Source organism: Camelus bactrianus, chromosome 6 (genome assembly GCF_048773025.1).
Source record: "Camelus bactrianus isolate YW-2024 breed Bactrian camel chromosome 6, ASM4877302v1, whole genome shotgun sequence".
NCBI lineage: Eukaryota > Metazoa > Chordata > Mammalia > Artiodactyla > Camelidae > Camelus > Camelus bactrianus.
The window spans coordinates 59,948,621-60,020,709 of NC_133544.1; the positions used below are offsets into that span (position 1 = coordinate 59,948,621).

At 34.4% G+C, this 72,089-nt stretch overlaps 1 long non-coding RNA gene across 1 annotated transcript; it reads left to right on the forward strand.

The window, feature by feature from the left end:
• The first annotated feature begins 3,732 nt into the window (after positions 1 to 3,732).
• LOC123619131 (uncharacterized) lies at positions 3,733 to 56,547 on the forward strand. The gene is made up of 3 exons (XR_006727679.2): positions 3,733 to 4,826; positions 50,627 to 50,795; positions 53,392 to 56,547. It is a non-coding gene; the product is annotated as an uncharacterized LOC123619131 (long non-coding RNA).
• The last annotated feature ends 15,542 nt before the right edge of the window (positions 56,548 to 72,089 follow it).

The following is a 72,089-nucleotide window of genomic DNA, read 5'->3' on the forward strand; positions in this document are numbered from 1 at the left end:
GCACTTAATATAATGTTTCTTTATGTCTCACCAACATTCTATTGTTAGAGATAGAGTGTCCTACAATCACTGGCATCTTAAAATGAACAAAAAAAATGGTCTATGGGAACAATCTTTTTGACAATGAAATAAATGGGTGGACAGTGGCATTGTTCTTGTACTCAAGAGCTGAGGAGAAATCAATGTTGGTGAATATTGATAATTCTGGCATAGGTGTCACAAATACTAAAAATGTCAAAATATAAAGGATTTGGTGACTTTTCTTAAAATTAAATTATCTATAGTATTCAATAATCAAAATACTACATAAAGAAAATCTTAACTGGTGAGCTTTAGAAATCAATGCACATATCTGGAATGAATGAATTGTGTGCCAAATATGCATCTAATTTGTTTCATTAGTAAGAGCCCTCAGTTTGTCATCTCTGCAGCATCTGCCTTTATTTTTATATCAGGCCATATAAACACAAACCTAATTTTCTGCATGTGCTATGTTATAAAAAGTTAGAGAATCACGTACATAAGAGATAAAAGTTGGAGAAGATATTAAAAGTTTATTACAACTGTTTTCTGAAGGACCTGTTTTTGCTGACCACATGTATTGAAATCCAAAACCAACTATTGACTCTCCCTCAAACAGTCAAGTAGATAAACAAGCCAAAAAAAATCCCTCAGTGAGTGAAGACATGTTACAAATATATGGTTGATACCAAGCCAAAAATATTTTAATACATAGGACCTGAAGATAGAAATAAAGCTAGAAATCAATCAATCAATCAATCAATCATAAATCAAGGACATGCTTTAACCAGGAAACAAATGGCATTCACAAATGGAAATTCAAGGCCACTGGGAAGCAAAGCAGGTACTGGTATGAATGTGAATGTACAGGATCTCGATGGATTGGTGAGACAGTCAAGAAACTGTGGCAAAGTCTTAAAAGAAATTTTCCCTGGAGCACTGGAAATGTATTCGACCTGAAATAGAAATTTTACATCAGGGGCTTGGTAGGATTGTATTTAGGTTTCAAGAAGATTACTTTGCTAATTAAGTGAATGGAGGAAGAGAACCGGAAAGAAAAGATCCGGTTAAAATATGGTATCAATAGCCTTACAAGAAATGATACCAATAGGGAGCAGAAGATGGCAGTGAAGATAAGGGGCTTATGGAAGAAACTTACTGCATGTGTCGAGCAAGAAAGAGGAAAAGGCACTGGAAACAATACAAAGTTTTTGTGCTTCAGTGACTCAGAGATGATACTGGAAATATGAGAGGTGGTAAAGAAAATGGAAAAAAACAGATATGAGGATAAAATGATGAATTCAGTTTTAGAAAAATGTTTTTAGAGGTATTAGTGGAATGTGGAACTGGGAATTATACACAGGGGCTGAGAATCAATAGCAAAAGTCTACATTCAAAAAGGTGTGGGTCTTAACAGATTTCTACATGCGGTTGGCTGTAAGATCCTTTCTGTGTTTGTCTTCTCATTATTAGTAGGGATTACTTTTCATTTTGATTAAACTACATTATGCATGATATTGTATAAGTCATTACTTCTGTAACAGCAGTGACTAATAGCATGCTGTTCCCAGAGTAGCTGTAGACACCAAGTGACAGTATCGGTCAGTGTGTAATAAATGACCTAGTACCTAGTAGTCGTAGGCAATGGGAGTTAGTTTCTGTCCTTGGAAAATAAGCGAGAGAAAAGGCTTTCAGATAAGGCTTTGGGAATTATTTGCATGAGTGTGATAATAAAAATAACTTAGTTGAATGATATTCCATAGGGGAAAGTGGAGAGACACAGGAGAGGCAAGACACAGACTTGGAGAAGCTACCTTGCAGCAGATGGAGAACAAATGTGGAGGTAAATAACAGATACAGATTTTGGAGGAGGACAAGTAAAACTCAACATGATGAAAACAAAGAAAAAAGAGAAGGAAACAATATAAAAGAAGGAATAATAGTAGTCATTTCTTCAGAGATAAACTGATGTACGTAAAGAAAGTTAAAGGACCATTGAATATTACTATTAGGAAGTTGTAACCATGAGCATTATGAAAGCAAATTAAATAGTAAGACAGAGAAATATCAGAATTTCAAAAGTAATGACTGTGGATACCAAAAAAATAAACTACATGCTGTATTAGTTTGCCAGGGCTGCTACAACAAAATACCACAGTTTGAACAGCAGAAATTTATTTAATTTTATTTTCTCATAGTTCTAGAGGCTAGAAATCCAAGATCAGAATGTTGGCAAGTTTGGTTTCCCCTGACTCTTCTCTCCTTGGCTTTCAGATGACTGCTTTCTCTCTGTAACCTCATATGTCCTTTTTTCTGTGCATTCTCACCCCACATGACTCTTTCTATTCTTATAAAGACCCCAGTCTTAGTGGATTAGGGCTTCACTTTTATTATCTCAATTAAACTTAATTGCCTCCAAGACCAGTCACATAGGAAGTTAGGACTATAGCATATAAATTTTGGGGGATACAATTCAATTCATAACAAATGTATCCTACCATTATACAGATACATATTTACTTTGGTCCTATTTAACATACTCTTAAATTTTATTATATTTCAAATATACCTAAGAACTTATCAAAAATGTAATAGGTGCTATCATACCCATTTCATTTTCAAACTACCCATCTGTCATGCCTCAGAGTTAACCTCTATCCTGAATATGGTATTACCCTAATTATTATCCCTAAATAATATATAATTTTGCATGCTGATGAATAACATCAGCAACTTGTTTTGTGTGTGTGAGGTTCTTGTTTTTGACAGGTGTATCTCTAATTCATTCATTTTCACTGCTGTCCACTCTTTTGTTGTAAGAAATGAATATGGCACAAATTTCCACTCTCTTATTAATGGACATTCAGGTGATTTGTCATCATTTATACTATCACAGAGAAGCTGTGGTGAACATTCTTGTGCATGTCTCCAGGTGCAAATGAGTGAGTTTCCAAAGGGTTGTTTATTTTAGGGTGGAATTCCTGGTTCATGAGAATGGACATCTTCAGCTTGAACTAGATATTGCTCAGTTGCTTTCCGAAGGTTCTATTGGTTCACATATCCACTGGCCATATATAAGAATTGCTTTGGAGTGGAAGTCTCGCTAACACAGAGTTGTCAGATTTAATTTCTTCAATCTGTATGCCACATAGTATCTAATTCCACTAGTAATTTGCATATAATAAGAATATATTCTTATTCTTCTTTCTCCTGCTCTGTGCTCCAGGAATCTCACCCATATGGACTGCACTGCTGGGGTTCTTTGTTACCTGGTTTCTGGTTGAGTTTGTCTACTGAAAGACACAGGGTGAAGATGAGACGGCCGAAGGGAAGAGAGATATAAATATTTCTTCCCTCTTTCCTCTGCTTTGGCATAGGAATTCTGCCGGTTGCTGAGTCCCACTATAATTACAGGTCTGATCAGGTGGTCCTTTCTGACAGAGGCTCTCACTGAGCTCTACAAAACTATTTCCTGCCCTTTCCTATGGGTGGCAGTGTGATAATGGCTTCCTCTTCTAGGTGCCTCCACCTCTTTTGTTAATTTCCTCAACCTTGCCTAATACTTAGTCAAAACTTCTTGGTGAAAAATACCTTAAGTTTTAACCATCTACTGAATTTGCTTTCCTGACATGATCTTGAATGATACAAAGATATATTATGAAAACTTTCTTCTGAACCCCATTCACTAGATTCTCATTACCTACTGTCAATACAATAATTTTGTTACTGCTATTTAGAGTTAATATAGAGATACTTTATACCCACTGAAACAATTAAAATTAAAATTTAAAAGTTCTCATCCTTTTTTATCACAAAAGGTGAAAAGCATTATCACTATTTACACATAGAGTATACAGTATTGATAGACAACATACAGTATTGACATGCACTAGTCACTATTCTTCAACTTTTTTAGTTAGTAACATACTATGGTGGTGATCCTGTCAGTACCTAGGGAGATTCCTCATTGTGGTATTTAATAGATGCATAGTAATACATTTTATGAATATACCTTATTTATTGAGCCCTCTAATAATGGATATTTTATTTATATCATATTACTATAAATATTTCAATAAATTAATTAATATATGTCAATATCCATGTAGTTTTGCCAGGTCAGAGTTATTTGAATCTGTTGCCTTAATAATTCTGTCGAATTGTCTTCTCTAAGGATTGCAGCCATTTGCATTCCCATCAGCAATGTATGATAGAGTCTATTAACCTGCAGTCTAAACAGTACAGTGGGTCATCGGATTTCTGCAACATTATTAATTTGATATGTGACAGATGGTATTTCCTAGTTGTTTTCATTGGCATTGTTTTTTTTACTGGTGTTTGAAAGGCATTTTCATGTTTATAAGTTATTTATATTTCTGTTACTGAGAATTATATGTTCATATCCTATACCCATATTATACTGAACTTTAGTCTTTTTATTTTCAATTTGTAGGCATTCTTTATTAATATTAGGGAGGCTGTCTCACCGTTTTTTTTTTTGGTGATAGGAGTTTTTTTTTTTCCCCATTTTGTTATTTTTCTTTTCACTTTGTTTTTGTTGGATGTCACCACACAGAAATTTTTTTCTTTTCTAGAGAGGAATTTTTCAGTCCTTTCTTTAATGGTTTTTGGACTTTTTTTTATTTTCAGAGAGAATTTATACACTCAGAGGTTGTAAAATACTCTTCCATGATTCCTCCCAGTATTTTCATCATTTCACATTTTACGTGGAAATCTCTGTTCCAGTTGGAATATCTTTCTGAAGTGTGGGTGCAACTTCTTTCTTCTTCATCGAATAATGCTAAGTATGTTTTCAAAGTTTCTTGCTTCTTTATTTATTCAACTCTTTTGTTTAGTTAGATCTTTTAAACACACTTAGCTAATACTCTGTTTCCAAATTTTCAATATCTGTTGTTTTTGGAATTTCTCGTTTTGCTGCTTGTTATTTCTACTAATTCTTAGTTGTAGCGGCTTGTTTATTTCTAAGTTTGGAAATTTTGCATTGTGAGCTCAACTTTGGCAGAGTTTTACATGTGGGAATCTATGTGTCCTGAACTGAGGCTGAATCCCTTCAGAGAATATTTGTATTTCTTTCTGCTAGGCACCACGAGGCAAAAACAATTTTTAAATTAATGTTTCAACTTAGAGTTTCTTGGACCATACAGGTAGTATAAGTAACAAATTCAAATTTCTAGTGAAAGGAGAATGATCTTCACATGTGAAATCTCAGAAAAGATTTTTATTTCCCCAAGATTTTAGGTTAACAAGATCTGTAAACAGTCTCAAGGCACCTGTGGTTTCAGCATCCTTACTTACAACAAACTTGTTTTCTACTTCATCACTCTAACCACCTGTAGACTTACTTTCTGGAGAGCCCAAGGTTGGTGGTTATATTTTACTTAGTGTTTTTAGGATGTCTACAGTGGTAGGAATTTTTTTTTCTCAGCTATCTAGTCAACTAGGTGGCAGTAATACTATAATATGATTTTTGGTATAAATGAAAGAAGAGGAAGTAATTTAAAGCAAGAACAGCATTTAGGATGTGCTTATTGTAGAACAAAAACAATTTGATCATGTTTTTAGGCAGAATGTAAGGTGTAAAACTTAAGGGAAGATGAACAATTCCAGCAAGTAATATCAGTTAAAGGGCATTCCAGACAAAAAGAACAGAGATGGCACATACAATGGGGTCAAAAAGGATAGGCCATCCTAGACTAAAATGAAAAGTATCTGTTTTTGGCTGGAGTACAAAAGCAAAAGTAATACTTCAGATTAGAAATCTATAATGTGTCCAGATCACAGGGAACTGTGAATATATGCTCAAGATTTGAGAATTTTGTCTGAATCTAAACGAGAATTTCAGGTGAACCCTGGCCACACAACTAGCTGGCTTTGGTAATCTTGTTTGGAGCCTCATTATTAGACCTTATATTCATTTTATGCTAAGCTGTGGCCATTTGAGATGTTCAGTTCTTTCTGTAGGACCAGGCTGACCTGAGACAAGGAGTTCTAATGTGACAAAATAATCTTCGGCTGTTTTTTCCACCCAGATGTGCCTGCCTGCTTGTATTGTTTATGTACTCTCTTAGAATTAAGAGATGATCTGAAAATGAGTTTATTCTGAGAATTCCTCAGCAGACACTTAGTCACTTATAATGTAACTATTTCTTACAATCCCTTAGTAGCTAAGTGTGCATCTGAGAGTGGCAAAGAAACTCTAGGGTTGCTCATTGAATCAAGGTAAAGAGAGAAAGCTGGATTTATTAGACAAACAAGAAAGAAAAATTAAATTAAAAAAGCATCAAATGTTTCGTGGACTGATTCAGTTTGGAACGAGGTAAGCAGTGACCAAATCCTAATATTTTTGATTAAATCATCTTGTCACTGTAGTTTGGATGATTGCTGTGGATGTTTTCTGAACATTATCAGAGACATGGGTTTGGGCCCAAATCTGTCTTTTAGTGCAACCCCCCTCCCTCCACTCCGACACACAATGTGGGTACTTGGTGATAGTCAGGCAGCTAGAACCTTTCAGGAAGTCCTCACTCTGTAAGACCTGCGGGTTGCTCTGAGGAATAAAAGGGTCATTTAATGTATAAATGTTTGCATTTGTATTATACTCTGCACTTTAGTGCAAAGATTTCTGCCTTAATTGTTTAGATGTTAATGATATTTATTTTGTCACAGATTAGGAAGAAATCTAGAACTCTCTGAACCTAACCTAACTAAAAGTAACTGTAGTACAGATACTGGAGTTTCAGAATTTGTTATAATTTATCGAGTTCTTGTAAGTGAAAAATTGTTTCATTAACAGCCCTAAATCCTGTTTCTGCTTGCTTAGACTGCTGGCTTTCATTAGAATAGAGCAATGACTTTGTGTAGTTTCTCTTCTTAGATATTTGAGTACAGTGCCTGGAAGCCAACCCCCTGCTATGATTTTACAAACTTGGCAACATAAAAAGTCTGCTTAGATATCAAAATATGCCTCATCTCTTATCCTCCATACTACACTTGACTGCATTTTTCACTTGGTGCCAACACGCTTTTGCTCCATGTTAAATTTCTGTGTCAAGTCTTTCCTGTTATCAGACCGGAATTTCTTTTAGCCCTGCTTCTGCCAGGTTTCAACTTTCAATCCAATTTCTGGACCTCTTATGTCTGCCCTACTAAGTTGTAATTAAATACAATTTGCCCATCCACTTTTTAAAATATGACCAGAACAGGTTTTCATGTTGCGGTTAAAGGAGAGTTAGGCAGCAGGGACACTGCATTATTTCTCTATTGTGCTACTTCACAAATTATTACCAATTTAGAGGCTTAGCACAACATAAATTTATAATCTCACGGTTCGGATGGGTCAGGAGTTTAGGCGTGGTTAACTGGGTCTACTCAGCATCTCATGGGTTACAAGCTATTTGTTTGCCAGCCTGCTCACGTGGTTGTTGGAAGACTTTAATTTCTTGTGGTTGTAGGATTGAGGTCACTGCTTCCTTGCTGCCTGTTAGCCAGGTGCCACTGTTGGCAATGACAGGCCCTTACAGTTCCTTGCTACTAGTGGTCTCGTGACATTGCAGCTTATTTCTTTAAAGCCAGCAGGAGAAAGTCTCGATCCAGTTGGCCAAGACAGAACAGCATATAGTGTAACAACAAGGGAGTGACTTTCCCTTTAACTTTGCCATATTCGGTTGGCTGGAAGCAAGTCACAAGTTCAGTTATACAATGTGATTATACAAAGGCATGACTCGGAGATTATCTTAGAATTCTGCCTACCACAGATACGAATTTGAAAACTGGAGCACAAGGAGTTCCACCTACTACCACCTCCTCAAAACTCTGCCTACTATCAATTCCTCAAAAACTAAAAATACAAAATAATAACAAACAAAAAGGCCAATACCTAATAATAGATGCACACAGTAAATGCCTGTTGTAATGATTACTTTTATGCATAAGCTTGACTGCGCCATGAGGTGCCCAGATATTTATTCCATCATTATCACAGGTATTTCTGTGAGAGTGCTTCTGGATGAATTTAATTTGTAAATCAAAAAGCTGAGTAAAGCAGACTTCCTTCCCTAATGTGAGTGGGCCTCATCTACTGAGTTGAAGGCCTGACTAAAACAATAGGCTGACCTTCTCTCAAATAAGGGGGGATTCCTCCTCCTACCTGACTATTTTTGAGCTAGGCCATAGTTTTTTGTGTTTTTTCCTGCCTTTGGACGCAAACTGAAACATTGGTTCTCCTGAGTGTCTAGTCTGCAGGCCTTCAGATGGAACCACACTGTCAGATCTCCTGGGTCTCCAGCTTGCCAACTGCCAGTCTTAGTACTTATCAGCCTCCACAATTGCATGAAGCAATTCCTTATAATAAATCAGATCAATCTCTCTCTCTCTCTCACTTCAACTCTCTCCCTCTGTCTCTCTCTCACTCACTTCTACATCCTATTGGCTGTGTTTCTCTGAAGAACCCTGACTAATATACCCATTCAGTTGTACATATTACATTAACTGATCATCAACTATGCATTGTCTAACAAATCACTAATTACTAATCAAGCATTGTCTAATAAATCCCAGTATTTGGATGGAAAACATCATCATTGTTATTTTAAATGAGCATTCTACCATCTTTGTGGCTGTTTAAGTAATTGGGGATGGGCTAAAGAAGGTTTCACAGAAGAGTAGGAGATGGAGAAGGGCTGTTTTAAGAACTGAGCATAAGGAACTCAAAGTTCTAGAGGTAAAGACTTTGAAGAGGTTTAATATGACAGAAGCACGGAGTTTGGTGTATCTATATTTGGGGAAGGGAATGCCAAAAAATGAAACTACAGTTACACAGTGATCACCACCGTGTAACGAGTACGAGCAGCCCAAGTCAAGGCCTTTGAAGTTAATCCTAAAGACAAGAGGAGGCCATTGGAAAGTGTTGACACAATTAGATTTATCAGAGTTAGAGTTTCATTTTAGACAATTAATCTCGGTTGTTTTTATTTTTATGATAGCTTTATTGAGAAATAAATCACATACCTTAAAATGTACTCTTTAAAATGTACAATTCACTGGTTGTTAGGGAATTCACAGAGTTGCTCAACCATCATCACTATCTAATTCCAGAATATTTTCATCCTCCTCAAAAAGAAACCTCATGCTCATTAGCACTCACTTTGCATTCAACCCGCTCTTCAGTCCCTAACAACCACTAATCTACTTCTGTCTTTATGTATTTGCCTAGTATGGACATTTCATAAACATGGAATCACACAATAAGTGGTTTGTTACCATTTTACTTAGCATCGTGTTTTCAAGACTCATTTATGCTGTAGCATGTATCAGTACTTCATTCTTTTGTAAGGCAGAATAATACACCATATTGTTTGTCCACATATTCATCAGTGGATGGACATTTAGGTTGTTTTCATTTTAGGTTATCATAATAATGTTATTATGAATGTTCACATACAAGATTTTATATGGTATTTGTTTTCATTTCTCTCGGGTATGTACCTAGGAATGGATTTGCTAGGTTATATGGTAGGTATAGATTTAATGATCGGAGGAACAAATTGCTTCAAAATGGCTGCATTATTTTACATTCTCACCAACAAGGGGGAAAACAAAGTAACTCTCCCAGTCTGAGGGTGACTATTTTCCTCATAGCCTCGCCAATCTAATACTGTATATCTTTTTAAACATTTATAAACCATTTTAGGGGTGTGAAGTGGTATCTCCTTGCAATTTTGACTTGCATTTCCCTCATGGCTAATCATGTTAAACATCATTCATGTGCTTTTAATAATTTCTGTATTTTCTTTGAAAAACACCTTTCAAGTCTTTGCTCATTTTAAATTATGTTATTTGTCTTTTTATTGTTGAGATGAAAGATTCAAGTCTCTTGTGTTTTTATTTTCTTGATGGTGTCCTTTGAAGAAAAAAGCTTTTTAATTTTGGTGAAGTCCAGTTTATCTATGTTTTGTTTTGTCACTTATTCTTTTACCACACATAAGAAACTACTGCATGATTTGTAATAATATTCCCAATAATATTCCTCTATGTTTTATTCCAAGAATTTTATAGTTTTAGCTCTTACTTTTAGGTTTCTTATCCATTCTGAACTGACTTTTGAATATGGAGTGAGGCAGGGATCTAACTTCACTTTTTGGTAGGTAGATATCCAGTTGTTCCAGCACTATTTGTTGAAGAGACAATTTTTCCCCACTGAATGATCTTGGAACCCTTGTTGAAACTCATTTGTCATTTCTAGGGGTTTATTTCTGGAATTCCAATTATATCTCATGGCTTTATACGTCATTCTTATACCAGTATCACAGTGTTTTGATTGCTGAAACTTTGTAGTAAGTTTTGAAGTCAGGAAGTACAAGTTCTTCAACTTTGTTCTTTTTAAGATAATTTTGGCTATTAGGATGAACAAGTCAGTTTCTGCCAAAAGAGGAAACTGGGATTTTTATAGGGATTGTGGTAACTCTGTAGATCAATCTAGACTGCACTGCTCTCTTGACAATATAAGTCTCCCAAACTATAAATGTAAGATATTTTCCCATCTATTTAGGGCTTCTTTATTTTCGTTCATTGATGTTTTGTGGTCTTGAGTGTACAAGTCTTACACTTCTTTTGTTAAATATATCCCTAAGTTTTTAGTTGTTTTGGGTGTTATTATAAATGAAATTGTTTTATTAATATAATTTCCAAATTGTTTATTGCTAGTATATAGAAGTACAGTGGACTTTGCTACATTGATCTTGTATCCTGGAAACTTACTGGACTCATTTATTAGTTCTAAATTTTTTTTTTTTTTTTTTTTGCGTGTGGATTACCCTGGATTTTACGTATACAAATCATGCCATTTATGATTGTATAGAGACAATTTTACTTCTTCTTTCTACTTTGGATGCCATTTATTTCTTTTCCTCAACTAATTGCTCTAGCTAGAACATCCAGTACAACATTTTTAGAAAGTAGCAAGGGTGAGCATCCTTTTCTTTTCCTTTCTTTTTCTTTTCTTAGAGGGACAGTATTTGCTGTTTCATTTTAAGCACAGTGTTATCTGTGGATTTTCCACAGATGCCCTTGTAAAGTTGAAGAAGTTCCCTTCTGTTTCTAGTTTGTTGAGTGTTTATCATGAAAGGATTAGATTTTGTCAAATACTTTCTTTGCATCAATTAAGATGACCAGGTTTTGTCCTTTATATTATTAATACGGGCTACCTTGGTTGATTTTCATATGCTAAACCAGTTCCTCTTTCCATGGGATATATGCCACTTGGTCATGGTGTGTAATCCTTTTTATATGTTGTTGGATTCAGTGTGCTATTATCTTTGTTGAGGATTTCCACCTCTATGTCATAAGGGATACTGGTATGTCATTTTATTTTTTTGTGACGTGTCTGCCTGGTTTTGGTATCAAGGTAAAACTGGCCTAATAGAGTGAATTGCTTGAAGTTCAAAGAATGAATTAAAGAGAAAAAGATAGTGCCAGGTGGACCAATGAGGGAGCTGCTGGAATAACTCAGGTGGATATGATTAATATACGGCTTAGAGTAACGATAATGAGACTGGAAATGTGGAAAGAAAATGTCAACATTTAATATAAAAAAAAGCTGACTGTTTCCTTGGTAATCAAGGAAGAGCTGTGCACGTAGGATACAGTATCTCTGAACAAAACCAATTCCTGATCTTACGCAGGCTTTGAGAAACAAAAATGGAACAAAATAAAATGTTCAGGACTTGGCAGACTTTCAGGAAGGTGTTTGAGGATAGTGGCCTTGGTAACTGCTACTAATTGGTTGGTTTTCAGAAGCATGGTTACTAATATGAAATTGTAATTGGTCAACTGGCATGCATTTAAAACTGATTCTCATACTTACTTAACATTACAGACAGAGGAGAATAGGAATATTTTATTCTCAGAGAGAAATAAAGAAGTGAATTGAGGGTATATCTGACTTGATGGGGCAGGGAAGCAGAGGACTGCATTAAAGATGCCCTTCAGATTTCCGGCCTGGACAATTAAATGTAAGCTCTGCCAGGTCAAGAATCTCTCTCTTTTCTTGCCTGATGAATACAAGCCCTAGGAAATAGCCTGGTGTGTAGTAGGCCTTTTATAAATATTTTTGAATTAAAAAACATTCCATTAGCATAGACAACATTAATGGAATTACAAAATCTAGACATGTTCAATTTCAGATGTCTGCAAGATATCCAAAAGAAGATAGTTTATAGTAAACAGGATATAAAAGTTTTGAATTAGAACAGATGTTTGTTCAGCTTTGATTTCATAGCCTCCAGCATATAGATGGTTATTGAAAACATAAAACCAGATGAAATATCTGAGATATTGTGAGAGAAAAGAATACGACTAATACAGACATCTGTCAATCACAAACATTTAAGGAACTAGGGCAGCTATGGAATATACAAAGGAGATTGACAATGAAAGACCTAAACTATTGAGAGAAATGTGGAAGCTAGGGGAAAGGTTTTGTTTTTTCCCCTCTCTTTGATTTTTCTCTCCTGAAGGAGAAAGAAATTAACCTTGTTAAATGATCTCTAGAGGGTGAACAAGAAAAGAAAAAGACTGCAAGGCATCAATTGGCTAGATCAACAATTGAGACACTGGTGTCCTTGACAAGAGTTGTGGCAGTAGAATGGCAAGTTCTTTGTGTGGAAGGGGCTCAGGTGAGCAGAGTGGAGAGAAAGTTTAGATGTGAAGGAGGAAAGAAGGTTACATGGCATCTGGAGGCAGGCTTTGGGTTGAAAAAAGGGGGGGGTTAATTTATAAGTTGAGGGAAACTAGAGCATGTTAAATGCTGATTGGAAAAAAATCAAATGGAGAGAGATTTAAGATACAGGAAAGAGAAGTCTGACCAAAAGGTTAACATACAGGAAGTGGAAATTTATAATTCTATAATTTTCTCTGAATCAAAACCATTGTGGCTCTAAATTTCTATGATTATTTCAATGTCTACATAAATTACTATATTTTATAATGAATTTATTGAAGTAATACAAAGATATGTTATGCATAACAAAACTGATGACGTCCTTTTTATTCTTTTCTGGGGGATATAAAACAGAGTTAAAAAATCACTGTGCTTTTAAAATTTTTTCACAAATTTTATATTGAAAGACTTTAAATTTATCAAAAAAGTTGTAGAAACTTTTTGATGGTTGAAGAAAGCATATGTTTTGCCCCTATATATATCAATTATTAATATTTTACTAATTTTCTCCCTTTACCTCTTTCACTCCTATTCCCTTCTCTCTCTGAGTTTCTCTCTCTCTCATAGTCTTTAATAAACCATTTTAGGATTAGTTGCAAATATTGTGACACTTCATCTCTAATTCAGCATGAAATATTAATCATCTAAGAATAGGGACAATCTCTTATATAACCATAATAAAATTGTCATAGAAAGGACATTTAACATTGATACAATAGCATTACCTAATATATAGTCCACATTAAATTCTACCCACTATCAATTATCCCAATAATGTGTTCTATAAACTTTTTTTAAGATCCAGAATGCAAATAAGGTTCGCGCATTTCATGCAGTTGTCATAAATTTCTTAGCTTTCTTTAAATTATAAACATCCCACAGATTTTTTTCTTTTTTAAATACTACAGAATATTGACATTTTTAGAGAGTCTATTCTAGATTGGTTTACAGAATGTCCCTTAATTTTCTAATCATTTCTTCATTTTTTTTTCCTGATTAGATTTAGGTCAAGAAATTTAGGTGGAAGTAGTACCTGGGTAATTAGTTCATCATGCTGCAAAGTACATCAAGTCAATTTGTATTATAGGTGATATCAAGTTTAGTCACATGGTTAAAATGTTTTCACCTTACTTATCCACTGAAAAGGTATTTTTTTCCCTTTGTAATTAATAAATAATTTATAAAATGATTCACTGTGCCTGCATGAATATCCTATTTTTCAAAGATATCTTGCCCAGTGTTTTTATCATCTACTGATGACTTTTTCCTGAATCTGTTATTGCTATGGTGGCTATAAAATGGTGAAATGCTACCTCTATAATTTCTTCTATATTTAAAAGTTTATTTGGCTTTATTATTTTTTATAACTAAGATATGTGTCTATCATACTAAATTTTTATTTTTCAAAATGACTATCAGTATAAATTAATGGATTAATTTGTAATTCAGTATCATAAGCCATTTCTATTACTGTTATTCCCATCGGTCTTTGAGTACTTTCCTACATAATTATAAAATTACATCCATATATGTTTAGAATTATGCACATATGTGTATGTACCTAAATGTATTACACACATATATAAAATTATGTTTTATTCTCTCTCTAATTCAAATAAAAGACAAGGTTTTCTTTCTTCTTCCATTTCCTATAGCATCTCCTTTTTTCCACTGTGAGGAACTTAATTTCCAACAATACTGATATATCATTTGCTCAGTTCTGTCACACAGATGAAATAGTTTTAAACTTACTGCACTAAGACCACTAACAACACACTTAAATAATATCCAAGATTTCTTTTTGTTCTTAAAATATGTTTTATCTATTAATAGGAAGAATAACTGAGTATTTCACTCAGCCTTTAAAAAACTAAGACTACTGATCGATGCTTTTTTAAAAATAAGCCCTGTAATAGCACGCTTGAGCACACATGTAATTATAATGATATATCAATGAAGAGAAAGCCAACTGAAATTTAAACCAACATTGTAGTGCTCCCTTCTTTCCTTTCGTTTTGTGAATATCTCATTGGAAAGTAACTTACTCAAAAAAATTGATCTGAAGTTAAACTCTGATGGCAATTTGGCAAAAGGCAAAAAAATATAATCTCCTCTCCCAAAGTTATTAAAATGTCAACCCAGTATTAGGTCTCGCATGGAGGGAAAAAGGATCATTGGTGCTCATTAAAAATAATAATGTTCATTTCTGAATGGTTTTCAGAGATGTATATTTTGGGGGAAACAGCCACCTGTGTTCTCAAAGGTATGGATAAAAGGAATACGCTCGTTTAACAGGCTTCATTTCACATTCTATGTCTTTATTATTTCAAAATGACACCTTTGCAGTTTAGAGGGACCAGTAGGCACTGTTATAGCTAAAATTGAATAAAATTCCAAGCTGCGTCAAAGACATTGTTTGAATTCACTTAAAAGTGTTTTATGTCACTGCTCACCAACTCCCCTTCTAGTCATGATCTGCCTGTGGCAAACTGTTTCTCTCTGGGACTGAAAAGATTACTCCCACTGACACTCCTCTGACAGTGTGAATATTGACTTGCACTTATAAAGGTCAGACAGTTCCACTAGTTAATAGAAGTGAGAAGAGCAGTTCCAACAAGTCTCTCTGAAAGGAATTTAACCTTCAAATTGCAAAGCATGCTGCTCTGCGGAGCCAATTTTGGCAACTAACAAAATACATGCTTCTCTGCTTTCCAAAAATACCAACAGGAGCCTGAAAGTTAACATCACAAAAAGGAAACAAGCATGCGATGTAACAGACAAACGTTCGTGGGAACACCATCTGGAATTTGCCTTGTTATTTTTTATTTTTCAAAGAGAGTTCAATACTGTGGAGTCATTCTCTGGGCCTTTAACTTCCCTCAATGTATAATAGCCTTTCAACTTTTAAGAGCCATGTGCTGTAAGATGATAAGACACCATATATATTTTTCTCAGCATCATTCTGACACAAGATCAAGAAAAAGGTTTAATCCCACTGGAGCATGGCATCTCCTTACCCATCCTTTGAAAAGTCCTTTGCCTTCTGTTATGTCTTGTGCCTAAGAGTTCAGGAAAGGCTGACATAATTTAAGGTCTCTGGAAATGTGGCCTATCTGTTAATAGCAGTGTCCCGAGGTACAATGCAAGAAGGATGGGAGTGAGAAAACACAACTGAGAAGGAGAATGAGACTTCACTTTTCATCCTGATGGAAAGGAAAACCAATATTTTTAATTTTTAATAAAACACATTAATATTGTGGCACCAGCAGCAGAATGTGCTGCATATAAATGAAGACGATTCCCTAGTTTGTCTTAAGCAGTGGGAGACAGGAGACATAATGATGAAGAGAGCCTTTTGCAAGTAATAAGTCGGAAGAAGTAGTCCTGGGTGTCTTGGAAAGCCAAGCTTTCATGATTTCTAGAACAGATTTGAGAAAAGGCATTACGGCTTCCACTGCAGTTTGGCATCTGCGAGATTTTAGATTGTGCTAAAATCATCCTTAATGTCCTTTCTGCCTCATCAGTGGGGGACCATTCAAGTAACAAAGTGCCAATCAGGGTCTCTTGTTCCTCTTTAGCTTGGAGATATTACTGTGGAGATTTTTGTGGGAGCATGATCTCTCCGCTTGAGATGCCCTTTATTAGAACTATAGTTAAAGGTCTGCTGACTTAGCCATTATAAACCCCTAATGTTCTCCACTACAAAAATTTGCTCTAAAATAAAGCTTAGCATACTAAGTTGGAGCCCAGGGGCGCTCTGATTTTGATACATTTGAAGGGAATAAAGTAGTCATTTGAGTGAAAAAGAGAGTAGCAAAAATACAAATATCGAAGCTTTGTGAGTTATGTGTGTCACTGCTCTGGTATCTCCAAAAATAGCATCGTTAATTAAAATGAAGGTGGAAAGTAATTACCTTATAACATGCACTAATCATTTTTGTAAGTTTGGAATATAAAAATGTAATTAATAAAAAGAAAAATGGGTTATAGACAGGATAGTTTTCTTGACTGAGAAAACTGTTAAACTCAAATATTTTCTAAAAATGTGGGGCCTGAGCTGTTACTGCAGTGTCTTTGCGGTCTTTCAGTCAATGAGTCAGATACTCCTCGTGAGTAAGCCTCTCCCTGTAAGTTTCTCAGCCATATTTTAAAGCTTTACTAATTGAGTTGAGGCAGAAATAGACATTTGTAACAAATTATACAGCAGCCTAGAGGCAGAGTGTTAGTACAGCAGAAAATAGATCTCAACATTATTTTTTTTAATTTTGAAGACTACTATTTAAAAATATAAGCTTTTAATGTCTTATTTTTAAAAGGATACCTAAAAAAATGCACTTTTATAGTGATGTAGAATCTTTTTAGAATTTAAAAAGAATCAAAACATGTTAATAAGTTTCCAGCACATCAACCTTTCTGCAGATAACGTTTATAAACCTAGGACAAGACCAAAACAAAACAAAGCAAAAAACTACTGTCTCTGGACAGTGAATAATGGCAGGTAGATTCTGGAGCTGCACTGATACTTGGGAGAGGGGACCTCCACAGGATGAGTTTGCAATTTATACAGAAATTTTTAAGAAAATAAACAAGGTCATATCTTGGAGAATGAAAAGATGTCTCCTTGTAGACAGTGCAGTCAGGAAAGGCCATTCTGAGGATTCATATATGAGCTAAGACGTATTAGATACAGGCAAGGAATAGAATTTCTGGGGAGAAATACTGCAGTCGAGGGCAAGCACAACTCTGAGGTAGCAGGGCAAAGCCAGGCATTTCCAGGAGCAAAAGGGAGATGCGTGGAGCTGAAGATGGGTGACTAAGAGGTAGACTGGTGAGAAACGAAGTTGGAGAGGAAGACAGGAGGCTGATCATACATTAAAAAGAAATGGACCTAAGGCCTACTTTATGCCAGGGACTGCACACAGAAATACAAATCAGACATGATTCTTGCCCTAAGGGATCTCCCAATCCTGTGGAAATGAGGTTTTGGGATTTGCTGTCAAAGCAGCTCGTTACATGTGGATCCTAGTCAGGTCTGTATTCAATCACCTCCCAGCTCACAGTCAGACAAAGTCCTCAAAAAATGTTTTTTGGACAGATGGATGGATGGATGGATGACACGCTGAGAAAGTCCAGCTGGCTGCTCAACACCTCACAAGTGATATTTTCCTGGCTCTGTCACCACATACAGATTCTGAAATTGAGGTGTAATTCATTCATATATATTTAGCACTTACCAGAGTTCCTGGTCCTAAGGAAGTATTTGTATTTAATTAATATGTTTTGAATAAACAGATGGGCAGATGGATGAATCTATCACAATCTAGTAATCTTTAGAATGAATGTGAACCATGGGCACTCTGGGGATCACAAAATTAAAAATATACCACACACCAATATTTAGAATTTTTAAAACCCAAATTACAAATTCTCTTAAAAAATAGTGGGAAAATCTAGCAACACTGATCCCACATTCCAGCATGGCAGTGATCAGCTGGAGCTGAGTCATATCTCTGCCCTTTAGAGGAGCATGTGTGGTTGAATTTGGCACAGTCAGACAAAGCCCATCTCCCTCATTTTTGTTGCCTGCCTGGAGCCAGTAGGCACCCATTAAACACCTCTAACAAAACAGACTGCTGACACACACATCCAATACGATACAGGCTATATTCGTTATTTCTCTCCTAATTTTCTCATCAATGTCCTCCTTACCTGTGTACTAAATTTCAGTGAAGAAAAATATTCTCCTTGTTACTTAAGCCAGAAAACAGCGGACTTGCATTTTGCTCCCATTTACTTCCTCCACCATCTTATCAACCCTACACCATATAAACATACATCATAAATATCCCTCTGGCTTGTCTCCTCCTCTCTTTTTTTTAGGCACACGTCACCTTCCCCCTGAAAATGTGATGGGCTCCTAACTGCTCTTCTGGCTTGTTCTTGTCTTCTCTCTGTTCTTTCATCTGAAAACCTCCTTTACATCTTTCTCAAGTCTCAGCTCTAGGGCCGTTTCTCTGAGATGCTTATCTGACTTCAGAGGAAATGCATCTATTTCTCCCTGTATCTAGTAAATTGTTATTTATGTAGTATTGTATTAGAAAAATAATGATAATGATGATAATTACAGCCAAAATACATTCAGTGCTTTGTTTAGAACAGGAACTATTCTAATAACTCAACATACATGTTAACATTTTATCTGTGAAATGCTGAGAGGTAGATAAGATTATTATCAGTATGTTGAGTTGAAGAAGTAGAGATAGAGACAGATATATTAATTTGACCAAGGTAGGGTTGGGGGTTGAATGCAGCTATTCTGAGCATATAGTCTCTTTCAAATCTGTAGGTCATTGTTCAACAATTCAACAAACAGGATCAATTTATTTTAAGGCTTCACAATAGTTTTGTAGTTTTTTGTAACTGGTGTGATTCATCTAGTGACTGATGCCCAAAAGAGGGTAAAGGAGTTTTGCTGAATAACTGAATGAATGACACAGCTGCTTGAAAGGGTGAGGAGATCATGCAAACAATCAATCTCCTTTTTGTAGTCTAAGACTCCCCAGCGAATGCCACTTGAAAGTGGGATTTTTTCCCTCTGTATGAAGGCTGTCCTCTAAAGTAGTTGAAGCCTAGGTCTTAGACATTAAACATGCTATTACACAATTATGATAAAGCCATTTGTATTTAGGCCTCAGTGCTTTAAACGTGATGCTTAATGTGTTGAGTGACTCCTCTCTGGTCAGCCCAGACTCTGAGGGCCTAGTAGCTTAGCCATAGTTTGTGAATCCTTTTTTTTTTTTTTTTTTGGTGTAATAGCCAAGTAATATAGAGTTTAAAATAAACTGTTTCCTGCCACCCCAGCAGTAACTAGAAAACTTGCTTTTGAGTAGTCTTTCTTACTGACCGTAAGATCCAGGTACAATAAAGAAATGCATGCAGCCAGGGAAGAGTGAAGTTATGATCAGAACAAAACCAGAATAAAGACCTTGCAAATTCGAGTCCTGGGGGTTGAACAGTTCCACATGTTGATATGCTGCCAGTTTGAATCTGCTGCTAAGTGACTAAATTGAAGAGGAATGAAGATCATAGGGTTAAATAGTTTGAGAAAAGTTAAGGTCAAGGTAATAGCTGTTGATATATAAATGTTGAAGACATAGCACTTGTTGCCTGTTCAACATACTTGACATTAACCATGCTATTCCCCTAAGGCATCTGCTGTCTAATATGTAATTTTTAAACGTAAGCACATCTTTTTTTGTTGTTGTCATTAATGAAACTATAACTACCTAAGGATTGGTATTAATTTCTAAACCTCTATGGTATACCCACTGGATCCTGGGAAAATAAAGGTGAACTATACATCAGTCAACTAAAGAAGGAAGCATTTTCAGACCAGTGAGATTCAATATATATTCAGTTTCTCAATCTGATAATCTATAATTTAGGATTTGTTTGTATCTGAGATTTTTTTTCCCTTTTGATCTTGTAACTCTGAAGCAGGAATTTAATGATCCCAAATAACTCTAGCTGAATAACTGTATATGAAATAAATTTGATTTGAGAAAAGCATTGGTTAAGCCTTATTTTTTTTCCTGGAGAAATATATATTTAGACTGTCAGAGCAAACTAATAATTTTCCTTTGAATTTGTATTAATTTCTCACAGAAGAACAAGAGAAGTAATCTTTGTTTACAGAACTTCTTTTGTGTTGGTGGGGTGATTCACATCAAAATGCAGTTTCTTTCAAATGTGTCATTATAATGGAGGACTTCATAGTCCTTTTTGTTAAATTACAACATTATAATCTGTGGCAATATTTTAAGTTTTCTTAATGACAGTATAACTTTGTGAAATATCATTGCTATTAAGAGAATAAATCCATGCATTATGGAAGTTCATGACACATTTTGAAAATATAGATGCTATGATTCATGTGTACTCTAGCTTAACCTCCAGTTTAGAGTGGCACAATTAAATTCCAAAAACAGTTTATTCATCTTCTATAAAATGCTATTATCACAACTATAAGGGTAGTATTTAGTAGGAATGGTAATTCACTTAGACGATAGTAGAAATTGATTTTAAAGGGATTTTTGGATTATTTTATCTATGAGTAAACTGAGACTTGGGTGATGTGCCTAAATTAATAACATTGACTGGTGCTAGAAAAGTGTTTAAGAACTAACCTGAAATTTTCTGCTGCCATCTAGAATTGCTAACTACTACTGAATTAGCCTTCTTAAAAAAATTATAAAAGTGGAAAGAAAATATGAGCCAGTTGTTTTTAGGCATTGGACTGCAGGTAGTAGAACACTGTGGTCCCTAAGAGAATGGCGCTCAGATGTGAACTCCGCAAAGGCACAGGCTTTGTCTTTGGAAGAGGAGGGAGGTACAGCATTGGAGCCACAGAAATCCATGTGAGGAGGTCTCCTGAGAATCCTGGGTTGTGGGCTGGGCTATGAACACACAGGGTGAGACTATAAGAAATTTACCAGAAAGCAGGTACTACAGAGTTGAGAACAGAACAGCAATATTAGAGATCAAGCACTGCAGGTAGATGCTGGAATTCTGACCCAGACAGAATAGAGATTTTAGTGATACTGTTGTTGTTGTTGTTGGACATGTCCATAGACTTATTTATTTTTTAACTTTTCATTTTACATAATTATATATTCATTTGCAGTTATAAAAAGATAATACAAAGAGATTCTAGAAACTCTACCAGTTTCCTTATTGGTTATAACTATTGTACAATATTTCAACTAAGTGACTGATGTGGATAAAGTCCACATAACTTACTCAAATTTCACTAGTTTGCATGCATTTGTGTGTGGGTATTTGTGCGTGTGTTTTAATTCTATGCAATTTTTTAACATGTGCCAATTAGCTTAACCCATTCACCTACTGACAACGATCAGCTCCTACTGGGCATGCAGACACCAGGGGTAGAGGTGCCAACCAGCCCTGCTCAGTCATATTGCCACCAGATGAGGGTGGGAGTTCAGAACACTGTTGGACTCCACTGACAGTAAATTGGGTTAACTGGGACACAATCTGTTTACTCCAAGTGGAGTATGGAAGATTACCTCCCTGCTCAGCCCTGCAAACACTACACTGAAAGAGAAATAGGGGCACTGCCTGTTTTGGGCAGGAGAGGGAAAATAAGCTCTCTGCTTGTCCACCAAAACTGGGTGGGGTGTGGAGGGGAAGTTCTGGCTTTTTAGGTATTGCATCTGGAGGATTAGAATTAGAAAGAATTATTTGATTTCTGATTGACCAAGTTAGATCCCATTTTTCCCAAGGTCTCCTTCTGGTAACTAAAAATCCCTAGCATACAGCAAATAAGCATAGGAAAACTTTGAAGTAGATAGGCTTCCCAGAGCCTTGGGATTTTAGGAACAACATGGTGAAGCTTTCTTTGGGTTTCCTCCCATACATCCTGGCCAGGAGAAAGGAGAAGCCTCTAACCTGGACCTACCGATAGGGGCAAACAAAACACTCCAAGGAAAGCTGCTTCCCTCTAGCCAAAGGACAGGGAAAAGGGTAGTCTAACAACAAAAATCTTTTTGGCAATACTCACCCTACTCTAGCCAAATTTCATTGTGTGTATAGAAAGTCTGAACAATATTAACAACTAGAATTAACTGACTTTTACAGAACAGTACACTTTGAGAGAACACACACACACATAATCTCAAGTACACTTGGAACAGTCACTGACATATGCTAGGCCAATAAACTAGTCTAAATATACTTCAAAGGTTAAATCCTTTAAAGTATTCTTTCTCACTACAGTAAATTATATTAGCAAAGAATAAGAAAGATGTTTGGAAATTAAACACTTCCAAATAACCTACAGATCAAAGAAGAAATTCTAAGGTAAATTAGAAAATATTTAGAAATGAATGACAATGTAAACAAAATAGATCGAAGTATTTGGAATGCAGCTTTAGTGGTATGTGGAGGGAAATTTAGAGCTTTTAATGCCTATATTAGCTAAGATAGATGATGTTTCTATAAATAAAAACCAACAAAATAGAAATCAGACAAGAGAAAAGGAGAAAAATCATCATATAAAAAAGCCAATCACTGATAATATTAATAAAGTTTATAAGCATCTAGGAATGATAATCAAGAGAAAAAGAGTAAACATAATTATCTATATTAGGAATGCAAGAGGAGATATCACAAAAGAGCCCATGTATGTTAAAAGAATAGAATGAGAATATTAATGATAATTTTATGCCAATAAATAGGATAGAAAAAACATGACTTTTGAAAATCAACTTTAAAGAACTATTATATAAATTGAATTCATAACAAAACTCATCCTATAAATAAAACTCTCAGGTCAGATAATTTTACTGTTGAATTCTTAAATGATTAAATTCCAGGCTTTCACAAACTTTATCAGAAAACACAAGAAAACTGATTCTATTTTATGAGACCAACATAATCCTGTACCAACACCGGACAAAGAGGTTAAAAGGAAACAATGATTGATCAATAACTCTCTTTAGAATAGATACACAAATATTCAACAAAATAGTAACAAATCAAATATCGAAATAGATAAAAAAGATAATCTACCATGAACAAGTAATCATGTTCCCTGGATTATAAAATGAATTTAATATATGAAAGTCAATCATTGAGATTAACCATATTAACAGAATAAAAGAGAAAAATCTTGTGATCGTACAAGAATGTTAATTCTCATCACTTCTACTCCATATTTAACTGGAGTATTAGCTAGTGATAGATGCAAGAAAAGCTGACATTTTTAAAAAGTAGAAAGAATGAAAATTGTCTCTATTTATGTAGATAGCCTATTTGTCTAACTAGGATATCTTAATACTGCTTGAATTTAGCAAGAGCACATGATTCAAGATCAAATACAATAATCAATTTCAAAATACTAGCAAAAAGAAATTGGAAAATAAAAAATTTAAGTCAATAGCATGAAATATATAAACTGTTACAGGAAAATTTAACTAAATATATAGAAGACCTTTATACTAAAAATAAGTATGCTGAGGAAAATTTTAAAAGATCTAAATAAATGGAATTATATACCATATTCATCTATTGAAGCTGTATTATTTTTATGATATTCAATATGCCCCAATTTTTCTATGGATTCAACAAAATAGCAATGAAAATATCAGCAGATATAGAAATTGACAAACTGATTCTAAAACATATGGAAATGAAAAAGACATAGATTAGCAAGCATTTTGAAAAAGGACAAAATTAAAGAACTTATACGACCTGATTTTCACTTATTTTAAAATTACAAAAAATAAGAGTCTAGATTTTGTGTTCCATCAGAAGTATAGGTCAATTAAACAGTATGGAAATATTATCAATTAATGATATAAGGCCACAAGAGTTTTGAGAATGTGTAATCACATTTACAGAATAGGTAATTTAAGTGGGGGAGAACAGTCTTTTCAGAAAGTGGCTCTAGAGCATCTGAACATCTACACTGAAAAAAAATGAACCTAAATTTCTAACTTGACCATTGTCAAAATTAATTTGAAATGGATTAATAAGAAATGAGAAAATCTTCATAAATTTGAAGTAGGCAAGCTTTGCATAACACAGGCAGGAGACAAATATCACCAACAGTAATCAACATTAGACAGTTAAGTGTATTTTATTCAAACTAAAATCTATTGCTCTTTCAAAGATAAAATTATGAAATTATAAATGCAAACCAAAGATTGGAAGAAAAAATAAACATGTATATGTAATATATGTATAGAGGCACACACGGGCACACACACACACACACAGGACTGCGCCCAGAATTCACAAGGAACATTCAAAAACTCAATAATATGAAGACAAATAACCAAATGAAAACAATGGGCAAAATGTTTTAACACACACTTCATCAACAGCATTAAGCACATGCAAATATGCTTACCCTCAGTCATCAGAGAAACGTAAATTAAATTCATACTGAGAATATATTTTCACACTCACTAAAATGGTCAAATTATAAAATAATGGCAACTATTTGAAAATTTAATGGGAATTTAAAATTAAATACTGGCAAGCATGTGGTGCAACTGGAAAGTCCATCAATGCCAGAAAGTATTTTAGTAGTTTTAATCCTAGGTATTTTATATAAGAGTAATGAAATATAAGTTCAAAAAAGGAAAACCTTAAACTAGAAACAATCCTGATTTCCTTCAACAGGAGGATGAAAATATCAGAATGAAAAACAAATAGTAGTATATTCTTACAATGGTGTGTTGTTTAGCAATAAGGGATGAACTACAAATAAATACAGTAGCAAAGATGAATGACTCAAAAATAGTATACTCGGTGAAAGAATCCAGAGAAAGAGGAGTATAAATGATATCTTTCTGTTTATATGAAGTTCTGGAATAGCTAAAATTAGTCAATAGTGATACAGCAGACAAGTGACTGCCTGAGGTAGGATGAGAGATAGAACATTAACCGTAAAGACGAAGCTTCTGAAGTGATGGAGATGCTTCATGTCTTGATTGGGTGCTGACTACATGAGTGTATACATTTGCCAAAATTTATCAAACTGTGTATTTGTAATTTGTGCATTTTATGTATGTTATATTCAGGTAAAATAAAAAAAAAAACAAAACACCTAGTCTAAAACTACTGCCTCTAGAAAAAAAAAAAAAGATGTCTGGCCTAGCTTTTGTAACTTGCAAAAAATCAAAGTTAGAGGGATTCTTGCATATGATTGCATTCTAAGTTTTTGATATACAAAGAAGGATAACTAATCCTTAAAATATTAAAATCTCCTCTTTCTTCAGAATTTATCAGAGTTGGGGCTGAAAGTCCAGATTCCTTAATCATTGTCTAGTGTCATCTCAATGACACAATGCGGACCTCCAACAAATTGGCACTGTTATGGATATGGAATGCTTTATTATCAATGCTTTACTATGACAAGTATTAATGCACTAAAAAGGAGACGGCTCAGTGTGGTTTAGTCTATCTCCTTAGTTTAAGAAAGCATAAGCTATATATTTTTTAATCTTATTTTTAGAAAGTTTCAATTTTGTGAAAGCTAAGTAGGTTCCTAAATTGGCAAAGAAGATGAACTCCACCTGCAGTGTGCACCATTAGCTCCTGATGTGGCCCATTCTCTAACCTACCCTCCTGTAACAAAGCTGGTCCAGAAAGACGGCATCCAAGTCAGTCTGTCTCATTCTCATAAACCCAGATTCTTACTTTTCTTACTATGCACAAGAAACATGAAGACCTCAAAGATACAGCAATAAGGCAAAAATAACCGAGTGCATTGAGAAAACTGCTTTTAGGCACTTTCTCTAGAGGTGTCACTTCATTTACAAACCATTAGAAACAATTATCACCTTCCCCCCAAGGAGAACTTTTTGCTTTTTTCACATACTTGTCATGTTATCATCTATTTTTGATATAGTATTCAGCTTTTCAACTCACCAACAATGTTGCCAGTTAATTCTTTCTAGTTTATAACATACAGCTTTGCATATAAATATAACTTGTAAGATTATCTCTATTAATCACTAATTTTTTTCTTGATTTGTTGCCTCATTCATACAATGATCTCTATGGTAAATAAAAAGAAAATTTAATTAATACTCATTTTTATATTTCAACTAAAATTACTGAAAGTCTATCTTTAGTTTATATACTTTACATGTTACTATCTTTTAATCTATTACAATTTTTTTCCTTCCCTCCAATCTGGGAATGCTTTTACTAAATTTATGATGACCCCCCAACTGTCAAATCTAATACTCTATATTCAATCATTAATCTATTTGATTCTTATTAATACAACTGTCCTTGTTCACCATTCCAACTTTTGAAATTCTCTCCTCCTATGAATCTTGGACATCATGTTTGCCTAGCTTACTTGCTATCTATATGAAAATACTATTTCTTTTTAATTTATTGGTTCCACTTTCAGCATTACTACATCTTAGCATTCTATGAGATTTTTGTTCTTGGCCTTTTTTATATTTCTCTATATACACTCCCTGTAATAATTTCATAAGATCGTTTCTACCAAAATCTGTACAACTAAGGACGCTCAGAGCTTTTGTTCTCTCTTGAGTTCCCAATCCACTCATTGGATTGGGGCATCTCCAATTTAATAAACCACTGGCAACTAAAACTTAAGATATCAAATATAGTACTCAGTATCTTCATTCTCACTCCAATCTGTTTCTCCTGTATTTGTTATCTCAGTTACTGGTGTTCAGATGTCCAACTAGACATGATGGTGTCATCTTTGATGGCTCTAGGCACTTCACAGATGATATAACATCAGCAAATAAATGTTACACATTCGACCATTAAAACATCTTTTTTTCTGTTTACTTCCCTCTGGCCCCACTGCTGTTACTGCCTTTGTTCAGATTCTTATCATTTCTTGTCTGAATCATTAGAGCAAATTTCTTTTTGAACTTCCTGTTGTCACTATTTCCCCTTTCCAGTCTTTCCGCTACCTGCTGCTAGAACAATCTTTCTTAAAAACCTAACCTAACTCTACTACATTGCGACCTATAAACTGCATATCCATTACTTCTTATCAAAGACCCTTCATTAGCTGCCTTTCAACTACTTCTTCAATCTCATTGTCTCTTACGTATACCTGACATTTCAAACAATAACCTTTTGTTTTGAATATTTTGAATAAATTAGTGTTTTTATATGTTGTGTCTTTGCACATATTACTGCCTCATGTTCACATTTCTTCTCCTTATTATTCCACCTGGAATCATCTATTTAGTCCTCAATACTTAATTAAAATGTTTTTTCCTCCAAAACTATGTGTCTATGACCTCTAAAACTTTAATGTACTCTATCTATTTATCCACCCATCTATTCATCTATCAGTCCATACAAGCACATATATGCACTCCTGCTTATTCTTGCTTAAAGGGAGAGATTAAAGCCTTGTTTTTACTGCTACTTACAAAGAAAAATATTTCCTGGAAGAAATACCCATCAAAAATAGTACTGAATGGGAGATTTCCATACCACTGTTTATCAGGTCTTCTCAGAAGCTCATGACTTCTCACATTTAAAATACAAAGCAATAGTTAACTAATTTCTATTACAACTTCCATCTATGGTAGGTATATAGATGCAACATAATCTTTGGTAACTCAGTTCACTTTTCTAGACCTTATTTTTCTCTTCTGTAAAATGAAATGTTTATACTAGATCTCTAAGTTTGCTTTCATACATAAAATTTAAACTTAAATGGTTCTAAATATATCCTCATGTTTTACTCAGAAGAAATCATTTACACTAATTTCATCACTCAGATTATGGTCATTTTTATGTGCATAGATTTGACAGTCAAATATATACATCTCATGTATTCTCAGTATATTTAATATTTCACTATAATAAGATTCTAAAGCTGAGTTTATAAGTAGAGAGAAAATACAAAGATGGAAATACTAGCAGATTATATTTTCATCTGCAGTGAAATGAATTAAAGTCATTCCTTTGTATGCGCAGTTGCTCTAGTTTATAAAGTGTGTCTCTGCCTTTGGAAATATGCCGAGAAAAGGTTAAGTCAGATATTCTATTCTGTGCCACTACTGCAGTTTAGCTTCTTCAGACCTTTATTAACTTTTTCTGTTACTAGCTCACTGAAGACACTGCTTGTTTTCCTGGGTTGTGAAAAATATATATATATTGGGAGAAAAATGGTGTAGTGTCAAGACAAGCAAGCTGAGATTCCAAAGGTCTGAATCCCTCTTTTGTCACTGTCAGATGCATCCTCTCAAGTGACTTCCTTATCAGTCTGTGACTCTGTTTCCTCATATGGGCAGTGGGGTGCAAACAGTATCATGTCTTTTGCTTTCTCTAAAGGATGCTGCAACAATAAATAACAGGTATGGAAACAAACTGACCTTTTAAAGAAAAAGCCACTTTATCATTTGGTAAAATATTATTTCATATTAGGCTGTACATACACATTTACTACTTTTTATCATCTTTATTTCTTCATACCTCTCCTGTGGCAAGCTAAAAGATAGGAATATAGGAGCTGGTATCCTTGTTTGTCCTCTGCTTTCAAAGAGACAAACTGTTCTTTCCAATTGCAGTAATATATTTTTGGTGAGGAAGGAGGTAGAGGGAACACAGACAGACAGAGGCTTACCAGAGTTATGTTTCTAATTGTTCGAAGAAGGTAATGGATTACGAGTTCTGTTATACTGTGACTCACACTCAAGAGGATAAGAGAGAGTGAGGAAAAATCCTGTTCTGACATTGCCTGTTGGAAAAGACACCATGCACAGAGTAGCAAACAAAACCCAAGACAAAGAGGTGGAGCAGGTGGTGAACGATCTTGTGGGAGTTCTCATAATTACTAAATCTTCATACTCCTTTATCTCATGGCAACTATTGAAACTGACCTCATTGTAACAGAAAAAAAAAAAAAAAAAGACTAAAGTAGCCATCTAGAACCAAACTGGAAAAGATGTAGAGCGATTTCTCATGAGCAAATAAATTTTAGAATAAACACATCTGATTCCCAGTGGCATGAATTTAATCACTGACTTGCGGTAGGTCTTGATAAACATCCTTTGCCCTAACTGGACTTCTTATTAGTGCAACTGTACTTACCAAGATGAAATCATACTCATCTACCTCCTGAAAGCACTTCAGTTTTGTTGGATAACAGTAGAAACAATTAAATACATGAGTCCTGTTCACTGACTGTGGTGGTAAACAGTGCATGGCATAAAACAGAAACCAAAGTCCAAGAAGCAAGAGTCAAGAGAAGACCCTCCCCACTTTATCCTTATTTTTAAATATTTAATTTAACCTCTCAACCATGTCCACTTTCTCAGTATTGCTTGCTTTTCAAAGATCAGGCACCACTGCTGCTGTATTAGTCACAGGTTTAAAGTGCCATCTTTCTAAATGTAATTTTTTTTTCTAAATTTTCATGTGAGGAGCTGGACTGTAGTTGATGTCTTCCGGAAACTGATCCATTATGAAAACATCTTATTCAATAAATTGTGGAAGCTCCTAAAACTTCTAAAGTGGAATAGTCATATATAATTTGTTGAACAGAGGATATTTTCCCTTTAGTATCAGATAGATAAACCATAAATATGTGAGAATACTAACTGATATAAAAATAGAACAACATAATTTACAGTATTATTATCACACAAAATACTTTCCAAAATGAAACTCTACAATGATGAGTTCAGATTTCCCATTTTCATCAAATGTCTACTCCTTATAAAGTAACATACAGATAGTAACAGAAATATCTCTAAAAATACCACAGCTTTAGGAAATATTCCCTAAAAAGAGCTAAGTAATAAGGAAAAGCCTGAACAAATTGTGTATTTATTCCAAGAATAACTGAAATTTGATGTGGATAAAAATATCGCACATATTTTTTCTTAAATTTTTTACATTTCTAACTTTCTTTTATAAGTGTACTCCACTTGTACCTAGAAACTACAAAATGGAAGAGTTAAGTTATTATCACAGACATTAAGTTTCAGATCACATTCAGGTGTCCAAACAATTATACAGTAGAACTAACTTATTAAAATTTTTAAATATTTGCATCATCTATTGTTCATCCCTGTGTGAAAGTCAGGCAGAGGTATGATTCTGAGATTCTACCATTATGCTCTGAAACTTCAAAACAGATGGTGAAGTTTCATATACCAGGGTACTACTCCTGTGATAAACCTCACCATGGGTGCTACTTATTGAACAAGCAACTGACAGTTTGGGATTTGGCGCTGTGGGGTTTACAAGATGCAGATAATAGATGATCACTACTCTTGGGGAAAAAGTGAAAATTCCATGAAAGAATAATATACTTAAGAGACTACCAGTGAGTACCTTTGTGTTGATGCTTCTTGACTAAACTCTACTACTTACCATATGACTTGAATTGCAATGTAATTTCCTTCTGGTTCCATCTTTGGGGTACTTTTATGATCAAGAACACAATGGTCATAAATATATATGAAAATGGAAGGAAATTCAAAAATTTACAGAAATCCTAGAAATGTTCTAAATATTTTATGCCCCAAAGTGGAAACCTGCCAACCTATCTCTTCTTCAGACAAATTGCTAAGATGTATTTCTGGGAAGCATGTGACCTACTACCATGGCCCCAAAGTGAAAATCCTCACATATTCTTGGGAGCTAATGCCAGTAGAACTATCCTCATCTGACCCTTCTCCACCATCAAGACTAATCTGACCATAGATATGAGTTAGAGAACTTTTTATACACTTAAGCACATATGCTGTTATACGATTTTATTTTGAAGTTGTTATTTGTGTGTGTGTGTGTGTGTGTGTGTGTGTGTGTGTGTGTAAAAGTTAATGTCTGCTTCTAATCTCTGGTGTGCTGTTTCATTTCTCATTATGATAATGTTTTTGCTCTATCCCATAGTTCATTTCTTTGAAGAGTTCCCCTTCCAATTACTGTATTATCATTAGACATACTCCTAAATTTATTCAGACAAAATTAATATTATTTATGATATTTTCATTTAATTATATTATGTTATTTAGGTTGTTCTCTTGTTCAAAAAATAGGAGTCTAGCTGACTTTCCACATGTTAAATAAAAACTATACACATAAAATTGACTTTGTCAGATACATTTTAAGATCCCCTTCTACCCCTTAATGCTTTGAATCTATGAAATTCTGCCTATGGTATTTAAGTGTTTTTGTACATGAGCTTATGGTGCCTATATAAATGGTAACTAGGTTCAGACTGAATAAGGAAAAATATAATCACCAGGACATTTTCAAGGGTATTTTTATTCTATGCTTAAACAAGAATTGTGCTAACAGAGGATTTAGTAACCTGGGACATAGAAGAGATTAACTGTTCTAATTTGGGGCCTACTCATGTATTATTACACACATGGAAAAGGCCCCACAGAGGCAGGGTGTGGAAGAAGGGCGTGAGGTGTCAAATGCATAAGCTGCAAATTTCATTGCCAGGAGTGTGGTGATGGTGACCACACAGTTTCACTTTCTCCTGTATAATTTACAATGCAAAAGATTCATGAACAATAATCTTCTCATAGCTTCAAATCACAGTATTAGGCCCCAAGTTGTGCTGCACTCTTCCACAGCACAAAACAGAATTTCTGTCAGTATTTCAGTGAATTCCATTTGATAAAAATCTGAACAGATTTTTTAAAATGAAGGCAAAAGTGGATACATCCTCTTTCCAAAATATAAATATGTATATCAAAATACTAAAACTGCAGGTCATGCTGAAATGGATCTTAGCTCTGTTATTCAATTATTTAAACTATTCATAATCTAAGCAGTTCTAAGTACGGCTCATCTGGGTAACCTTGATGAAGTTCTGAAGTTCTCTGAATCTGTACTTCCTTATCTCTTAAATAGGAATGCTAAAGTCTTACCAATTATCACTCATTTTAAAAATGAAGTGCTAAGGTGGCTGGCACGCTATAAGCCTGTAATAGGACACCATTTTAAACTCATCATTAACATGTGTCCTTAGGGGATGCAGCTCAGGGACTAGCAGTCCTTAATTGGACTTTATTAGATTTAAGGGAATCCAGGGCTCTCTCCACAGTAAGAACAGCTCAAGTGCAAACCTCGGAGTCAGAACAGTCGTGGAGAATGTCAGGAGAAGGACAAAGGAACATTTTCGGGGCTCCACGAACAGAAGTGATTATTTTCTTGTTTTAGTATCATCGATATGCTTTCACAATCCCACTGGCCAGAATCACATAATCAGTAATTACTTGGGTGACCTAAAAGAACTTTTTGAACTTATGAAATAAATTTGTAAAGTTCACAGGCATACACAAAAACAAAAACCCAGACCTGATAAAGGTCTAGAAAATAAAATGACTGTTTTTACGTGAATGAACAAATGTGTACAATATTTCTATGGCTGACACTTAAATCATAAAGTTCTAAATGTTACAGATAAATTCAGTTATTTGTTTAGAGATTCTATGACTCACAGAGGCTTGAGAGACTTCAGCTTTTCTATAAACAAGAGTCAGGGGTGGGGGCTGGGGGGCCCAAGAGGTCCTGCTCCCTTTCAGTATCATCATCATAAAGGACCATCAGTATTACTTGCAATAAAGGATCCCAAAATTCTACTCAATATATGATCTAATTCTTCTACTTCTTATTTATATGCAGAACTTAAAGTTAAACATCCAAGAGACAGTCCATAAATGTTTGTGTAAGAAAGAAAGAAGGAAGGAGAGGGCAAAGTTGAAACACTAACACTAGTTGGAAGAGAAGGTAAGTTAGAATTGTCTAGGTTTAATGTCTAAGACAATTTTTCCCTACTCTGTTTTCTATGAAGATTATAAAAAGACAGATTTCTGAGTTTACGTTGCACCCCAACATTTATATTTTTAAAACAGTATCCTCAGGCAAAGCTGATATACAAATACAGTTTATTTCATAATATCCCCAAATATTTTGCTAATAAATAATTTTAACCTCTTTGTAAATAACCTGAATTAATAATACATACATTAAAAAAAGTTCCTTGCTATGCTAGATCCACTAGGTATCTTTAATAATACATGTTTCCTAGTATATCAAAAACATTAGGAAATTTGGAATCAGAAGGATGTAAGATCAGATTCTGCTCTTCTACTTACTAGATTTATTTCATATTTTTAAGGCTGCTTTATCATATATAAATTAGAAATTGTATCTAACTCTCAGAATTTTTGCTAAGATTAAATGACAAATTTTAACAAAGATCAAAAGAATATCTATCTGATGTGCAGAAAAGATCAATAAATATCAGTGCCCGCCACCTTTGTCTTAGTTTGTTGATGTAAATTCAGACATTTTTATTTTTAAAGCCAAATAACTTTTAACATATATTATGATCAAAATTTTCATTGAGAAACTTTTTAATTAGTTTAAATATCACAATGATTTTCCGTATTTTTTCTATCCTATATTCCACCTACTCTGTCTACATCTTTTCTCTCCTTTTCCAGCAAATATTTGATAACTGACAGCTACATGCCAAACAACATAGCAGATGATGAAAGGAATTGTTTTAGTTATATTTTGCTGTGTAAAAAATTAACCCAAACTTAACGGCATACAACAACAAACATTACAGCAGTGTTTCTGAGCATCAGAAATATAAGAGCAACTTACTGAGTGGTTCTGCTTTGGGATCTCTCATGATTTTAGAGTTAAGATATTAGCAAAAGCTTCAATCACTTTAAGATTTACCCAGAAGAGGTGATACACAATCAAGTCAGTCAGTTACATAGCCCTTGATTAAAGACTTCAGTTTCTCACTGATTACTGGTAGAAGAACTCAGTTCCTCAAAATGTGGACTTTATACAGTTGCTGGAATGTCTTTACAACATGCTAAGTAGTTTATTCAATGCATGCAAGAACTCTGAGGATCAAAATTATATTGGCAAAATTACTGTCTATATAAGGCTGTCCCTTTTAGTCCAAGTGACATTGTTTCCACTAAAATAATTCTTTTAAAACTGTTTGGAGTGAGAGGATATAGCTCAGTGGTATAGTGCATGCCTAGCATGCACAAGGTCCTGGGTTCCATCCCCAGTACCTTCATTAAAATAAATAAGTGAATAAATTTAATTACCTCCCTCCAAAGCAAAAACAAAAGCCATAAAGAAATAAATAATGTATTTTTAAAAACCCCCCAAAACCAACTGTTTGGATCTCCTGTTAATCTTAATGTGCCAAAAGTCACACTGACAAATCTCTTTGATATATGCCCCTTTTTTACTTTAGACTTTTGCTGATGGGCACTTTCCTTAAGCTTCTTAATGCCTTTACTATTTGATTTATACAATCTGTGAGGCATACCCTTAAAATCTTTAGAGGACCTTTTTTCTTCTTTTTTTTTTTCTGATTGAATGGTATTCTGGGGTTTCACCTTAGAGTTTTATGAGATCTTAACAAAGATTTTACAACCCCAACCTCAATTTTATCTGTACAGCATGTTTTCCTGACAGTGGTTTGCTATCTGGAGTGGTTGAGAATTTTCAAAGCAATCAAATCTTGCCTCTTTGTGTTTAACAATATTTACTTCAGTTCATCTCTCTCCTCACATTTTACCGTAAGTATCAAAAAGAAATCAGATGGTATCTTCAACACCTGGTCTGGAAAGTCCCACAGCTAGACTTCCCAGTTCATTAGGTACACTTTCTACTTTCTTTGTTTTTGCCAGAATCATTGTTGATTTAACTTTTTATCACTACATTACAGACTCCCTTTCCTCCAGGTTCCAGTAAGATATTGATAACTTTATTTTTAGCCTTTATGCGTAACATTCTAAGTTGTCATCATTCTTCTACATAGAGGTTGTTTTTCAAGACTTTTAAATCTTTTACTACTTTTCTTTTCAAAATCCTACCAGTTTTCTACACTGTCCAGTTCCAAAGAGATTTCATATCTCTGTCATGGCAGCATGATGAACCACTTCCAAATACTAAATTTTGCATTGATTATGACCTAGTCTTGGAAGTTATACTCCGTGATTTCTGCTACATAGAAGGGAGTCATAAAGTACAGCCCACACTTGAGGAAAGGGGATCTAAACGCATTCTTTGGAAGGAGTGTTAAAGTATTTGATTTGTGGCCATATTATAAAACACTGCAGGAAGAAAAAATGAGTAAGACATATCCTTTTACTTCAGGGCTTTCTTAACTAGTAAAAGTAACAAATGCATAAAACAAGTATGATACAGCATACAATACACTTGAATAGATTTATAGGAAATTTTTTTTAGATACAGAGGAAGGAATTTATGTAGTTTGTAGTGTTTATGTAGTTTGGATGAGTTGTAAACTTTAACGATGAAAATAAATTCACAATTCAGAGAAACTGCGAAATGGTACTTTAAGCAGAGAGTAGAGAGGCAAGAATTCAGAGATACATGGAGAGACTGGGAAGTATGAGGAATGGAACTAGTAGTCCACCAGAGATGTCTCATAAGAATGTAAGTAGTAAGGAGTCACAGGATATAGTGTTAGCTGGTGTCCAGTTGTTAAAAGAATTATATACTATGATAAGAAGTTTGAACACAAAATCCAAAGAAGATGGATTTTACAAGCATCACATCTGAGGTTTCTTATTTTATTATAAAATTCATATGGCATTTCATGCTATTCTGTAACAAATCAGTTTTGGTTTTTTTTTTTTTTTTTTTTTTTTTTTTTTACTTAAAGAGTTTACCTAGCTTTTAAGTAAAACTTCCATTCTTGGAATAGATGCAACTGTTTATGATCTGGTTTCACATACAGTTCACATGTTACAAGGTAATCTTCGAGCAAGCCAAGTAAAGATGCTGCCCATGGCACAGACAGCAAGGCTGAAACATAATTAGATATTTTAAAAGAGGATATCAGAGTAAGATCTGTATTTGAGGAAGTTAACTCTGTGGATAATAATGATGACTATAACCTGCACTTGGGAAATTAGGAAGGGCAAGTTGAAGGTTATTGTTAAGAGACAGATGATACTTGAACAATAAGTGTGACTTGAGAGAAGCAACAGCTTCGAGAGAGTTACAGGATAAGGGATTGCTTCCTGGAATTCACTGAATTATTTATATTTCCTAAAATGTTTGTTTTCAAACAACTGGCTCAGATAACTATGTGCATAGAATGTATTTCTCTTGGGGAGCCACTCATTCATTTCGTGGTCCGTCTTGTAACAACCACCATCAGGGAATCAACTGTGTAAGACAATACACAGACAGAGCGCATTCTACTCCAGAGAATCTACTTCATTTTTCAATAATGACTAGCTATTTCCACAGCAAGCCTGAAAGAAGTCTAATTAAATGACCTATCTTTATTCGTTTATTTAGCCAGGAAAACTAAAGGTAATTTTAAAGCTGTTGTTAAAGAGGCCAAAAGCTGATTCAGAGATTAGATTCTATGCTCAGAGACGAATGATCTACCAAAATCTTAATCCACAAGTAAATTTTTACAGAAAAGAAATGATATTTATGTTGCTAGCACTCTATCTTCAAATGAAAATGTAGTTTTTTTTCAAATAAAATTAAAATACACATTAGTTATGTACAAAACTAGTCCTCCTTATACCCCTACAACTTCTGTTTCAGCAGTTCACTAGTGGCCCTGGAGGAACTCAACTGGAAAATAAAATGTCTCCCAATCCACCCCACAAACCCAATTTCTGATGTGACAGCGAAAAAAACCAGGATGACTGCTACCTAAATCCTGTTTTTCAACAGGGTGATATAAATCGTGCATACTGAGAAGATGCGGATGTTTAAATGCCTTACTTATCTTCCATTAACAGTCAATTAGCCTGAGGAGAAAACTTTCAGTGGAAGGTGTGGGAGGAATTTTTAGAATGCTTACTGGAGGCGGATCAAAAAGTAATAATGATCTCCAAGCCAAGATGCCTCCTACTCCCTAAATCCCCATGAAATCTCAACAATCCCTGAGTTAAGCAGATGTGATTCTACAAGCTTAAAACAGAGAGAAGGGGGAAAAAGAGAGAGAGGGACAGAATTAGCATTTTGGAAAGAATTCCCTTAGGGAGGAAGAACCAACTTTAAACATTTTAGAATGGAAAATAATTGAAACTAAACCAGAGAAAGGTCTTTACAATAGTGATTGCTTAAGATTGTAATTAAAATCAGGAAAACATTTCTATCCTTTAAAAACCTCCAGGACAGTAGTGTGTGTGAATGAAAAATACTGCAAACCATATCAGTAAACAAAGAATGCTGAAACCATCAAGCCATCTGCGGCTGCTGCCTCCCCCCAGTGAAGACAAGCCTGCAGTCCAGCCTGCAGCCCAGCCTCTGCAGCCACTCACAATGGTGCACCCTGAGGGGACTCAGAATAAGAAAGGACAGGATACTGGCCCTAGATAGCTAGGTGCTTGTCAAAGGAATGAATTCAATGAGACCAAATGTTTGCTTCCTTCCATACATAGAAAAGCACTAAATTCTTTAACTTGAGATGCCTGGTCTTCTTTACACAACAAGTAATCTCGTATTGTTCCAACTACCTGGTCTTTGTTGTAAAGCTCCTGTGTATCCTGGCTCCTCCTCCACCTCTTCGGAGCAGTCCCTCAGAGAGATCTGAGAGACTGTCATCCTGGCTGAGTCCTCCTGCCAAATAAAACATAACTCTCAACTTATAGGCTGCGCATTTATTTCAGTCGACAAGTGTAACCCTTAGGAAAATATGCAAACAGGGACATTAGAGGTTTTTCCCCTAGAATCCCATCTCAACACAATTTGTACTTAGCACAGAAAATGTGAGTCAGGAAAAAAAAAAAAAGAGGAACTGGTGTTTTACTGAGGTTATAAATCCAATTTTTCACATAAGATAGCATTTCCCAAACAGTAGATCAGGATATATCTTTAGTTACAGAATGATTATACCCCTTATATTAATTTTGACAATCTGGTATTGCCCTCATGCTAGAAGTTAGGATAGTGCAGTATGGAGCAGCAGGTAAGAGCTTCAGCTCTGGAGAGGCTAGAAAGCCAGCAGCATGTTCTTCAAGTTGTGTAGGCTCTTAAATGAACTACTGACATATTTTTAAAACCTTTATTTTGAAAAAAAATGACAGGTGCAAAGAAAATTGCAGAGGGATATAAAGGGAGGTCCAGTTTACCACGTATCCAGCTTTCCCCAGTGTTGATGTCTTGTATAATAACAATGCAAAGTCAAAAGGAGGCAATTATCACTGATACAATTCAGAGTTAACTCATATTTCACCAGCTACACATGCACTCATTTGGGGGGATGTGTGAGTGAATTGCTATGCAATTCTATGACATATATTTTCATGTAACCACCACCACAATCAAAATGCAGAACTGTACAATCACAGAGGGCTCTCTTGTGTCAATCTTTACAGCCACATCCACCCTCTTTCACTTCATCCATAAACCCTCCCTACAACTAATCTTTTCTTTATCGTTCATTATTTCAAGAATACTTTATAAATGGAATCATATACAGGTTAGATTTCATATAAACCTATATGTAGTATGTACACATGTATTTTATATATACACTATATACAAAAGTTGGACATTAGGTCGGATTTTTTTCACTCAGGATAATTTCTTTGAGGTTTATCCAAGTTGTTGCATGTATCAATAGCTTGTTCCGTTTAACTGCTGAGTAGTATTCCATGGTATGGGTATGTCACTGATTGTTAAACCCACTGAAGGGCATTTAGATAACTGCCAGTTAGGGTCTATTATAAATGATGCTGCTGCGAACATTTATGTACAAGTTTCTGTGCACCTATACATTTCATTTCTCTGGAATAAATGCCCAAGAGTACAACTGCTTGGTCCTATGTAGTGTCCATTTTCAATTTTAAAAGAAACTGCCCAACTGTTTTCCAGAATAGCTGTGCAATTTTACATTCCCACCAGCAATGCATGAATGATCCAGTTTCTCCACATCCCCACCTGTATTTGATGTTATTAGTAATGCTTTTTAAAATTTTAGTCTTTGGATAAGCATGCAGTGTTATCTCACTGTGGTTTTAACTGCATTAGAGTGGCTAATGATGTTGAACCACATTGTCTGTGTTTATTGGGTGTCTGTATTCAGTGAAATGTTTATCTCTTTTGCCTATTTCCTAACTGGATTATTTGTTTTTTTAAATGTTGACTTGAGAGTTCTTCATGTAGTCTAGATAAAAGTCCTCTGCTGGATATGTAATTTGCAAATATTTTCTCCTAGTCTGTAATTTTTCTTTTCATCCTCTTAACAGGATCATTAGCAGAGTAAATATTTCTATATTTGATGAAGCCCAATTTATTAACTTGTCTTTATTAACTTTTTTTGGTGTCAAGTTTGACAACTCTTCACTTATTTCTAGGTTATAAAGATTTTCTCCTTTTTTTTTCTAAAATCTTATACTTTTATATTCAAATTTGTTATCTACTTCCTGTTAATGGTTTATTAAGGTGTGAGACTTAGGTAGAGGGCATTTTTTTAATGCCTTTGTATATAAAATTGTGCCAAAACTGTTTCTTCCTTAATTGAATTGCTTGTGTAACTTTGTCAAAAGTCAATTGAGTATATTTGTGTGAATCTATTTCTGGTTACTCTATTCCTTTCCATTGATCTATGTAACTTTCTCTGTAACATTACAACGTCTGTTTCACTCTACTATACCATAACTATTATAACTATATAACAAGTCTTAACACTAGAAAGAGTGATTTTTCCTAATTTTCTTTTCCAGAACTGTGTACTCTAGGGCCTTTCCTTTTATATACATATTTTAGAATAAGTTTATCTATGTGTACAGAAACCTTGCTGGGAATTTGATAGGAATTACATTAAATTTATATTTCCTAGGTTGAATCCTCCAATCCATAAGCATAATATATCTTTCCATTTACTCAGGTTTTCTTCTATTTCTTTCATCAACATTTTGTAAGTTGCAGCATACAGCTCTTGTATATATTTTGTTAGATTTATACCTAAGGATGTCTTAGTCTTTGGAAGATTTGTAAATAGTACTACATTTTTTATGTCAGTTTAACATGTTCCTTATTAGTATACAGAAATGCAATTCATTTTGTGTGTGTGTTGATCTTGTATTCAGCAATATTGTTGAACCCACTTATTCTAGTGTTTTTTTTTTTAAACTGTTTAGATTGTCTATCTAGACAATCATGTCATCTGCAAATAGGGATAGTTGTATTTCTTCCTTTCCAAACTTGTGTGACGTTATTTTCTCCACACCCCCTGCCTTTTCACCTTATTGCATACGCTAGAACTCTCAGTCCTATGTTGAATATGAGAACTCAGAGTGGACATCCTTGCAATCTTCACAATCTTACAGTGAAAGCAATCAGTCTTTCACCATTACATATGATGTCAGCTGTAGATTTTATTTGTAGATGCATTTATCAAGTTGAGGAAGTTTCCCTCTTTCTAGTTTGCTGATCGTTTTTATCACTAATGGTATTGATTTTGTCAAATACTTTTCCTGCATCAATTGATATGATCATATGATTTTCTTCCTTATCTCACTGATATGGTAGATTACACTGACAGAGTTTCGTATGTTGAACCAGCCTTATATACCTAGAATAAATTTCAATTGGTTGTTATATATAATTTTTTCTCTATATTGCTGGATTCAATTTGCTAATATTTTGTTGGTGATTTTTACATGTAGGTTTATGAAAGATTTTTGTCTGTAATTTTATTTCTTTTTTCTTTTTTTTTGTACTCTTCTTACTTGGTTTTGGAATTAGGGTAATGCTGGCCTCAAAAATTGAATTGAGAAATGTTTATTTAACTTTGTACAGACTTAATTTTGTACAGATCTTTCCTTATCTGAAAAACAAGGAAAATAAACTTTTAAGTTAATGAAAATATTTAAGAACACATATTCTTAGAAGTGTTAAACTAGAATCTGGAATAGGGAAGATGCTCAATGCTTGGAAACCATTTCTATTGATCTGGTACCCAAAATACAGTGGGCAGGCTGGAACTCAGCACTGTCCCTCCCTTCTATATCCTGCTTAGGAGCTTCCTCCAATCAGCATGCTACATTCACTTATAGGCTTTACCCACGATAATATTGGGAGAACGAAAACTTTCCTCTGTCCCTCTAGGTTCCTCTGGCTGGTCTAAGAATTAAATTGACATTAGATGGATTAACAGGAGAAAATCAAATTTAATTTCATACATACAGGAGCCCCACATACATGAGAGGTTCAGAGACAGAAAAGCAAAATGAGGTCTATATGTCACTCTGAGCTAAGGAATGGGACAGGGGACTCAGCTTCCAAGGACAGGAGCATCCTTCACAGGATGATAATAAGAAAAGCGGTTGTTTGGAAATTGTATGTTTGCCCTCTCACATATAGATGGGGACACTTAGAATAAATTCATCTCTAGGAATAACATTTTTTTTTGGAAAATCCCCAAGTTAAACTCTTGGAGGGGGAGTAGTTTCTCTTGAGCCACAAGATCGTTACTGCCTTTAGCTCAAAATAATCCATATGTCAAAATGGCACATTTTGGGGAGACCTGTTCTGAAACCCTATAATTAACCATCATATTGCATCATACACTCCTCATTAATATCACAATTAGGGCTTCAAAAATATTAAAGAGTAGAACATTTTATGCAAAATGACATATAAATCCATCTAATGTAGAAACACCAAGATAAATTAGCCAACTCTAAGACTCAAATGAGAATAACACCAGCTATAACGTTAGGAAGACACTGTACACAAAAAACAAAAGAGTATTGCTTAGCACTGAGCTCTAAGTCGTCGCCAGCCACTGTAGCCGCCGACCTGCAGTGTACTCTGAGAGGAACTGGGGATGAAAAACTCTGTGCTTTGGGAAAACAGGCCCCTTAGATATGTACCACAGGAAGAATTTTAATGAACCCAGATTCTTACATATTCTCATACGTAAAAAGCACTGAAATCATTAACTTGAGTTATCTGTTCTGTGTGAATAGCAGTAATCTCTTAACAAGATGAATGCTTGAGTGCACGTATTCCCTGGCCAAAAGCCATATATAAACCAGGCTTCTCCCTCTACCCTTTCCGAGCAGTTTCCTTAGAGCTGCCGAGAGGCTGTGTCTCAGGGTATCGTGCTCAGTAAGGTCCCTGAATAAAACTTAAATCCACAACTCTTAAGCTGTGCATTTTTCTTTATGCTGGCAACATTAAGAGAAGAATAAAGAAATTAAGATTGAAGGCTCTTGTTATTAAAAGTGTGATCTAGACCCAGCAATGTCACCATAACCTAGGAGTTAATTAGAAATGAAAATCTCAGGCCCCCAGCCCAGATTTATTGAATCAGAATCTGCATTGTAACAGAAACTCTAGGTGATTCCTATGCATATCAATGATTGAGGGGAAAAAAACCAACAACTTGATTCGGCTGCAGAAGACAGAAATGAATATATATACATATATGAATATGTGTATTTATTTCAGCTTCTCCAGCTTTCTTCATTCTCTTCTGCTTGAGTTTGGCAACTGGTTCTACTGGCTTAGCTTTGAAAGAAAAGATTGGGAAGCTAAGCTGATGAACTTACTGCTGAGTTATTTACAGTTTTTCTTTTTTCTTACCATTTGTGAAGTTTGTGATTGTCACAATAAATATTATTTATGCCTCAAACTTAAGTACAGTTACAAATCCTCAATTTCAAACTTAAAAGGCTTATTAAATTACTTGGCAAATACTTGCTATTCTTATCTCCAAAGAAATGAACAAAAGGAAGTTAAGTTATTCTGCTCTTTTGGGTAATATATGCCTTTGAATGGCACTGGCAGTTAGAAATTTCAAAAATGTGCTCCATTTAGGTTCTCTATTCTTTTCATGAATGAGGAATAACAAGAAAAACTAAAGATAGTTGTAGGGGAGGAAAAATAATTTTCCTTCTACCTTTCTGGGTTCTTACTGAGACTACCCTATGCTAAAAGACAGATGAACAGAAGGAAAACTAACAGAAGTTTAATAACATGTATACGTCCTGTATACATGGGAGAGACCCAGGAAAACTGAGTAACTCTCCAAAACAGCCCAAGTAACCACCTTAAATATCATCTCCAGCTAAAGAGAAAACATGTTGGGAGTGGAGGAGCCAATTACTGGAGGTTATCGGGTAAACCAGGTGACGGTTGTTAAGCAGATTTAAGTCCAAGCCTTCTTCACTGATAAGAGTTTCTGGAGATTTGACCACTCTCTTCCTCTACAGAGAGGAAGACTCCCTGACAAATGCAAGTTTCCCTCATTAATGCAAACGTCTCTTACAAAAGGGCAACTTCTATTTGGCTTTCAGAGCTTCTCTCCTGTCTGCTGTTTTTAAAAAATAACCAGCTCAAAATATCCTTATGACAGAGACATATTTTGGGATGGCAAATTCTGTTCCTCTTCACAGTTTTAGGGGCTGGAAAACTGCAAAGGGAAGTATAAAGACAGGATATTGGCGTATTAAATCAAGCCATCCAAAATATTGATCTAGGATTCTTCCTTTCAAAAGATCTAGGATTAAATTAATTAAATCATTATTGGCATGTTTTGTAAAGGAGTTACAATTAAAATGTATGAACTTAAAAATAATATAAACTGTTGTAGAGTGAATTGCATTCTCCCTTTGGATTTTTCTACTTCAAATGTAAATTTGTCTAATTAAAGCAGAATTATTGCTTAGATTTTCTGTGCTCTCTTTTTCATTGTTGCTCTTTTTCACCTTAATCTTATAGTGGTCACTCTGGGAAATAGGAATTAGAGTAGTAAGGTTTTTCTAACCTTTTAAGCCAGAATCTCTGTGGAATCAACTAGCTAAACTTTTAGCAGAGTAAACAGCTAACAGATATTTCATGTCTCTCCTGTGCTGCTTGTGGGGAAAGGTGTAGTGTTAGTGTCAACTCTTCAACTAACAGTAACCTTGAAATAGAATATACCTCTGTAAACTCAACTGTTTTGTTTTTCAAATTCCTTTTCTGTTCAGTAAGTCTAAAAGTGTCTAGCTCTGACTCTATGCTCTTTCTGCAAATGACCCTGAAAATATTTGTGTGTCAGTATCACTTAGCATTTCCAACCACAGCCTCAATAACATGCTGGGTGTTGATGGGTTTTTAATACTAATGACACCATCTTTTCTATCCTGCAGGGAATCAAAATCATACATCTAACTCCCTTCCCATGGCAGATTTCTCCCTAACTAATACCAGCAACTTATTCACATCCCAACAGACTCCCATTTAGAGACACAGTATTTTTTGTGAGAAAATATGAGAACTGAAAAGTCTGCACCTTAAGCTGAGTCTAATTTTTATATGTCTTTTTTAAATGCACACCTTGCAGTAAAACAAAAATGACAGTAACACCTCAGTGTTGTATAATTGTATGTTAATTTTAATACTCTAATGTGGTGCTTACATTATTTCTCACAACTCCTCTTCTGGCTTTTTTTTTTTGTAATTGAAACCCAGGTTACTTAAATTTACTATATCCACTTTTACCCTGTTTCCCCAATTTTCTGCTAGACATGAACCAATATTTTTAAAGAAATAAAAGCACACAGAGAACTATATTCAATAGCTTATAATCGCCTATAATGAAAAACTGAATCGCTTTGCTGTACACCAGAAACACAACATTGTAAATCAACTATATGTCACAAAAAGAAAGAAAGAAAGAAAGGAAAGCAAGCAAGCAAGCAAGCAAGCAAGCAAGCAAGCAAGCAAGCAAACAAGCAAGCAAGCAAGCAAGCAAGCATCCATGCTATATACTTCAATACATGGCTGCTAAGAATAATGTAACCATGAAGTCTTGGGAGGGATAATAGAGATCAACTTTTGAGAAATTCAAGCAGCATTTTCCACACCAGATCAACATCCACAACAGATAAGAATCCGCTGGTTTCATCAGAAAGAGGAGGCACCCAAACCTTACCAAGCATTCTATTCTGTTGAGAGCACTTTCAACGAACAGAAAGTGTTTGCTTAAACTGAATACTTCTCATGCCTTTGGCCACTGGCTCTTATCTCTTCAAACTGAACAGAACAGTATGATCATTCTCTGAACTACAGATCCAGAAATATTTTAAATTCTTATAGGTTTCTTCCTTCTCCAGGATTAAGATCTCCTTTATTATTTGACAGATCTTCAATGTACAAAGTTCCTGGCACATAGTAGGCAGCAATAAATATTTGTTGGATGAATGACAGCTTCTTCAAATCATGCAGAGTGGAAATAAAATTCCCTTCCTATGTTCACTATGTTTCTATTTTTTAAGTCTGAGTTGGAGTCATCTGAAAAAGCCTGGATTTCCCCTTACTCAACTTTACTCCAGTCATTCCAAATTTATTTGAACAGAGGAGTCAATATTTTAGAGTATTAACATGATTTCTGAGCTGTGTCATTATCAAATTCAATAAGCATGCTTTTTATGACTCATCAAAATCATGATAAAATTTTTGAGGAAGCCAACCATAGAATGAGACAATAGACATCTATCCCTTACTCTCACTAGTATTTGACAAAGAAGTCAGAATGCTCGTGGCCCTATCTACTTACCAATTTTTTAAAGTTGTGCCACTATATATTATTTGAGAGTATATTAAATCTTTCTAAAACTCAGAAATATAATCCCAATAAGTTTAAGTAGAATGAGTTTAGCAAGGCTGACTGTTATTGAATGGATGCTAGTTGCTATTACCCCTAAAATTCCCTTATGATTACTCTAGTACTTTGTGTTTAATAGTCTATTTTCTTTTTTTCCCTAGAGATGCTCATTATACTTAGTTTATAATTCTCATAATCCATTTTTTTTTTGAAAACTGCAATCTTAGCCCATCTCCATTTTTTGGTTCAATTCCCATTCTCCATGATTTCTCTAAGATTTCCAAGAACTGTTCCAAGATGTGAGAGATAGAGGAGTACAGATATAGATATAAACATATATTGCTTACACTATTCTATTAGTTAATTTATATAATTTGTATTTATGATAAAATTAAATTTCATATGTAGCCTCTTCATGTATCCCTACCTATCTCATTTATTTTTCTCATTAAAGTAAGATGTTCTATGTTTCTCAATTTCAAGACCATCTTCTTTGATGCAGCAAAAAACTTAGTTGTATTTAATTTTATTTTCTGTAAACATTGCCTCAATTCTGGGTCTCTATTTTTTAAGACCAAAACAAAATTTAAAATCGTTCTGTTTCTAGTACCTTTGGCTCATTTCTAGGTCTGAGTTCATTGACAATAGCCTTTGAGGTTTAAGTCAGTATTCTTTATTTGCTTGTATGTTTCTTGATTCTTTAGAAATCTGAACTGATAGAATAGCAATCTACATGACTATCGTAAATTTTTAGCTGCTTGTTTTTCTTTTAATATTTCTTAGATATTTTAATACACTTTTAAATTTTTTAAATAAACATTTCCTATCTTCAGTCTATCTCTTTTTATTATTTCAATCCATGGTGTGATGACTTTCATTTCTGTGAAGCTCTTACTTCCTGAAGTTCACATATCTGATTATACATCCTAATTCCTATTTATGTTTCTTAATCATGATCACTTTGTGCCAATAATATATAGTTCCATGCTCCAACTACCCTTTAGTTTATTGTTCATTAATAAGGCAGAATAGATTTTCAAATTTTTGACTTTTCAGCCAGGCAGATAAAAAAGGACCAGTTCACCTGCTTTAATTGGATAAAATTTCCAGTCAAAATGTGGATAAGATTTTTCATGCATTTCACATGTATGTTTCCCATCTTTGCTAAAATTTTGTTAAACTGCTTTCTATCACTCTAATAATCATCACTAGGTTCATTAATATGTTTATCTTGATTAGGTGATTATGCTGCACCAGTAAATTAACCATAACCTATGCATTGCTTAAAAACAACAACATAGAAAATTTGTTGCTTGCTCATGATATAGGCTCAAGCAGGCCTGGTGGTGGGGAGAGTCCTCTGTTCCATGTAGTTATTCAAGGTCCCAAGCTGAGAGGATCTCTACTACCTGGAATGTCACAATTCACTGATTCACTGGGCGCCAGCTAGAAAATCATTTGCATATTTTCAATGTTCTGTCTCGGAAATGTTATGCATTACTTCTGCCCATGACTTACTGGCCAGAACTAGGCATACAGTTAATCCTTCCTAACTGTAAGCATTGGCATATAAATTGGCTATCTGGTGAGTACCACTGTCCCTATCTGGGTTTGTAGATTAATTTACGTCTATGTACTTCTTTACATCCAACTTCTTTGACTAGAATCGTTTCTTAAAATCAACCACTATATTCCAATGATGAACCTTCTTCCACTGAATTTCTGGTATAACCATGAGAACATATCCACTTACTTTCATTAAAGTATCAGGTCCTCACTTTTTTTGCATAGTTTTGGTAAACACTTACTGAAGTTGCATATGGCAATATCTTTACATCTCTATATGTACTTCCCATGCATTCTCTCTACAACGATTATTTATATGACATACCTCCTTCTTTTACAAAATCTAGTTTACAGTTTGCTTGAGATTTTCCTCCTCTGATATTTCACTTTAAATTATTTTGATCAGACAGGAATGTTTTGGCAACTACATTATTCTAAGTACTGTAAGATCCAATGTCTTCAACAATAAGAATTTTAAAATCCTATTTTTAACTTCACATCCACAGCCATCTGTTCACTCCTCATAAATATGTGTTCTTTCAAATTTTAACCTTCAATTACAAGTGGCAAATATTTTACATATGTTCCCAAATGCTTCTATTTACTATATTTACTAATTTGCTCATCAATATCACTAGAAAGTCAAGTTTTCTTTATCCACTTATTCCTTTATTCTTCATATATTAGTTAATTTAGCAAATGTGTGTTGAGTATTAACTCTGTACCAGACATTGTAATGGTGTTAGTATAACTGCTGCAATATGTTTCAAAATAAGCTGGAAGTGAGTAGAAATTAAAGTAAGGATAGTTGACTGGATACCCACAAATATTTTGTTATCAAATGAAATTTTTCCAAACCAACAATAATGTGAATTTTTAAGTCATTAACTCATGAAAGTGAAAAGAAAGAGAAAAAAGACAACAGCATCACAATTGTGGAAGTCAGAAAGCGTAAAGACTGGAAATACCTAATGTAGCCAAGAAATCTGAATCATAAATCCATAAAGGGTCCATTCACAGCCAACTCAGTTGTTTCCACAGAATCTTGAAAGTCGGCAGGCAATTGTGGATTGGGGGGTACAGGACCAGAAAACTAGATGAAGGAGAACTAGCTGAAAACCTCTTCAAGAATCACTCTAGTATCCAAATTCCTTCCTCTGCTTTGATTAACAAGGTGATTTCTCCTCCTGCATTTTGCAAAACAACTGGATATTTATTCTGTGGATGAAAAAGTTAAAAATAAGTAGCACAGAGTCTCATCATAGGCAAACTAGGTACCATACTTCAGACTGAAGAAACTATGAGCACGCATGCACATAAAGGTGTTGATCTTCCCTCAGAACACTTCCCTCACTGGATTCCTGGGATTATCCAACACTGAAGCCAAGTCTACTCTCCAAGAAAAATATTTTAAGAGGCTTCTATCAAGAATCTTTGTAGCCTAAGAGAGAGAGATGGGACAGGATAAGAAGGGACAGGATAGGAAGGGACAGGAGGGAAAGGCAAAGAAAACCCATGATAGCACATCCTCAAGTAAAACCCCCAGTTAGATCACCCCATCGTAAAGCTTCTACCTGCACTTTCTAATCACATGTTCAGTCCTTTCATAAGCTCGATGGTGGTACAGTCTCAAATATGAGAAAACAAAAAGAATAATTAGAAAGATTAAAAAGCTACTAATATGAAAGGTGTTGACCAAAATAAACAAAACAAAACAAAAACATATAAAAAAAAGAAAGAAAGAAAGAAAAACTGCATGTGGAGGAAAGAAAACAAAGATAAAATCTACCAGCAAGATAGGAGGAGATACTGGAACTGTGAAACAAGAAAGGGGTCCCTTGACAAAGAAATATTCAGCAAATTTAAAAGGAAATTTTGGACATTAACATTTGGTGTCAGTGCTAAAAAAAAAAAACCTCAAATGATAGTTGTTGGAAGAAAATGCTAAAGGTATCTCCTAGATACTACAGGAAAGAGAGAATTGTAGGAGAAAAAAGAGCAAAACATTAGAGGACCTTTCCAAAAAGCCCAAATAACATCCAAAAAACTAGACTTCTGGATAGAAGAAAAGGAACAAACTTGAGGCAATACATTATTAACATTCATAATGATAATTTCCTAGAACTCAAGAGTATAAAGTCCAGATTGAAGGTGCCCCAAAATTGCTCTGCTCAGGGAAGACAGACTCACAACAAGACACCATCATTTAGGAATTTTTTTAAAACTGGGGGCAAAGAAAAGCTTCTGAAAGATTCTAGAGAAAGAAAATAAGTCCTAAGCAAAAGATCAGGAATCAAAATGGTATTACTCCTCTACAGTTCTAGAAGTGACTTATGAAAGAAAGTATTTCCTACCTAAAATTCTATAATGCCCCAGTTTATCAATTAAGGGTATCTGGAGAATAAAGATATCTTAATACATACAAAACTGCAAGAATTTTACTATGAAAACCCTTTCTCAGAGTCAGAGAACTAACTGGGAAACAAGAGTCAATTACTAATATTATACTTCAGAATATTTATTTAGGAAAAAGTTAATATGTAAGATATTGTACTATTCTATTTAATTCAAATTTATATCTAGCTCTGGGTTTTGATTTTGATTTCAAGGGTATTTGAAAGTGAAGACAGTATTAATGGCACCTCTACTTTTTGTGCTTTTCTTTTTCTATTTATCTCATTGGTAATTTTTTTTTCATTTCAGTAACTATATTTAAATAAAATTATTTAAGTACATATTCTCCATGGTCCTCAAAGTTCACAAAACTCCTCATAAGGAATTAGAAAAGTTCATTAATGCTTTGGGTAGCAGAATCTTACTGTGCATTCTAACGCTTCTGAAAGAGGTTTTACCTTTACTGCCTCCCAAACACTATTGGGACAGTGGATTAAACTATAGACAAACTAGTAAGATAAAAGGTAAAGAAGTTCTGTTGGATTTCTCAAATTGTTTGACACGGTGCATGGTAAACTCTGATTACAGTGAAACCCTTATTTTTCTACCAAATACTATGAGTATGTCTCCTTTATTTTTCTTATACTTGGTGTTAGGCATCCATGTAGAAGTGGAAAATATCATTGAAGTGAATGCCCTTTCAATTAGCACTGTAACATAGAATCAGTGAAAGCAATGAATCTTGTTTCTTTTTTTTCCCACCTCAGGTGTATAGTACCTAACAAGTTAAGACACAGTCAATAACTATGAATAGACAAAATAATGGAGGGATAAATGAAGGAGACAAAGGAGTGTACTGAAAGAGCCCTCAGGATGAAGGGATCTCAGGATGGTAGTTGCACATGTACAAGGGGCAGTCCATCCAGATTGTAACAGGTGAGATGATTCTAAGACTTCTTCATAAGTATTAAATCTTTAGAATACCTGATGCACCAAAATGTCTTGAGAGATGACATGGCAATAGGCAATAGGCAAAAGTTTGGGCTGAATTAGAGACATTCACATATGAAAACTAAACAAACAAGAAAGCAAAATTAACTCCAGAAGAAAAATAAAAGAGTAAACAGGGAAGAAAACAGAGCTAAGCCCATGTTTTCTATAGTTGGAAGTCAAAGCATAATACTCCAAAACTAAAAAACAAACAACTTCCCCAAAGAGAACAATTAAAAAAACAGCAAGAACTAATAAGAGAATGCCATTATCTAGAGCCATCGAGTTGCTTTTCTAAATAATCAGCTAAAAGAAATAGAAGCAATTGCTGCTGAGAAAGAATTGCAGTGGGATGCCGTTTTTCAGAATTAACCTGTACAACTACCTGACACTTGTCACTATGTGCAAGGATAACTGATAAAAGTAAAAACTAATAAAGAAATTTTAAAAAAGAGGATCAATGTACTTGAGAATGGCCTCTGTTTGCTTGGCACATGCCCCAACCCTTAATTCCACCCCAGCAAAGGGTCTTCATCCATCTTCCTTTGGAACCAACACCACCACTCATCTTTTCTTCCCGAGGTTAACAACATGATTGTTTCAACCTTCCTGTGCCTGCAGACCTCATTATTGTTAGGTTAGAAATTGAAGGGCTAGTTCTTCTTCATTCTGAAAATGTCTTATAATTTGTGAGGAAACTGTACTAAGTCCTTGACTCTTGTTTCCATCTTTTCTCATAGCTTTTCTTTTGCCATGCTGCTGAGGATTATCATGAACGTTTTTAGCATAGCATTCTTCCTGTATTTCATCCTGAATTATTGTTGTATCCAGTCTAGAAATTTCACTTGTTACGTTTTAAATTTGATTTTCATCAAAACAAGCTTCCTTCCAAGTCCACTAACTCATAACAATCTCAAGCGGGAATAAAAACATAGCACCTGTATTTCAAGTCATTGAAGTGAATAGTTTTTCACACATAATTCAAGATTTTAAATCCCTCCTCCACATGTCTTCTTTCCAAGCAGCCTGTAAGCATGACACACTGAGAAAAAGCATCTTTCAATCTATTGTCCTTACATTATCTATGTCCAGATTTGCTAAGAGCCTACTCTCACTATTTTTAATTGCTTAAAATTATTATTTTAATTAATTAAAATTAAATTATTTATTTAATTAAATAAATTAAAATTATTTTTAATTAATGTTCATTTATTTCTTTTTCTATCCTGAAAAATCTTCTGACTCACTCCCCAGTTATTATCCAATAAACTGGTAGTATTCAAATCGGATAGCCACTTTCCCGCCCTCACCTTGCCCTGACTTGACTTCTCTGTGGCATTTAACACTAGCAGTCATTCCTCCTTTTACTTTAAATTCTCACTGCATCATTTCCAGGACACTGATTCTTTTCCTGCCACTACAGTTTATTTACTCTCAGTATCTTTGCTGGCTCTTTTTCTTCCCTACTTAATCTCTTTATTTTTACCTTTATCTTTTTGCAAATAGTCTCACCTACCCTGAAGCTCTAACTGCTACCTACATATTATTTACCCTCTTTCCTGTATCTCAAGGTCAGGGGTTTCCCAGGACCTCCAGGTGAGAATTTGGCTGTCTCACAGAATCCTCGTTTTGAATTCATCCTTTTACCCAAACTTCTCCTCCTTCTATGCTCTTTATCTTGTTACAGAAACCCCTAGAGAAGGGAGTCATTCTGATGTGCTTTCTATCACATGCCTCTTTACAGGATCCCCACAACTACCAAGACTTACTCTTGTCTTTTCTCTGTGTCTACTCCTTTCCACTCCTATAGCAGATGCTTTAAGGTTCTGTCTTGAGAAAGACATCCCAGCTCTATACCAATTAGTGGAATACTTAAGCAATTTATTTCATCTCTTTAAGCCTCAGTTTCTTTATCTGTAAGTTGGAGATAACAGTCTTTTCTAAATCATAGGATAAAGAGTTAATTGATGTAATGTATGTAAATGTTTTTAGCGCTGACACTGATATCTACTACTTTTATTCTTAAGGAGGTAGAAGAATAGCAAAGATATTTATAAAATGTAAAAGAAAAGTTAAAAGAAGGGAAAGAGATAAAGAAAAAATAATAGTGTGTTAGAAATGGCTGTTAAACTCAAGGTCTGCAGAACATTTGATTCTGTCCCTTCATCCTGCCTTTGTGGCTGTGACCAGGATTCTTCCTCACCTTGACTGTGGCCTTAATTTTCACATGATATTTATGATTTCTTTTCCTTTCTTTGAGGAAACTTTTTTAAAATTAGGTTTTTACAGGTAGATTTCTGTTAGTAATATTTTCAAATATTGTTGTAGTAACTTTTAAAACAGTTGCCTTTCTCAGACTAGCCTAGAAAGTGATTTGCACACTGAATTCTAATTTAATTCAGGGATGTGTTCCCACCTTGCTGATGAAGGTGTATGGTAAGAGGTGCCAAGACTGCAGCTTCAGCTATCATCAGCACAAATCAGGAAGAGTCAGCGATGCAAGATCAGCTCTTCACATAAAATTTTTTCTTTTTTCTTCCAGGATGCAACAGATGTGAACAGCAGGGAAACAACTTTTATGTTTCTAGCAGAATTCCATTAATTAAAGTCTTCAGAGGCCACATTCCAACTTTATCATTGATTTCCTAATTCCTTTCTGGCAAGTATCTATAATGTGTATTGCCAAATAATAGGTTTACACAGGTATATACTCCACCAAAAGGTATATACTGTGGAAAGTTATATCTGTACACTCCTTCACAGTAAAGAAATCAACTTACACACAGGAAAATCAACGTTTATAAAAAATTATATTGTTCTAAGTGTCGTATTTCAATTTCAAGTGGGGATAGAAAGACAAATTATTTATTATTCAGTTTTACAATGCATTTTCATGTTAATTATCCATTGGAAAAAAATAATGCTACAAAGTGCATACTTTAAACTTGTTCATGCACATTTTAGTTTGTCTTAATTTTTCTACCAGTTCAGGCTTTTTAACTGAAACTGATTCATCCTTCCAAAAAATATTAATGGAAAGATTACAATTAAACTAAAAAAATAGTGCTTGAAGGCTCTGTAACCGTTAGCAATCCCTAGAACATTTTAAGCTACTTTTAAAAAAAAAAAAGACAGAAATACTGAATGTGCTGCCCACACATGAGCATACGGGCCTCCCCAGTGTCTCAAATCACAGGAAATTTTTCATTTTACCCCCACAGCTTCAGTTAATGCATGTAATAGAAATGGATATTAGAAATCTATTCTTATTTATTGTAATATGAATGCAAGCAGAGAAAACAGTAAAAATCTTCAGTGTCTGCACCTTTCCTAGCACTGTGGATTGTGGGAGAGTAGGAATTATTTATGGACATTCTGGCCCAGCTCTGATATTTAAAGGGCTTCAAGGCTTTCTTCATCAAGAATTGCAAGTTTTAAAATGTCCCATAGAGATTTCACGAATCAACCTTCTTAAAAGTAAGGGGAGAAAATTTTGCTTTTCCATGGATTAAAAAGGACTTAGATGTGTGATGTTGGTATGAGTCTTTTATTACGCATTTCTTTATGCTAATTTACCATGTGACTTAATTAAAAAGAAATAGAGGTAGTTATCTTTACTAGGAAAGATTAGAGACAAAAATACTCTGGCATTCAAGACTCTCTGAAATCTTGTGTTTATGCCTCTAGTTCTGTGTTATCTGTTCTCCACGTACACAGAAGCATACAAAAACAGGAAAGTAACACAGTTTTCAATAAACTAGCTTACATTTTTAAAAATGCAGATAGTAGAGTCTGGATTCTTCTAATTAAGGAGTATTTTCCTTGGCCTACTGGAATAAAAGGTAGTTAAACTGATATTCCGGCTTTTCACTGATTATAAACTAGGTCAATTTCTGTATTTCCATTCCAATCACCAGTGGTGACTCATATTTTTCTCATATTGAACTCTAGGACTATCCAGTAATATCTAAAATAAATCTGCCCAATCATCTGAGCTCAGGGACAGAGCCATGCGTTTCTAGTTTAAAAAAAAAAAATGTGAGTAAGCTGGTAAGCCTTCCCACCTTAATTCATACAAATGAATATTTACATACCAATATAATTTGCATTGGGAATAAACTAGAAATCTCTATAGAACAGGATATGAAAAAATGGAACAAGTAAGTAAAATATTTCACAGTTCTAGAAAGCAAGCAGCAGCAATGAAGAAGGGCTTGGGGGTGGGCAGGTATCACAGAATTAAAATCTTATTTTTTCATGGCCCTTGACAAAGAATAACTACATTCAGTGTAATTATCAACCTTCAGGGGAATCTCCCTGATAAGGCATCAGAATCAAAGGGAGACTTCCCAATTCATTACTTTTCACCTATAAACACTTTATATTATATAGTATAAGCTTTTTACTTGTATATGCAGTACAGATATGAAATACAGATTTAAACTCTTTCAAGACACCACATGAGAAGAAAAAAAAAAAAAAGACTTGTAAGAGTAACAAAAATACAGTCCAAAGCCTCTTTGGTGCCTTTGCTTATCAACTTCTTTTCCTCTTTTACACAACTCAACCCACAAAATAAATCCTTTGTGAAAATATAAGGTATTCTCTCCTACTCTGCTGCTTACATATAGTCAGTTACCGCAAATGGCCGTACTTCACATTGGCAGCATGCATTGACAGTTGTCTGAGCAGATTACTGTCTTAGTTTGTGTGGTTATACTATATTGTCCAATATAATACTACCTGGCGAGTGATATAGGCTTAGTTTGTGATTTGGAAATTAGATTTGCCTGTTTTGAAGGCAAATTACTTAACCCACACTATCCATTATTTTCCCTATATGTCCAGGCATTTTCCCAGGCATGTCCCTATTTAACAAAGACAATGGAAATATTTGAAGATTGCCTATAGCGTAAAACAAATAAACAAACACTACATTGTTAGAAACATATATGCAATGTAAGTTTGAAACAGAATTATACATATTTAATGGACAAATAAACATATATTTGAAGAGTGTTTGAAATCATATTTGACATTTGCAGAATCAAACACAGGTGCAGTAACAGTGTGTGTTTGCCTCTAAAATGAACACATTTGATTTGATAAATCATCGCACAATTTCAGCTTTAACTTTCTGTAATTCTCTGATTATGTATTTTTTAGTGCAAAAAAAAATTTATAAACAAGGAGTAACAAGCAAAAGCCTAAAATCACCATACTTTGTAATTAATGCTTTGAATCCAAAGTTCCAGAAGATAAAGCTTGTAATTGGATATTTTAGCTCCTTATTCCCACTACTAATTTTGGCCATTACTGCCGAGAAATTGGCCTTTACTAAGCAACAGTTCCACTTCTCATCTGGAGTGTAGGGCACCACTTTTTCCCCCCACAAATACTTGCATTGATTATATTCAATGTTTCAAATGAAAAGCCTTCTGAGTTAAACAAGTTCTGTGTTTTGTTGAGTAATGTGTATGTGTGCCTTTATTATAAGACTCCTTTGCTAAGCTAGTTTCTTTCTGAAGAGTCTATGTGTTCGTGTTGCCTTAGCATGGATGCTTTATCACTTTGCTGAGATAGTTTATGTTTCAGTCACGATGAAACAAAGTAACTCCAAGACAAATGCATTCATACATGGAGCTTTAAAAAAATCTCAAGTAACAAATCAAAAGTAATACAAATAGACTTACTCATTTGAGGGAGAAGAAGAAAATAATGAAGAATTCTTCTTTGTTTCCATCCTTATTCTGTTTTGGTCATTACTGCTGCTTCTGCTCAATGAATTTAATATAATCAGATATAGCAAGGATGTGATCTGTACAAACTTCTTTTTGTCTCTCGTACAAATGAAGCCTGTGATATGTAAAAAAAAAATGGAAATATAGTCAGGATAATACAAGATGTTGTAAAAACTGAATATAGTTGTAATAATTGTAAAACTAATTATGCTGGATGTTCCTTGAGTTGAGAGTCATTTAAAAATATGAGTGGATAAAATAGTGATAGGAGATTCATCTCTTGGGAGATGAATTTTTAGTCATGCAAAGGTTTAATAGCAAATATTTAATGATTAGTTATAGAATTAATTATAGTTGCATCTCTCTAGAAATCAAGAAGACATCTTTAGCACACATCTACAGAAATAAAACACTGAAATTAAAGTCATTTTCAGATGACATCACCACACTTCAATAAAAATTAAGAAGCAGGCATATAAAGTTATTCAGTCTATAAGAAATGTTCATTGGATAACTTTGGCAATTTTCAGAGCTCTGAAATAACTAGAAACAATATGATATGGTGCAAATGGCTAAATTAGAGAAAATTCAATTCCAAAAGGCAAACACTGACAAAGACAGGATTCGGATTAAGAAAGTACATGAGAAACTCATTCTGAAAACATATCCCATGCTAGAACAGTAGTTTTTATTTTAATTTTGTCTGAGTCCTCTGGTCTAAAATATATATGCTATTCTTCACACCTCTAAGCAGTAGACTTTGGCCTTGGGACTGTGGCTCAGCTGAGTACTGGAATGAGAGTTATTAGAGTGGCTGAAGATGGAGTGGATGACTGATGAGGCAATTTGCCCTTTCTCTTCCACAAAAGCTTTCCTGGATCTAACCTTCTATCCTGAACAGAAAGGCTGCAAAATCTCTGAAATGTGACATTTTCCAAATGGAACAATCTGAGAAAACCAATTACATTCTTACTCACTCATTTTCTCTTTCTAGCACTCTCCTTTACAGTAACTAAAATCAGAGGTTTAGTTATAGTCTCAGTAGAGCAGCCAGTCACTAATTGCATCCATTTTCAATTAATGTTTGATGAAGCAAATTTCTTCAAATTTCCATCCAGCCTATGCACAAACCAGTTGCATGTGATCTAAATTCTTGAATTATAAAATTCTGTATGTGCTAAATTTTAGACGTAAATGGAACAGCAAAAGAGAATAGTTTGTGGTCAAGGAGTTTGCAGGATGAATACAATTTGCCCCGAGTGAAACCAGAATGAATATCCATGAGATACTCATCAGTCTTTTTAGCTCAGTTCCTGACAAATGCAGATAGCATAGTGTGAACATGGCTATTTTCCATGTGACCTGGTCAGATACTTGGTAACAGCAGTGGCTGACATTTTTTAGGGAAAAATCTAACAACTTAACTTTAATTGAGTGCACTGCAAGATAGCCACCAACATGATTTTATTTTTCAAAGATTTCCCAGGATGGGAGAAATGTTCATAGATAGATCTGACAAGCATAGTGATTGCTTTTCCTCTGGGTAATAAAATCAAATACATTTCTCTCGCTTTTGCCTGTAGTTCCTAAATGCAAAAGAAAAGCAATCATCACATGAAATACATGCCTAAGGTACATTTCCTGCGTTCCTCAGTAGGCACCTATTTCCCTTTCCATTCAGAAGTTTCTTTTGGAAGGAAAATAAAATTCCAGGCTACGTAAGATATGCCCCCAAATAAAATATCTGTGACACTTGGAGGGTTTCTTTTTAACTTGTTTTATTGACTCTAATCTAGAACAAAGTCAGTTTTTCTCTAATTATACCAAGTGAGATTCCCCTAAGCCTATTATTTCAGAGAAAAAAGGCTTAGAAACAAGAAAAGTCCTCACAGTCAGTCACCTTTAACAGTTATTCTCTTTCATTTTCGAAGCTTTAACATAAAACAAGCATTTCAGATAGGTAATTAACTGATTTGAAGTTTATATAAAAAATCCTCATGCTCTCTTTAAAAATTGTATTTCTTATACAGATCTTTTATAGATGTTTTCTCTTTGTTTCAAGCAGGAAATTCAACTTAGTATACCACTGTTTCCTAATTAATATCCATAAGTGATAAAAACAAAATAAAATTATGACCTAGGTTTTGAATATTTTGTACTAAATCTCGGGCTGAGAATTAAAATACCTCAAATGCCTCTGGGAAAAAAGTAATGAGTTATCAAGCACTCCATCTCTTACTCATATTTGAATGGCCATCCTAGTTGGATCTAGGAAGATTTTGAATCTCCAGCATCAAACACAAGCCCAGGCAAAACAGAGTCCTCCATATACATGTGTTTAATGAATACATGGAAAAAACGAATTTTTGAAGTATACATCCAGTTTTTATCCAAATACGCAAATACACTCAACCACACCCCTGTACAAACATCAGGAACTGTGCTAAAATGCAGAGAACTCAATGATGAATCAGATACACATTATCTTAGCTCTGACAGACCTTAGGTTCTAGTGAGAATGAAAAATTGTAAACACATTTTTAAAGAAGACCCAAAAAACCACTTTTGATAAATTCAATAAATAAGTAGGGGTAGGGAGTGATCAGATACTTTGTTTAGAGTTAGGGAAAATTTTCCTGAGGAAATGACCCTCTAAGCTGAAATCTCAGGGGGAAAAAAAAGAGCTTGCCATTGTAGGAATAGCCAGGAAGGAAGGAAGGAAAGGAGGGAGGGAGGGAGGAGGGAGGAAAAGAAGAGAGGGAAGGAAGGAAAAACATAAAAACTACTTGCTGATCTTGGAACATTCTTACTCTAGAATTACTCTTCCCCAGCAATGTTCTTCCTATGCAAGGCTCTTGAGCAGAGAAATGGCGAGGGGTCAAAAAGGAAAGGTGAAACAAAAACAATCCTAGCTTTCACAAATAAAAATTTATTCAGTCCTGAAAACTAAAGATGAATAAATGTTACATGGATCCCAAGAAAAGTTATGCAATACATTTCTAAATATATTGGATTTCACTTATAAGAAAAATTAATCACTTGTAATTAGCATCTGTTCATTAATAACAAGTGTAGCCAGATTTAACTAATTTTCTATACTGATCATGTTGGAAAATTGCCAAGGACAGATTTTTGAACTTCTACAGGGCATTCAAAACTCCTACAATGTGCTTAACTGAGGGAAATATATATTAGGGAATAATGCCAATTAATTTCAGAGTTTTCTTCAGTGATATGCTATAGAAGTGGCCATGCTATTTTAAAGATTAGATAAAAACCCCAGGTAATGACACAGGCATTACTGGTAGAGCATCTATGATATTTGGAAGGAAACAGCATTACAAGCCAGGCAGAATCTCCTAGGTCTTCCTGTAACTTTTATCTTTGGATCTCAGTTTGGTCATCTGGAGTTGTACAGAATACTTTCAGTCTTTCTTCTATGTAACATCCCTCTGAACATTTGAGGAAAAATATTACATTCACATTCAGTTTTTTTCCAGATTAATCATTCCTTATATCTTTACCTCTTACTCTTATTTTTGATCATCTTGGTTAAGCTTCTCTACATACATTTCAACTTCTCAATATGCAGTTTAAAATGTGATTCCAGACAGTGAGCACAGGATGCCCATTCCAAGGATGAAATGGGCTACCTAAAAAGATGGTCAGCCCTCTGATATTTCACACCTGGAGCTAGATGATGACTGGGAGCTCAGTCACTAGTCAATGGCTCTGTAGTTTTCAAGGCCTCTAGCACGTTAAACATCATCCAACAATGGTTTATCAAACAAAGATTATGTAAACCTAAGGATGAACTAAGTATTGTATGTTTTATCAACCGCTTTGGCAAACAAGTGCTATTCTGGATCCACAAGTATAGGGGAAAATCAGTAAAGGAAAATCAGATTAAATAAAGAAATGATTCTTAATTCAAAATTCTACCAATAATCTGATACAGTGTAGCTTTTCTCATTGAAGTTGTTCTATTCTTAATTGGTAAAAGCAGCTTCCCACATACAGTATCTATGCTTTGGATTAGTGTTTTATCTCTATCAAACATCTACACTGATTCACTGACTGAGATGACTAAACCTAGTTTGTGGGTGTGACAAAGCAATTAAAAAAATTTAAAATGTCACTGGACTATTTCTGTGTAAGCTGAATTAATAGACTTTTATTGTGTATTATACTAAATGCAAGTGTGACAATTTTTCAAAAATACATTAACATTGAGAAAATGTGAGGTTTATATCAAAATAGACCACATATCTTCAGTTTGGTCTCTCAGTTTTTCTCTACCTTGATTTCCTCATCTTTGAAATATATTTTGATTCTATTCTCATCCTCTTCCTAGTATAGACTGGCAACTACGCTTTATTTTTCATTCGTGAAGGAATAAAGATATGAATGACAAAATGAGTGATTGTGTACGTAAATGACTGTATAAATGCAATGAGTATTTGTTAAGCACTTGGGTTCTGGTGAGAGATAAAGTTCAAGAAAAACAGCCTTGAAATTTCACTAAGCAATTCTAACAAATTGGGTATAACAAAGTCAACTAAATTTGTAATAATAGATACGCTCAGAGGTATATATTAAGGTTGAAGTGGTAATCAGGAGGTCAAAGGGTTGGAAAGGACACATGATGATTCTCCAGTACAGGCTAGGCACACACTCTCAGAACTACAGACTTCATATACTCCTGAAATCCTGAGAAAAATGAGGGAAGGTTATAATAACCATCTTAAGGTTTATAAAGAATTCTGTACCATGGGTATTTGAGAATGACTGTGAATTGTTTGAACAGCAAACTGATTATAAGATTGTCCTCATCATAGCAATAATTGAGAACAACAGCTTGATAATACTGCATTTGTGAATTTGAAAGCCAAATACATGCCATGCATTTTACATATGTAATTACTTTTGCACCTACAAACACTGAAAGAGATGTAACTTTACCCCCATTTTTAGGGAATACAAAATTAGTGGTATTTATTATTATTATTATTATTATTATTATTACTACTACTACTACTACTACTACTACTACTACTACTACTACTACTACTACTACTACTACTACTACTTGAAAATGAAGCCCCTCCCCACAAACTAAAACGCCTCCAAAAATAAAAATTACCCATTTCAAATAAAAGAAGTAAATGAAATCTGCCTTGGCATTTCTCCACCAAAGGAACCGTTTCTATGTTTTTGATATACATTATTCCACATTTCTGTCTAGGCCTACAAAATTCATATTTCTTATATATTTTAAAATAAAGTCAGATATACACACATTTGCACATAAGTTTCTCAACACAATGGAATCAAACTGAAATAGAAAATAACAAATCTGACTCCATACTACGTCTGTTCTTTTGACTTTAACCTTGGGCTATGTCTTAGTCTTGCTGGTTCTGCACCTTTTGTAAAAGAATGTTACCTGTGGCCTGAAATATACAGGACAGCCTACTCTTAAGGCTCTGATCTTTAAGGATATTAACACTTCTCCATTCTTATAAAGGTAATAAGTTGCAGACTAAAAAAAATAACATTTGTTTTGTTGGAGGTTTGCAGGGACACCATGACCTGACCCATGTGGACAGCTACAAGAACAAAGGATTCCAAGGACAAAGAATTCCTATATTAAGAAGTTTGCAACAACCAAGCCTACCCTCTCCCCTTTATAGTATAAAAGGAGTCTGAATTCTGACTTTGGGTAAAATAGTTCTCCAGGACGTTAGTCTGCCATCTTCTTGGTCTGCTGGCTGTCTGAATAAAGTCATTATTCCTTGCCCCAACACTTCGTCTCTCGATGTACTGACCTGTCATGTGGGGAGCAGAACGAGTTCAGACTCGGTAACAAAACTATTCCTTGATGCTTTGTAAAGCTAAAAACTTTTCATGTATATCTTATTAGTGTATGTATATAGATAAATTCCTTTTAATTGATATAGTACATTGCATTTATGTTCAAACTTTATTCAACCAATTTTCTACTAAAGTCAATTTAGGCAGATTGCAACTTTTATTAAAAACAAGACTGCTACAAATGCTGCAACATATATTTTTCTACTTTTTGTTTTTCATACTATTATTTTTGTAGAACAGTTTCTTAGAATTATTGGGTCATAGAGTTTGGGAAATGTTTATAGGTAAAAACTGCCTTTTAAAATATTGTTCCAATATATACTATCAAAACTCTACTGGAGTACCAATTTCTCCCCAATCTTTTCAAAAATAAATGTCATTAAACTCTTTTTTTTAAATTTTGCAAATTTGCTGGAAAAAAAAAAGGGACAAGTCAGCATTGTTTTTGTTTTCAGAGAGATAATTTAAAGTCAATAAGCAGGTAATGAAAAGGTCCACATTCTATCCAGGGATATAGAAAACATGACAACTAGATTTGTCCTGAGATGATTTTCGACTGATATTTCAGCAACAGACAGTGTGATCATCAAAGAGCAGTGAATAATGAAATAACAACAACTTACTGACTTTTGATTTCTCAGAATCTTTCAGTATCCCATTTACTTCTTTTGGAGAGGGTCAGACTAAGGTCTTAAAACACCAAACAAAGTATGTGGATATAATCTTACTCTCCCTCTCTCATTAAAAACATTAATTTTTACCCTGGAGACGCTTACAATTTAGTGATGAGTCTCACATGTAAAACAAATAAAATTTAAAAAGTTAAACCCATATGGATGGCACTGAATAGACTTCATGGATTCAGAAGAAGTAAAGTAGGAGAAAGTTTGATGAGTTACAAAGCCCTCAGTTAACAGGACAACTAAAGACTGGTTTTGTTTTTGTCATAGAAAGCACCTTCAGATCTTCATGATTATCCCTGCTATCATAGACAGCATTATAGGAAGTAAGAAAACTGTGCAATCATCAGCAAGTAAGCTAAACTCATTGTAGCTAGTAAATTAGGAAAGATAAGAAAGCAAAGTTTACCACACAAATAGAAACTGATAAAAGAAAGCAAGCAATCACTTTCCCTCAACACTGGTCACCAACAAAAAGTGCAAAGGAAAGCATTAAAGATCTGTGCGGTTTTAGGACTGCAGCCATATTTACCATGCACTGTATCTCTGTTGCTGTTCTGCTGACAGAATTTGACCTTGAGAACCACCTTTTAGAGATAATAATAATGATTTATATACACTTAAAAATCAGAGGAAAACTTATGAGTTTCACACAAAGTTTGTATTTTCAGAAAATTATTTTCAAATACAATATTATCAAGTAGAGGACACAGGAAAAAATGTATGTATCTTTGAAAAATATACCTCTGTTATCCAAGTTGAATATTTGGTGGGGAGTAGAATCAGTCAAAAGCCTAAGCGTGTGCGATATTTTAACACATGGACATAAAAACACACATATACATACCTAGTTTTAGCTGATTCACAAATCAGTCACGTTTACAATATGCATGAATTTATTCAGCTCTGTTTCAAATTTGAAGTCTCCTTGGGGCTAATCTGATCCTGACATTATTCTTTCTCTGGGCACACAGCTGAAAAAAATCCGCTTCTGGTATGTCAAGTTCTCATGCCTGAGTGAGTATCTGACTTGATAACCGACTAAATACCAAGACTTTCTGGAATGGAGTAATTGTTTTCTGAATGAAGCCACTTCAAGTCCCACATCTGAATCTGGGTTCTATGGCCAGAACTTCTTAAGGGCCCAAATCTTAATTCTCTAAGAATCTGTGACTATCACTTGCTATGAGATTCTTACTGACCTCTTACTTAATGATCTCAGTGGTCAAGGTAAAGAGTAAAATCATATGGACCTTTGAGTATTTAAATTTAGGAAATGTAATTTGCCTAAAGATTACTTTATTTCCCGAGCTCATACTCTTATACTATCAATACAGGCTTTTCTTTTTTAATTATATGGAGGTGCAGATTGCTTTAAAAGGGGTACAGCTTAAACTCTGAAGTAACAGATGAGTGATTCATTTCACAGTTCCTAAGTAAAGACTCTTAATAAGAAGGTTCAACCAATCAGAGCTGCTGTACAAACTGATGCAGCTCATCTGGACAGTTCTGCCTCCTGGTCTTCATAGAGACCATGAAGTCATGTTGCCATGGAAGTGCCACTGACAGCCAGCTTTAGGAGGGAAGGATCTACACTTCATCTGTGCCTCCGCTTGCCTTTGGTGTATTGTGCCAGGGAGAAGTTCTCATAATTTTCTGGTTCACTATCTACTTACAGAAACCGAAAAGACCCTTTTCCAGAAAGATACAAATTTAAATGTCAAGCTAATAATGTAACAATATAGACTTAATAGTGTGGACCTAATCCAGCACAAACATGAAAGGTAAGGTGGAGAAAACTGGGGATGTAGGGAAGAGATACGTGAAGCGGCATTCACAGGTGATCAGTTGGGAAACCAGGTAAGGCCTAAGTAGTGTGATGCAAGCTTATGTTAACACTGTCTTGGACTTCAGACCATTCTCTTCCAACGAGTGCAGGAGTATGCTTTGAAAAATTAAGAGGACTGAATGGAAAGAATATATTCCAAACACGCACACTACAAAGAACATAAAACAGGAAATGCCCATATAGACTGTAAAGCCTTTCTTAGGATGGAAATAATTCCACCTTCTCCAAATTACTTCATTTCAAGTGGCTGGTGTAGGCACATTCTTTATCTTCAGTACTAGTTCATTTATTATAGGCAGTCTAACAACTGTCAGATATTTTAGAAATAGTGCTAATATGGGCACACACTAGAAAATCTTTAAAGCTTAACAAGAGGAAAACTTTATAGAGTGTGAAAAAATCCTATTGCATTCATATCTTCATTTTTCCCTTGGTGATTTTTATGTTAGAATGACTGCTGCGATTTTAATACTAACACAATCTGTTCACCCAGACCTAGGAGAGAGAGTGATTAGAGTTTTAAAATAATATACAAGATTCTTTATTAGGAAGATTTAAGGTTGTCAGAAAATCTTTAAGTTTCAGCTATTTCACTCTTCAAAGGTTTGTACCCTAAGTATCACTTTATTTGAATGCAATTGACTGAAGACAGAAGTGTAAACAAACATGTTTATTTATTGTTTTTTGCATTATGTTCTTCCTGACTTGTGGGCAATAACTAGACACAGAGGTTAATTTTTTTTTATTTTCATAAGTAATCCCTTATAAAATTCCTATACAATTACAATAGGTGGGAAAAGAGGAAATTGAGTACACAATTTTTTTTTTTAATTACAGGCTACCTAGTTTGGAGTGAGAACATCCCCAATAAAGGATACAGCTAAAGGATAAATTTCTTGATTAAAAAATTTAATTTAGAATAAATATCATTAAGCAATAATCACTGAGTCAAATAAAATAGAATCTCACATATACCCAAAGTCTATTTGTGAATAGTTATGGTGTACAAGTGGTGCTAGAGGAAAGGAAAAGTGATGAATAGATTTGTATGTAAAACTTGCCTCTGCTTTTCAGGAATCTATAGTCTAATAAGTTTAGGAAGAGTCCAAGCCCTTAAAAATGTATAATTTAGTAGAGTGTTAAAATTAACACAAATTAGAACAAATAACATTCTAATGTAGTATAGCAGAAAGCACATGTGCCGTAGAAATTCGAAGACTTGTTGGTTTGTTAGAGGAGGCTTCACAGAAAAGGTGAGACTTGAGGTGAGTTAAAGGAATGTCGAAGGTATGGAAAGGCTCATGTCAGTAGAAGAATCTTTCTTCAGAGTGGGCAGTAAGGGGTAAAAGTACATAATCCCAAACACAGACATGGACAGGAGGGAATTCCAAGGACATAACTGAAAGATGACTTAGGTGAGCTAGTGGGAATAAGGCTGGATAAGTGGATCATGTATCAGTTTATTACTATGTTCAGTAGTGTGTAACAGAGACTTAATGGCAGTGGCTTAACCAAAGAACGGATTTTTTTTTCCCTAAAAAACAAAGAATCTGGAGGTGGACACCTTAAGGATAGCAGGGAAGCTCTAAGGGACTATTAGATCCTGGATTCTTTTCTCTTTCTGTTCTGACATTCTTAGTCTGCTGGTTACAACATAGTTCCTGCACTGCCAGCAGAGTATCTGTGTTCCAAACAAATGAAAGGCAAAGAGAAATCTACCTTTTCTGATAGTTTCCAGTAAACTCATCTTTTGTTATCCAAATTCATGTCACTTGGTCACCTCTATGAACAAGGGACCTGGGAAAACATGTTCTGTTATATTTTTAACTGTTCACAGGGGCATACTTATGCATCAAAGAAGAAATAAGGGGAAATGTATATTCGGAAAGCAAAATGCAGTATCTGCTTAAGACAGGTCCAAAAGTTTAAAAAAAAACTAAAAAAGATGCAATGTGATAGGTAGTAGTGAACTATTATAATTTCATTTACAAGGCAATTTGGCAGAAACCCAGAGCTTCATAAAACTGAGTTTGGCAGCAGTGATATGGAAAAAAGAGAGGCAATTGTGGAAGGAGGCTGGAGAACGATCTAGAACCATGCTGCAGTCTCACAGAAAATGTAAGGAGAGCTTGTGTTTGTTTACTGATAGAAAAAAGGAAATAGTAGAGGAGAAATTTCCATATCTGAGCAGGATGCCATTATACAGGTGTTGAAGGACAGAGAAAAGTAAAGATTACACATCTTCCAGCCTGTGAAAGTTCTAAAAAGTATTTGTAAGGCCAATTTCCTAATATGAAAAATAAAACATAGGAAAGGTCAGAGATGTGTTCAACTTTACAAAGCATCAGTGACACAGCCTTAACTGAATTCATTTTCTAATTCTCAGTCTAGTACTGTACCATTTTTGAATATCATTTTCATGATATACTATACATATATATATATATTTTAATAAGAATTTATATTTTATACATACAGTAAATCCTTTGGAGTTGCATGAAGATTAGGAATCTAGAGTCTAGTGAATTTTGGATTATTTTATTATATTTCTTATATTACAAAACAGTGTACTTGTGCTACTATATTACAAGAATACTGCTTGAAAAATACATTTCTAGCCCACAGAAACAAGAAGTAAACAAGATAAGATGTATAAGCTTCCCATAAAAGATCAGAAAGTGAAGAGAATTATCCTGTACTGATACTGAGAATATTTCATTTGCGTATTTATCACAGAAAAGTTGCTACAAGCAAATAAATTATCATAGAGGGGTTATTTAAGAAGTCTTGGTGTTGACTGATAAAAAGCCATTTACTCTTACAGTATTCATTTTACTAAAGTTTTAATCTGTGTTCCCCAGCCCTATAGTTCTCTTCCCACACCTAAAACTATCACAACCACTTTACTCCAAAGAGAGAAGACACTTCACAGAAGATGTATCTTGCTATCTAGGTCTTTCTGCTACAGATTCCAACTAAAGCAGTAAAGGACTACTGATTTCACATCTTCATCTCCCACCTCCCATCAAAACCGAACTCTGCTATCTCCTATTTGTTTAGGTCTTTCCTTTCTTCTTAGGTCAATAAATTGGGGTTAAAATGTTTACTTTCAATAATGACATATCATCTCCTCTAAGATAGTATTTCCTTTTAATCATGTATTTTAATGGAACAACTAAAATGGCATTTCAGACTCTATAGGAAAACAGCAATTGTGCATCTCTTCGGGTACTACTGCAAATAACTCATCATCATTTATGCAATTAACAAATACTTCTAGATTATCTACTACATGTTAAACACCAGAGATACAATTTCAAGAAAAATAGCCATGACTTCGGCCCTCATGGAGCTTAAAGTATAGTAGGAGACTAGGTGTTAACCACACACAAAAAAATATAACATTCCAAACTACAGTAAATTCTGTAACTATGAAGCAAGGGCTTCTATAAAAAATTTTTGAAGGTGAGATGCTGAGGGAACAAAACAGAGTGAGAGATTTATTCCTAAATGTTTCTTTTACCAAAAATTTCAATTAATGGTCTTTTCTATTTCTGGGATTACTATAAAACTAATAAAACTTATACTTTGATACAAACATCTTACATTTCTATCTAAAACAGTTTTTCCTCTAATTGTGCAATTCACTCTGAAGACTGTATGGATTGTTGTTTATGGAATTTAGAAGAAAGGGACCAATAATAGAAGCAGTGAGGTCTTTTTCTTAGGCTCATGCTGGAAAGAATTATCCTAGAAGCGATACAGCATATTTTAGGTCACAGTTAAAAATATTTCCAGAGCATAAACTCTGGAAAGCTTAATTTTTCCACTTGTTCATGAATGATGCCTATCATTTTCAGAAAACCCTGTCTTTTTAATTTTGAGTGAGTTTGGAGAAGTGAACAAGAGCCTATACACAAACCACACAAATGATTAAGGAGTTGGCAAATTGGTCTTTGAGTAGTGATAAAATTGAATAAACTGAAATAATTTAGTTTGCAGGAGAGGAAAACGTAGTGGTAATATATTGATAGTTTTCAGATGTGTAAAAGATTAGTAAGGAGGAGATGGTAACCAGATGTTCTTGATCTCTACAGTGGAAAGAACAAGATTAAATCAGCTTAAAGTTCAGCCAAAGAGATCAAGGACAGACATAACTTTCAGAAAATAAGGGAATATAAGCCCAACAGCAGAACGCTAAAGGAAATTACGCACGCTAAAGGAAACTACGCACTCTCTGACAACTGCTTGATACTTCTTAGATACAGATCTGTTTGAGGGTTCCTCCTGTCTTATTTCTCTGATTATTTGCATTTAAAATTGGGAACAAGATTACTCAGGAGGAGGTTAACTAAAAACCAAACTAGTAGTAAGACTTAAGCAGCAAGAGGAAGAAAAGCAACAGATTTGAAAACAGTAACAATGATTTCATATTTACCCTCAGGAAGCAGAATGGGAGCTGAGTTCAAAATCAACTGAGATCATGTCTTTTTTTTTTTTTTTTTTAAATTGAAGTACAGTCAGTTTACAGTGCTGTGTCAATTTCTGGTATACAACACAATACTTCAGTCATACAGGAACATACACATATTTGCCTTCATATTCTTCTTCACCATAAGTTACCACAAGATGTCGAATATCGTTCCTTGTGCTATACAGTATAAACCTGTTGTTTATCTATTTTATGTATATTAATTAGTATCTAAAAATCTTGAACTCCCAATTTATCCCTTCCCACCCCCTTCCCCCTCTGGTAACCGTAAGTTTGTTTTCTATGTCTATGAGGCTGTTTCTGATATGTAATTAAGTTTGCTTTTTTTTTTTTTTTAGATTCCACATATAAGTGATATCATATGGCTTAAAAAATTAGACATAGACAAGATACTATAAACCTCTTAGAAGAAAACATAGGCAAAACATTATCTGACATAAATCTCAGCAATGTTCTCGTAGGGCAGCCTACCCAAGCAATAGAAATAAAAGCAAAAATAAACAAATGGGACCTAGTTAAACTTAAAAGCTTTTGCACAGCAAAGGAAACTATAAGCAAAACAAAAAGACAACCTACGGAATGGGAGAAAATATTTGCAAAAGATGAGACTGACAAGGGCTTAATTTCCATAACATATAAACATCTCATACAACTTAGTAAGAAAAAAATTAACAACTCAATCCAAAAATGGGCAGAAGACCTAAATAAGCAATTCTCTAATGAAGACATACAAACAGGCACATGAAAAAATGCTCAAGATCGCTAATTTAGATTGAGAGAAATGTAAATCAAAACTACAATGAGGTATCACCTCACACCAGTCAGAATGACCATCATTCAAAAGTCCACAAATGATAAATGCTGGAGAGGCTGTGGAGAAAAGGGAACCCTCCTACACTGTTGATGGGAATGTAGTTTGGTGCAGCCATTATGGAAAACAGTATGGAAATTCCTCAAAAGACTAAAAATAGACTTACTGTATGATCCAGCAATCCCACTCCTGGGCATATATCCAGAGAGAACTTTAATTCAAAAAGATACAAACACCCCAATGTTCATAGCTGCACTAGTTACAATAGCCAAGACATGGAAACAACCTAAAGGTCTATGGACCAATGACTAGATAAAGAAGCTGTGGTATATTTTTACAATGGAATACTACTTAGCCATAAAAATAATAAAGTAATGCCACTTGCAGCAACATGGATTGACCTGGAGAATGTCATTCTACATGAAGTAAGCCAGAAAGAGAAAGAAAAACACCATATGAGATCATGTCTTAAACCTCAATTTCTTTACTATGGAATCCAAAATTATTTGGAGGTTAATTCCTTCCTAGCCACCAATACTGGAAATCTGATTCATGAACTCTAGGTATCCGAGTAATTCTTCAACAGATCTTGGATCTTGACAACACAAAACATATGCCCTTAAAGTTGAGCCTTTTAGAAACAAATTTGATAATACAAAACTAATTTATTTCTCATTCCTCTATAAGTTGATGGTTAAGAATTGAAGTAAATGGAGCAAAATAGGACCATGAACAATTAAAGGACAACAAATGGAGATTATCTACCATCTTTTGAAGCTTAATGTTAATGGCAATTATAATATTATGTACTTGAATACCAGGCAGTGTGGTAAATATACATTTAATCTTCATGACAACCTTATGAGTTGAGTACTCTCATTACCTTTTATTTATAGATAAATAAGCTAAGACTTAGATTAAAAGGTAATTTGCCCAAGTAAATGACAGTGTTTGAATTAAACACGAGTCCTTTTGATTTCTGAGGATAAATTCTCAATTGCTTTGAAATGCATTTACCAAAATGCAGTAATGTTCACAACTCTGTTGTAGAGTAATTTCCCAGGACAAATTCCTCCTGTCATTCAGGTGCTAAAAATGACTATTTCTTGAAGGAATAAAAGGAAAGTAAAATCGTAATTTATTATGATTTACTAGTTTAATGTGTGTTCTAAATTAAATTTTGTGAAATTAAATTATTCAGTTGATAGGATTATTACTTGCCAACTGCCCACATTCGAAAAGCTTTATGGAAATTGATTGAGATGATGGTTTTAATTACTCTAATCCACAGCACAAGAGAGACATGGCAAGAGTTTCAAGGGTGACCAAGTTGTAAAATGGAAGCAGTAAGCAAAAGGAAACGGATTAAAAAAAAATAGACTACATAAATATATGACAAAACTTATAAAAAACTTTTCTTTTTGATTTAATATCTTCTCCATAATCCTCCCTATATTCATTCTTTATTATTATCACTATCCTTAACTAATCCTTTTAAAAAATTATCTAGAATATTTATTTTTTATAAAACTAAATTCCTTACTTCCTATATCTCCACTATTTAGTTACATTTACACACTATTCTTAGATTAATTTTCTGGAAATATGGCTATAATAACACTTCACTGCCCCAAATTTCTTGATGGTTTCCAATTGCCACCATAAAATATTATTATATTGTCATTATTGATATTAACCTTTTCTTTTACTGATCACTTTCCATGTGCCAACAACTAAACACATTCTGTCTCACTTTATCCTCACAAATATTTTGACATTATATATTATTATCA